This window comes from Hyla sarda, chromosome 2, assembly GCF_029499605.1.
Source record: "Hyla sarda isolate aHylSar1 chromosome 2, aHylSar1.hap1, whole genome shotgun sequence".
NCBI lineage: Eukaryota > Metazoa > Chordata > Amphibia > Anura > Hylidae > Hyla > Hyla sarda.
In genome coordinates, this window is record NC_079190.1 from 425,253,881 (window position 1) to 425,325,969 (window position 72,089).

The 72,089-nt window shown below is 41.8% G+C and overlaps 2 protein-coding genes across 2 annotated transcripts in view; one reads left to right on the forward strand and one right to left on the reverse strand.

Annotated features, from left to right (window-relative positions):
- The first annotated feature begins 1,342 nt into the window (after positions 1-1,342).
- GUCA1B (guanylate cyclase activator 1B) lies at positions 1,343-37,134 on the forward strand. The gene is made up of 4 exons (XM_056560825.1): positions 1,343-1,543; positions 15,980-16,129; positions 20,987-21,101; positions 36,467-37,134. The coding sequence occupies exons 1-4, from the start codon at positions 1,343-1,345 to the stop codon at positions 36,592-36,594; spliced, it is 594 nt and encodes a 197-aa protein (XP_056416800.1). The 3' UTR covers positions 36,595-37,134.
- A 25,671-nt stretch (positions 37,135-62,805) lies between these two features.
- The window catches only part of GUCA1A (guanylate cyclase activator 1A), a 12,924-nt gene continuing 3,640 nt past the window's right edge, over positions 62,806-72,089 (reverse strand). The window contains exons 2-4 of the mRNA XM_056560190.1: positions 64,905-65,054; positions 64,705-64,795; positions 62,806-63,005 (exon numbers count right to left, since the gene is read on the reverse strand). Coding sequence (XP_056416165.1) covers positions 62,806-63,005; positions 64,705-64,795; positions 64,905-65,054 — 441 coding nt within the window. The remainder of the gene's footprint in view (positions 63,006-64,704; positions 64,796-64,904; positions 65,055-72,089) is intronic.

Genomic DNA, 72,089 nt, shown 5'->3' on the forward strand with positions numbered 1-72,089 from the left:
AACAACCAGATCACTAATGCCTGAATAAGTGTATGGATAAATGATTATATCACAGCAGGTACACTATCAGGGGTGACTGAGATTTTTATGTTGACAGGTAAACCACTGAAAGATAATGTGAGATTTAGGAGAAACATCTATATAGGGAGACTGACCCCATGGGGAGAATCAAAATGGAACTTCCTCCTGGTTTCAGTTCATATAAATCTCCCGTCCAATTTTGGACAGAGCAGAAGGACCTGGTACTTGTTCCTTCAGCCTCCTTCCCATCCTTCATAGGAAACCAAGTAGGCAGAACCTAATCAGGACAATTCATGTCACCCTTGTATGTTAACATTGCAATGTTTCTGGTAAGGGGAGCTCTTCATAGTTTTGCACTAAACACACTAAATGGACAACAAGGCCACAATGTCCTGTCCAATGTCCTGTACATGCCCCTTTACTCCTCAAAGCATGAGCAGAGAAATTAAATACATCACGAACATAACATCTATTTTACTATGGAGCTATAAATGTCATATCTAATCTTCTAATAGACATTTCCTGAATTACATAAGCATATGGTCTAAAAAATGTTCTACAGAGATAAATCACTTTTGTCCTTTTAGTACAATTTAGAAACTTGCCGGCTGTGCTGTATCTTTAATAAAGGCATCACATGACAAGACCTAAGTCCCTTTGAGAGTCTTCTAATGATCTTAAATCTTCTTATCCCTATCTGACAACACATGTTGTATTTAGGCTAATGGCGCCCACCCCCTTTTTTGTCTCCTTGTGCAGATCAGACAGAGCATAGATACAGAACTACTGAAAGTCACACAGTGAAATAACAACAATTTGATATATTTTTTTAGTATCAAGTTCACCTTTCTTCTTGGATTTCTGCGTTGTAGTCATCTTTTATTACAGATGAAAGCCACAGCCAAGGGATGGATCGAGAAACATACTTCCAGGAGGACATATTAAATAGGCTTAGACTGTATGTGACTTTACAAAATCCAGCCTAACAATAGGAAAGAAGAAATCTTAAAGAGGTTGGGTAACTTCATCTTTTTTGTTTGTAACAGCTTTCAACATACATTGACTCGAATCAACCATTTGAAAGCTGTTACTTTTTTTTGTCTTGGAACACTAGTGAAAGAACAATTGGACTTTTATTCTCTGTCTTTACCAGAAACACTTGGAATGTGGTTTGTGGAGGCCGAGCAACAAAGCTGAATGGGTGGAACCACGTTAATATTGGCTTTTTTTTTTTTAAGACAAACATAAGGTCATAGGGTCATTCAGTGAAGAAGGACAGAGAGACTGAGAAGAGTGAGTGCCGTTGAGGGGACTTCTGAAGATGGGGCAGCACCTCAGTGAGGAGTCTAACAGGGTGGAAATAGATGTGGCCGAGCTCCAGGAATGGTATAAGAAGTTTGTTGTTGAATGCCCAAGTGGAACTCTTTTTATGCATGAATTTAAGCGATTTTTTGGCGTGACAGACAACCAAGAGGCAGCAGACTATGTAGAACACATGTTCAGAGCTTTTGATAAAAATGGGGTAAGTTTTGCTCCAAAGTCTGAATGCTAGAGTGCAGGCAAGCAGAGATCTATGTACGTGTGTACGTGTGATTAAATGACTTCTCTAAGTAACAAGGACACCGAGAGAATTACTGAAGACCCGGGATGTAATCCCTCACATTAGCTGAAATGTCTTGCCTGAGCATATGAGTCACAAAATATTGTTCTCATGAGTAAAAACATTCAGTTTTTCTCATTTTATTCTGCTGTGTAAAATGTTTTATTATATAATGAACAATTTCCAACACTCTGTTAGATTTCTGTGGAAATTTATCATTTGCGTCATTTTTAATTCCACTTTTCTAACATGCCCTTTTTCCTCTTTCTCTGATGTCAAATGTGGAAATTGTTAAATATTGTTTCGTGATGTATAATGTATATGGCGAATTTTCTAAAACATTTAGTTTTGCGTAGTGGATTTTTATGCCACCTATCGTGTAAAATGAGATTGAGAGTCTCAAAAAATTGAAATGTCAAATATAGGTGCAAACGAATAGATAAATTCCTCCATTTGGCACTTCACACTGTAAAATGAAAACAATTTGCAGTAAAATAGATGGAAAAGCAGCAGTGTTTTTCTCCTAGTATGCTCCATTAAAGTCTATTTAAAAAAGGTCCGTCAGTGGACACATTGTATAACAAAAACTGTAGTAATTCCACGACTGGAATTGATGCAGTTTTTTTTATATGTTTGGGGACTTATTAAAAAACCTGTGTCCTTTATGTTATAGCGATATTTTGACCTTTTGAAAGGTCACTTTGCTTTCAAAATATCTGAGGTTTTGGTTTTGCAATGCTTTTTTTCCATTTTGTTGCAAAATGTAAAAATTTTCGCAAAATTTTAAATCCTAAAAAAGTCAGGCAGGTAAATGCAAAGCACACGTAACGAGATTGCATCCTAACATCTCAGACCAGATGCTGTGTTAACACGTGTTGTTTTATTAGCAGTACTGTCACATGGTGCCACACATGATTGGGCTGTGGTTTTACATAAACTTAATGAAATTGTGGTAAACATGATGCATTTTTCCATTATTTGCATAATCACGGTAAAATTGTACATAAAACATGGTACAAATAAGTGCGGTACCACACCGGTACTGCTAAAAAAAAAAAAAAACTATGTTAACACAGCCTCTGCAATAATAATATCCCACATAGCTCATTACGTGTGAATTGCATTTGCCTATGTAACTATTTATAGTTCAGTACATAATATAAAGATCTGCAAAATCTAGCAAAGATGAGCAAAAACCTGAAATAGTTATTAATTTGTCTTTACTTAATAATGTAATTATATAGAATTTTCAGGGGCAGTAAATGGGCAAACAGCCCTAGTACTCTACAAACAAGGAAGCCTTTGTGAATTGTACTATACAGCTGGATTGAGCTTTGCTAGAACTTGTTCACAACATGTGTAAACCACACGTACATGTATTCAGGTGCTTGCACACCTACGATCTTCAGTAAAGCACCATGAATCACCATGAATATTATGCATTTTATTTTTCTGTTCTGTCTTTCCCCCATGGAATATATATTTCTGCTTTTGTGATTCTCAGAAGCAAGCCAATGAATGAAGAGATTCCATATGCCCTCTACCCTGGCCTTTTCAAGAACAGACTGGACAATAAAAAAATGCCCAGTAAACAATTTCAATGCATGCTCACAACAAAGTCTCTTCTAGCCTTTCCCTTTTTAAAGCTCTATTCACATGTTGTTGTGAGCCATTGTTTTTTTTCCAGTAACAAGGGGTACAGTGAGCCTTTACACCCCACAGGTGTTTGACAAATTTCCACAAAAGTTGGACGTGAAAATTAAAAATTTTATTTTTTTCACTAAAATGCAGGTGTTACCCCAATTTTTTTATTTTTACACGGGGTAATAGGAGAAAAAGCCTCCCAAAATTTGTAAAACCATTTCTATGGAAATACCCCATGTGTGGACAGGGGGTTTACATCCACACATGGGGTATTTCCATACTCAGAAGAAATGGTTTTACAAATTTTGGGAGGCTTTTTCTCCTATTACCCCATGTAAAAATAAAAGATTTGGGGTAACACCAGCATTTTAGTGAAAAAAATAAAATTTTTCATTTTCACGTGACCCCATTTTTAAAACAACATCCCTCACAGAATTTAATAAGGGGTGCAGTGAGCATTTACACCTCACTGGCATTTGGCAGATCTTTGGAACAGTGGGCTGTGGAAATGAAAAATTTAATTTTTCATTTTCACCCCTGAACCTCCAGCTGTTGCAAATCTAAAACTCCCAGCATGCCCTTTGGCTGTCTGTATATACTGGGAGTAGTAGTTATGCAACAGCTGGAGGTACACTGTTACTTAACTCAGTTTTTTGCAACCAGGGTGCCTCCAGCTGTTGCAAAGCTACAACTCTCAGCATGTACGATCTGTCAGTGCATGCTGGGAGTTGTAGTTCGCAACAGCTGGAGGCACACTGGTTGTGAAACACTAAGTTATGCCTTCAGCTGTTGCAAAACTACATCTCCCAGCATGCACTGACAGCAGCAGGGCATGCTTACAGTTGTAGTTATGCAACAGGTGGAGGCACACTACTACAACTCCCAGAATGCTCTTTGGCTGTCCATGCATGCTGGGAGTTGTATTTATGCAACAGCTGGAGGAACACTTTAAAAAAAAAGTGTTCCTCCAGTTGTTGCACAACTACAATTACCAGCATGCACAGACAGCCAAAGGGCATGCTGGGAGTTGTAGTTGTGTCTCCAGCTGTTGCAGAACTACAACTCCCAGCATGCCCTTTGGCTGTGCATGCTGGGAGTTGTTGCTATGCAACAGCAGGAGGCGAACAGGCCTCACCTTCTGCTGTATCCCGTGTCACCTCACTCCTTTTTTTCTGCGTCTCCGGAGACCTGATTGACCTGGAATCACCGCTGATTGCCGGTCTGAATTGACTCAGGACCCCCCACCCAAGGGGTTACTGGTGGTGAACGGAAACCTCCAGGATGTACATGTACTCCCTGGGTCCTTAAATCAAAGGATGCCAGGAGGTACCTGTACGCCCTGTGTCCTGGACGGGTTAAATAGTTTTTTTCCCCAATTTCTACAGATACAGCTTCACAGTATATATTCATCAATTTATCTGCTTAAGGGCTCATTCACACGGACTGATTAACAGCGGAATTTCCACAGTGTATCTGCTGTGGAAAATCCGTAGCTGATTTTGCTACCATTGACTTCAATAGGTCTAAAAGAAAATCTTCAAATCTGCCTCTATTACGGATTTTCTGCTGACAATTTGAAGTCAATGGTAGCAAAATACGCTGCGGAAATTCCGCAGGTAATGTGCCCGTGTTAACGAGCCTTTAGGCTTATCAATTAGAACCTTTGCAATTAATACCACTTTACTAATACCACTTTAAAACCACTAAACAAGGAGCAAATATTACCTTACATTCTTTTAACCTGACCAGATTGTGCATACTGAGACCAACAATACCAATAATAAGGGTATACCAAAATTAATATTACCAATAATATACCTATATAAGGGACACATAATACCGCCACACAAGGACCATTACACCACAAAGGAACTAATGACTGGATAATTCCACTATACTGTCATTAAATAAAATCCACTATATCCAAACCAAGATTCCCCAACTACCTCCCCCCCCCCCAAATACAGTGATCATATAGAGGTATATACCAGCTGTATACAGGATCTGTATACCATATAAGTGATTTTATACAGGACCATCTATTTGTATATACCAGCTGTATACAGATCTGTATACCATATAAGTGATTGCAATTACATTTAGGGATTCACAAATACATCTTTTCTGATCAGCAGTGTCCTCTTTCCTTTTCTTCCCATCCAGCTTAGACCGCCATGATGTCTTCTTCCAGCCAATAGTTCATCTCTTCAGCATCTACCGGACAAACATGTTAGACTGCATTTTTCCAGTGCTCTCCATTACCAATCCCCCTTTGCCATTTCAATTCCCAATCCCCCCCTTCTGTACCATTTCAATTCCCCCCTCTGATCCCCTCTGTGCCATTTCAATACCCCCCTTCTGATATGAAGAGCGGATTAAATGGCACAGGGGATCAGAGAGGAGGGTGTGAATTGAAATGGAATAGGGGGAACAGAGGGGGGATTGGCAATTGAGGTGGCCCGTCTGATCCCCCTGTGCAATTTCATTAACCCTTTTTCTCCCCCTGTGCCATTTCATTAACCTCCCTACCCCCTCCTCCCCTGTGCCGTTTCATTAACCCGTCCCCGCCCCCCTGTGCCATTTCATTAACCCCCCTGCCCCTCCTCCCCCATGCCATTTCATTAACCCCCCACCTCCCCCCGTGCCATTTCATTAACCCCCTCCTCCCCCCTGTGCCATTTCATTAAACCCCCCCTCACGCTCCCCCGTGCCATTTCATTAACCCCCCTGTGCCATTTCATTAACCCCCCCCCCCCTCCTCCCCCTGTTCCATTTCATTAACCCCTCCCCCCCCCCCTTCGCTGCCACCTCACCTGCCCAGGCCTGGTCCCGGCTCAGATTGCAGATTCGTCTCAGGGCAGGCAGCTTGTCTTCTTTGCACCAGCGGGCGTCAGTGGCGTTACTCGTCATCCAGAGCAGGTTCTTGTGCTCAGGTCTGGTGTGGAGTCTAACACGAAGCCCGGGGATGACAGCACCCGACAGCCAGCAGCACCGGTTTCTGGTAGCAGACAGGCGGTTGCAGTTGGGGAGGAGGCCCAGGCCTCGGAGCTGTATACATGCCTCTGGCAGCCTATATAATGCAGAGGGGGACAAGCACATATGATCTTCCAATTCCAGCATCTCCTATTAGAGTCTATTTATAGTCTAGCCTGTCCCACAAGCTTGATAGCCGGGGAAACAAGTTGCCGAGAGGAGCAGAAGGAAACATTTACTTCCTGTGTATGACCGTCATACACGGCAGGTTCCGGCTGCTAGCAGCAGCCGGGGACCTGCCTGTAATGGCCGACACCCGCGATCGCGCGGATGTCCGCCATTAACCCCTCAGATGCCGTGATCAATACAGAACACGGTATCTGCGGCATTGCGGCACTTTGAATGGATGATCGGATCGCCCGCAGTGCTGCCGCGGCGATCCGATCATCCAGCTCCAGCATAGCGGCCGGAGGTCCCCTCTCCTGGCACCGGCCGTCTCCCGGGGTCTTCTGCTCTGGTCTGAGATCGAGCAGACCAGAGCAGAAGATCACCGATAATACTGAGCAGTGCTGTGTCCTATACATAGCACTGCACACTATTAGCAATCAAAGGATTGCTATAGATAGTCCCCTATGGTGACATAAAAAGTGTAAAAATAAAAATTGTCAGTTTTTCCCATTTTACCCCCAAAAAGCGTAATTTTTTTAATAAACATATTTGGTATCGCCGCGTGCGTAAATGTCTGTACTATCAAAATATAATGTTAATGATCCCGTACGGTGAATGGCGGAAACGTAAAAATTTTTTAAAAAGTACAAAAATTTGTCTTTTTTGTCACATTTTATAAAAAAAAATTTATAAAAAATTATTTAAAAGTTTTATATATGCAAATGGGGTATCTAAAAAAAAGTAGAGATGACAGCACAAAAAACGAGCCCTCATACTGCCCTATATACGGAAAAGTGAAAAAGTTATAGGTGGTCAAAATAGGGCGATTTTAGATTACTGATTTTGTACAAAAAGTTTTAGATTTTTTTTAAGCGGTACAAAAATATAAAAGTATATAGCCATGGGTATCATTTTAATCGTATTGACCCACAGAATAAAGAACACATATAATTTTTACTGCAAATTGTACAGTGTGAAAACGAACCCCTCCAAAATGTGCAAAATTTTGGTTCTCATTTCCTCCCTAAATACATTTTTTTTGGGGTTCGTTGTACATTTTATGGTAAAATGAGAGGTTTCATTACAAAGTGCAATTGGTCACACACAAAACAAGCCCTTATATGGGTCTGTAGATGGAAATATAAAAGAGTTATGGATTTTAGATGGCGAGGAGGAAAAAACAAAAACACAAAAATTAAATTGGCCTGGTCCTTAAAGGGGTACTCCAGTGAAAACCTTTTTTCTTTTAAATCAACTGGTGGCAGAAAGTTAAACATATTTGTAAATTACTTTTATTGAAAAATCTTAATCCTTCCAGTACTTATTAGCTGCTGAATGCTACAGACGAATTTCCTTTCTTTTTGGAACACTGATGACATCATGAACACAGTGCACAGTGCTGACATCTCTGTCCATTTTAGCAACCATGCATAGCAGATGCATAGCAGTTGTATTTTAAGGGCAGTATGGTGGCTCAGTGGTTAGCACTGCTGCCTTGCAGTGCTGGGGACCTGGGTTCAAATCCCACTAAGGACAACAATAAATAAAGCGTTATTATTATAATAACGTCAGCAGAGAGAACTGTGTTTGTGATGTCATCAGAGAGCATTCCAAAAAGAAAATAATTTCCTCTGTAGTATTCAGCAGCTAATAAGTACAGGAAGGATTAAGATTTTTTGATAGAAGTAATTCACAAATATTTTTAACTTTCTGCCACCAGTTGATTTAAAAGAAAAAAGGTTTTCACCGGAGTACCCCTTTAAGGTGAAAATGGGCTTGGTCCTCAAGGGGGTTAAAGACAATTTGGGAGATACATTTTTTTTTCTTACTTGGAGACAGATACTAAAACATGTTCTTTTTTAAAATCTGTTTCAATTATCTGATTGTATTTTTTATATATTTGATTTTTAGTACAATATCATGGGGGTAGCCATGCTAAATCTGCTTTTAACAGCAATTAGATAGATTCCTTATGGCAAGCCCCCAAAACACAATGAACATCTCTAGAGCCTATTTTTGTATGGGACATGTTTGCAAGCATACACTGTGATCTGTACAGAGGTCTTTCTACAGGGGAGGGGGAGGCTGAGCTCCTGTTGTTTTCTTTATCTACATGTGACACCTTTCGCTATAATGTTGTACTGCCCACTTTTCTAATCACAAACAGAATAGGAATTCTTAGCTTAGATTTGGGCCAGTGAGCAGAATGAAAGCATCAACATTTCAGGATTATTTTTATAAATAAATAGTAAAATGGAAAACAAAATAACCAAATATTCCCCCAAAAAATGTTTACCATAGAATCTTGAAACATTTGGGCACTTTCTGATGGCACATTCCCCTTAATTTATATAAGTTTTATGCACAGGTTGCATGCAGGGGCAAGTAATTTTATTTGCCTTAGGTTTAGAGTACACACGTCTATTAAGGGCCATGGATTTTTCACATAGTGCACACAGTTTGTATACTCCAGTGCAGAGGCGTAACTTGTAACTTCTGGGACCTGTTGCAAAATCTGCAACAGGGCCTCATATGCCAATTATAATACTAGCCTCTTATTGGGCAGATGTGCCATGGGGCGCCCTTGGGCACCAGGACCCTGGTGTGAGTGCTACCTCTGCACCCCCTTTAGTTAGGCCCCTACTCCAGTGCATTGGGGTCTACAATTACCCTAATTAGATGGAATTTGCAAACCTTTAGCATAAATAACATTGCATTTTATTTATATAAGGTGTTTTACATTTTAGTTACTGTATACCGGTTATAGCCCTGATGTTCTACAATGATTTACCTAATATCTTTGCTTAGACTATATTGATATACATTATACGTGGTTCTTATGGTGGTTACATGTTCTATCGGGGTTATGGACTAAGATCTAATATCCTTGAAGGTCTGGGGTGCAGTGGTTAAAGGAGTTGTCTGGGATTTTTAGAAAATTGACTAAGAGCTGGAACTGACATAAAATGAACAAATATATACTCCTAAATGCCCCACCACTATAGTGATGATGTCATTTACAATGTCCGCTGACTCTGTAGCCGATATGGCCTCAGCAACAACTGCTTGCTGGGAACACTGAAATAGTGGTGGCACGGGGTAGGATTTACAACAGAATTATATTTTTTATACTGGTTCAAGCTTTTAAGCAATTTTTTTTAGAACCCCAGGCCACCCCTAAAGTGCATGGCCACGGGCAACATCAAAATTTGCTCTCAAGCTGGGGGTTGTATATAATAATAAATAAACTACTACACTCACTTTCTTTGGTCCTTTACTGGTCTCTGCTTCTTCAAACCCTAGCCCACAGGATCTCCCACTCTTTCAATCAGTGACTAAGATACCACTGAGGCCATTGATTGGCTGAGCAGGCAGGTCCTGTGGGGTCAGGACACAACCCAGAAGAAGTGGAGACCAGGGAGTACCATGAGGACTGTGAGTATCAGTGCGGCAGTTGTGGAGGACCAGAAGAGGTAAGTATAACATGTTTGTTATTCTTACCTCATGCCTTGAAGCTAATTTTTACTTTGCCTGAGCAACCCCTTTAATATTGTAGAATTACAAGATTTGGCTATTGTATTGTGAATGGTAAAGGAATTAATGTAATTGGTTTAGAAAAGAAAAAAAAATCATAAATGTAACTTTATTTTATCTAAAAAGCCAAGAATTCTTTATAGGTTTATGGTTTCCAGATACAAAGCTCTCAATACACACAGTCATAGAGTTATATTCTGAAGTATTTGTCTGCTCTCAGCTACTGCTATTAGAAGTTCCCTGCATAGGGATTTATAACGCTCCCATGGAACTCAATAACTAATTTAGATTTAGGGAGCTCCCTCTATTGACAGAAATAATTTTAACATTCAATGAATTGTTTTGTCCTAAACTGCTAGCAGAGTAATAACATTCCCAAACTATTGTCTACCAACATTAGATACACTTTAGTACAGCTATTCAAATGACATATTATCATCCATGTTTTAATATTAATACCAGGATCTGCTTGCTTATAATGTATTGTTCTTGCGACAAGAAGAAAATATAGGACTGAACTCCTATTAGGTAACAGCATTCTGTTCTCTATTGAACGGTAGCATTTTAGGATCACTCTTCATGGTTGGGTTAGAGGGCACTGTAATGTGCCCCCCCCCCCCCCAGGTAGGCTGGGTCTTGAATTCATGCTGCCATATTACTTAATTTGTTAATGTTCAGCATATGATTGATCAATTATCCAATTTCTAATCGTCTTAGTTTTTTTCAATTTCTCATGATTTCAGGATATTTATTTGCCGTCAGTAATAGGTATACTCTGTTTACATTCATAGGAAGCAAAGATATACATATCCTTGAGTGTATACAGTTGGTTTTGGTCTATGCTATGGTCTAATGGCCAGATGCCTATGGCTGACCTTGGAGCCTAATGTTACGTAACCCACCGTTATTTTGCATAGGTAACTACACCGTCATCATGTCATGTGGTATGGGGAGCTGATAGGAGAAACACGCTTCCTATGTAAAACTCTTGCCACATCCACTACTGACAGACTGGACCTCATTTTTAATCATATTTTTTGCCAACACAATGAAGTACATTTCCATTATAGCGAATGTCCCTGCAAGATTGGCAACAGTAACACATAGCCCTGTTGATGCAGAAATTGCCAGGAAAACACTATTCCCAACAGGTAACCTCCTCAGGACTGCAGTAAAACACAATCATAGCACATAACAAAGGACAATGGGGGGGGGGGGGGGGGGGGTATTTATCAATTTTGCCTGTTGAATGTTTCTTTTTACCCTTTTTTTTCACTTTGGTTTTCGTGGACATGCACCAAATTTATCATTTGGTGCAAGCTGTTAGTAATTTTGGCTCAAATGTTGAAATCAGCCGTTCACAGCGCCTTTTACACAGAACTTACCGCCATAGAGGACGCATATTTTACCCTGTAGAGCAGCCATTTCGGAGTCCCTCCTGCAGGATATCAGCAAGCGACGTGAGTTATTTTCTTTTGTGGGGTTTATAGCCACCAGGTGAAATGGATTTTATTTTCAACTCGAGTAGTTTTTTTTTTTTTTTTTTACTTTAGTGCAGTGGTCTTCAACCTGCGAACCTCCAGATGTTGTAAAACTGCAATTCCCAGCATGCCCGGACAGCCGTTGGCTGTCCGGGCATGCTGGGAGTTGTGGTTTTGCAACATCTGGAGGTCCGCAGGTTGGAGACCACTGCTTTAGTGCTTACCTTTCCTGAACCTGTGTGGCCATGTCCAATGCTGGCTCAACGGAGGGTGAAGGTTCCTCAGGATAGTATTGAGCAGCCCTTTTTAATGTATTTTGACGCCTTTACATTTTTTTTACATTGCTAAGTGTGTTTTCCAAGTGCAAAATTTCTTGGCGGTGATTTGCGCCAAAAAAACGGGATTTGCGCCAAAATTGCACCAAAGATCGATTGGCGCAAATGTTGAATTACTGAATTACTAAAGTTGAAATCACACACAGGACTGTGTGATTTTGAGAAAGTTGTAAAAATGACAGTGGAGAAGATGCGCCAAACTTTGGCGCAAAAAGACACTGCGCCAAAGTATTGCGCCAAAGTTACATTAAAATAGACACATAAATCCTTTGATAAATACCCCCCAATGTGTTGTGTTGTCCTGGCAGAATAATTGTTGGGGCTTTCGTCACCATGGCGACAGCACTGCACATAATGTTTGTCTGTAGTGTGCCCTAACAGGTCACAGGCACAGAATGTTGGCAGCTAGAAGAGTGCCAGCATATTGTAAGCAAAACTATAAATATGGGACAACTAATATAAATAAATAAACTTTTAAAAATATATATATTTTTTAATTTAGTAAAATACATAAGCTATAAAATAGCTCCCATATACAGCAGGTGAAATAAGTATTGAAAACGTAACCATTTTCCTTACTAAATATATTTCCAAAGGTGCTATCGACATGAAATATTCACCAGATGTTGGTAATAATGTGAAATTAAACAGGTAAAAAGTATTGAATACTTCAGGAAAGGGAAGTACAAACAGACATGAAAAGCCAAGAAAACAGCTGAAATCTATCAGTAATTAAAAAGCAATCCAGACCCTTGTCAGTGCAAATGAACGCCTTTCTGCCTCACTGATGGCTTACAATGAGGTCTCATTGCCAATGAGTAATGGGTTAAAGCAAAGAGCTGTCTTAAAGAGGTGCTCCGCCCTAGACATCTTATCCCCTATCCAAAGGATAGGGGATAAGATGTCAGATCGCCGCGGTCCCGCTGCTGGGGAGCCCCGGGATCCCCGCTGCGGCACTGCGCTATCATTACAGCACAGAGCGAGTTCGCTCTGTGCGTAATGACGGGCGATACAGGGGACGGAGCAGCGTGACGTCATGGCTCCGCCCCTCATGACATCACAGCCGGTCCCCTTAATGCAATTCTATGGCAGGGGGCGTGACGACCGCCATGCCCCCTCCCATAGACTTGTATTGAAAGGGGCGGGCCGTGACGTCACGAGGGGCGGCCCCGTAACGATGCTGCGGCCCCTGTATTGCCCGTCATTATGTGCAGAGCAAACTCGCTCTGTGCTGTAATGATAGCGCAGTGCCGCAGCGGGGATCCCGGGGATCCCCAACAGCGGGACCGCGGCGATCTGACAGCTTATCCCCTATCCTTTGGATAGGGGATAAGATGTCTAGGGGCGGAGTACCCCTTTAAAACCTTCACAATTTAATTGTTGCAAAACTTAACAATGGCTTTGGGTACAGGCCTATTTCTAAGCTACTGAATGTTCTAATGACCACTGGTGGAGCCATAAAATGGAAGTGAAAACACAATCATTTTACCATAAATTTGCCTCGACCAGGTGCTCCTCACAAGATTTTGGATAGAAGAGTGAAAATAATTTTCAGAAGAGTTGTCCAAGAGCCAAGGACACTTGTGCAGAGCTTGAAAAAGACCTGAAATTAGCAGGTACTGTTGTCTCAAAGAACACAGTAAGTAACGCACTCCACCGTCATGGCCTGTATGTACGCTAACCACACAAGATTCCATTGCTGAATAAAAAGCATGTTGAAGCTTGTGTAAAAATTGTTGTTGCCCAACATTTGGAAAATTCAGTGAAATACTGGGAGAATACAGTGTGGTCAGATTAGAGCAAAATAGAACTGTTTGGCTGCCATAATACACACCATGTTTGGAGGAGAAATGGCACTGCACATCACCCTAAGGCTAGGTTAAGACTACGGAATTCTGCTTTGAAATTGCAGGCGGAAATTCCGCTTGCAAAAATGTATAGTGTAGTGAATGGGTTTCCGTTCACAAATTCACACTTTGGAATTTGTGAAGTGGAATTTGTGAATGGAAAATCTGATTGGAAATTTCCTCCTGAAGAATGGCGTTGCTCTTTCTTCAGGCGGAAATACTCGCAGAACACATTGCAGTCTATTGGACACTGCAGTGTCCACGTGGCTGGCCGCACTCGGAATCTCCGGGCGGAAATTTTCGGCCCGGAGATTCCGTAGTCTGAACCTAGCCTAAAACACCAGACCAACAGTGAAGTTTGGAGGTGGGAACCTCATGGTGTGCGGCAGCTTTTTATCAAATGATATGGACAAGCTTCACATAACTGAAGGATGAATGGGAAAATTTACCGAGAGATTCTTGAGAAAAATCTACTGCCATCTACCAGGATGATGAAGTTGAAATGAGGGTGGACAATTCAGCATGACAATAAACCCAAACACTTTGAGGAAACTCTCGAATTGTTTCAAAGAAAGAAAATAAGGCTGCTCAGCCAATCATTTGATCTAAATCCCATGAAAATCTATGGAAAGAATTGAAGACCATAATTCATAGAAGAGGCCCACGGAACCTTCAAGATTTGAAGACTTTGTGTGGAAGCATGAGCCTAAATCACACCAGAGCAATGCATGTGACTAGTTTCTCCATACAGGGGGTGTTTTGAAGCTGTTAGTACCAACAAAGGCCTTTGTACAATGAATTAAATTAATATTAGTAAGTGTGTTCTATATTTTTTCCTGTGTCATTTCACATTATTACAGATTACTTACTTTCAAAGCTTATTTGTGTTGTATGTATGAATTACTTGGGTTGTTGTCAACATCTGGTGAAAATTTCATGCTAATAGCACATTTGAAAATATATTTAGTGAGAAAAATGATAACATGTTTAATACTTATTTCACCCACTGTACAGTATTTAGTATCACCAGGTGCATATCAATCTATACGGTAAATAAACTGTAGATTACACACTTAATTTAGGTCAGCAATAAACAGTGTTCAAAAAGAAATTTTTTTGGGGGGGTTTCTGAGCTTGAACCCCAAACATGAATCAAATGTATGTGATTTGTTACCACCAAAATCAAATTATATATATATGAAAAAAAAAGAACTGCTGGGAAAAAAAATTAAAAAATTCTGGCAGTAACATACCATGTTTAAATATATGGGCAGATGTTCCCTTTACCAGGTGGCTATGTCATTTAACTAGGACTCACTGTGACCTAGCAGGGAGATAAAGCCAAATCCTTTAATGGTCACTGCACTTTCAAACAACTTCCCCAGCCTATGTGATTCCTAACATACTTTGAAAATCACTTAATTTACCACAAATTATTCCTCCTGCTTAGAAAAACAATTCTAAAGTCTTGACAACAAGGTGTTTTACTTTTCCCCAATCTGCTGCTCCCTGCCTATTGGGGGAAACCCATCTCCAGTAACAGACACAGCAAGATTGAATTCACCAAGTGGAGATGGGGCTCAGTTACTACTAGGTGCAGGGAAATAGAGGAAGAAGAGGAAAAAGTCTGAGCTGCGTATCTACAATTTGGGAGTCTGTCTGCCTTCTCCAGATGATCCTCAGTGTTAAGGAAAGACAGTAGTAAACTGTTGGTACAGGATGGTGGTGTGGGTGACTCTGATGATAATGATACTTACCTATCCCTGATCCGTGGTCCCGTTTGTCAGTTATCTTCCTTACTTCCGTTACCTTCCTTATTTGGGAGACAGGCTTGGTGCAGGGGCAGCAAAAAAATTGTCCAATCAAAATTAAAGACGGCCCTGGAGCCAGTGACCAGCCGACAATTGAGAAAACAATTATTTGTTGACTGATGAGGTCTTTTTAACCTGCTTAAAATCATCTGGCGCAGGCCGCAGATATCCCCCGGGATCAAGGCTGTACAGCTGGTAGCTGAAGGAAAGGAATGTGCAAATGATTCTGTGTTAATTCTTGTGACCCACCCTGCATAACGCTTGAGCCTCGTAATATGCTCTTCAAATGAGCGCTGATTAACACAGTTCATCCTATCTAATAGGGCCCTTACTGCATGGTACCTGTATGTAGGTGGATAAATATATCTATGCTCAATGGGTCCTACACAGTAAATATGGAGTTTGAAACTGTGTCTTAGTTCCACCTTGAAATGACTTTAATTGAAAATATAATTCTTCTCATTGTTATATGTAGACAATCTCTCATTCTCTATGTAAAAAAAAAAAAAATAATTATATATCATTGTTATATTGTAATTCATCTGATGTTTTTTGTCACTTATAGGATAACACCATAGATTTCCTGGAATATGTGGCTGCTCTTAACCTTGTTTTGCGGGGGAAACTTGAGCATAAGCTGAAATGGACTTTCAAAGTGTACGACAGAGATGGAAATGGCTGTATAGACAAGACTGAGCTTCTAGAAATAGTAGAGGTAAAGTGTTGTGTACAATATGATAAATACATATGCATAAAGTCTAAAGGGGTACTCCAGCATAAAGGGGTACTCCAGCAATTTACATTTTATTCTCTATCCACAGGATAGGGGTAAGTGTCTGATCACAGGGGGTCCAATCAATGGGACCCCCCACAATCTTTGGCTCTCCTCTTGCACCAAACAGGGCCGACTTGCTCCTTCCATATATTTCTATGGGAACGCCGGAGATAAACGAGTGCTGTACTCTGCTGCCTCCGGCTCTCCCATAGAGATACATGGAAGGGAGGTGTGTTGACCCTGAGCAAAGCATTTCCAAGCGGAACCGGTTCAATGTTTCTATGGATGCTGAAATTCAGCCCTATGCTCAGTGCAGCAGAATGCCATTGAAATCAATGAGACTCTACTCCAACAGAATTTCAGAGTCAAAATTCTGCAGTGTAAACATAGCCTTAAACTTAAGGACTCATGACGTACCAGTACATCATGAGGCCGCTCCCATTTTATAACGCGGGGCCACGGCTGTCACGCCCCCCCCCCCCCCCCATAGACATAGTGATGGCAGGGGTGACGTCACACGGGGGCGGAGTCGTGATGTCACGATACTGCGGCCCCGTGGTCGCCACCCAGCTGTTTGTGAGCTGGCACCGCGGCATGCAGCTCAAACAGGTGGGTGGCAAATACAAGATTGCGGGGGTCCTCAGCGGCGGGACCCCCGTGGTGAGACATCTTATCCCCTAGGATAAGGGGATAAGATGTCTCAGGGCCGGAGTGCCCCTTTAAACTTTATTGACAGAAAAACAGTATTCTTCAGGACTGAAGTATTGCCAGTTTTTCCTAAATAAGGCAAGGGTGACACCATGTTTGGCTACCCTGTTGAATTTGGTATCCAGATGTGTTAGAATGGTAAGTGTACCTGTTATTTCAAAGAAAACTTTTAACGTGTCCCTGTGACTTGTTAAAAGTTTTTTAAATGACAGGTATACTTTAAAAAAACATAATTGTAAATCTAGCCTAACACATTTTTTTCTCAGACAGTTTTGATCAATCTGTATTAATCCCGCAATAGGATGTATATGCATACGTCCTACTGATCTCCTGCTCTGCACGACACGCTGCAGGAGATCGGCGGTTGGACACAGATGTCAATCACAGTCGGTAACCTACCACAGCTGCTGGGACCAAGATCGTCCTGGTCTTGGCAGCGTTAACCCCATAGATGCCATAATTGGTATCCTGTCTGCCAAGTATGGAAGCCTGTTAGGTCCAGCCATAAGGCTGGATATTACAGTCTATATGTCAGTGTAATACTGACAGTTATGTACTGCAGCATAGTATGACAAGTAAAAAGATAAAAGGTTTATCAATAATAAAATAAAGTGTAAAACAAATAAATAAATGCCCAATACCCAAGCTCTCCATTATCACAAAAAATTGGCATGTTCGTAATGACTTTTACAATAAGCAATAAAGTTATTTATACCCCACAGTGAAACCAGAAATTTTCCAATTTTTAGGTATGTTCACACATGCGTATTTTTGCTGCAGATCTGCTGCAGATTTGCTTGCTGCAGATTTTGCTTCCCATTGACTTCAATGGGCAGGAAAATTTGCTGACTCCGAAAATCTGCTGCAGCAGAAAATATGCATGTGTGAAAGCACCCCATTACAATATTTTGGATTTTTTTTTTTTTTACAAAAAATGCTGCATGTATCAACAAAACTTTACCACTAATATAAAGTACTATATGTCACGAAAATACAATCTAAGAATCGCTTCGCTCAGTAAAAGCATGTCAAAGTTATTACCACTTTAAAGCTAAGTTTCTACTTGGTTTTTTGTTTCCTGCGTCTGCCATTTTTTCTGGCGAAATGCATATATTTTATAACAACATTTTTATAATTTTTTAATAAAGTGTGTTTGTTTCACTTTTTTTCTCTATTTTTAAATTTTTTTTTAGGTAGTAATACTACTCCCAGCATGGAACAGACTGTTTCATGATGGGAGTAGTAGTACCTGTACTAATAGACATATTGCCCCGGGTGTCGTGACACCCGATGCGATCATCCATAATATAGCAGAGATGCGGAGCGGCTCTATACAGCACTCACATCTCTGCTCTGTATTCCGGCCAGTGATGTGAATAGAACATCACTCATTCATATTTTCTGCCCAGAATGGTGATTGGCCGGATTGTTGCAGCCAATCACCGCTCTGAGGGAAATATGAATGAGTAAGTGGCTGGCCGGAGTATAGTGCAGAGATGCGAGCACAGGAGAAAGCCACTCCACATCTCTGCAATAGAAAGGACGATCGCATCGGGTGTCAGTAGTGATACCCACTGTGATCTGTTCTTACCTGCAGGTACTACTACTCCCAACATGGACCACACTCTGCTCCATGCTGGGAGCTGTAGTATCTGCATTAATTGACAGATCGCAGCGAATGTAACTTCTGACACCCACTGCAATCTGTCTATTAATGCAGGTACTACAGCTCCCAGTATGGAGCAGAGTGTGCTCCATGTTGGGAGTAGTAGTATCTGAGGTTAAGGAAAGATCACAGTGGATGTCACTCCTTACACCTGCTGTGATCCTCCTGTATAATGTAAAGATGCGGGTGGGAACCATCTGGCAAATCACAGCTCTCTGCCGGAAATATGAATAGGTGTATATATACGTCAGTGCAGGGGACCATAGAAGAACAGCCGCCCGCATCTATACATTATACAGAAGGATCACAACGGGCGATCTGTCAATTAGTACAGGTCCTACTACTCCCATCATGGAACAGTGTGTTCCATGCTGGGAGTAGTAGTACTACCTAAAAAAATAAAAAAAATAAAGAAAAAAAGTGAAAAACACACACACTACATTTTTATTATTGTCGGCTATATTTTTAGGTCCCCACCCGCCCACATAAATTGATCCCTGTTTTAAAAATTAATAAAAATTTAGTTATAAAAAAGATAAATTTTGTTAGATACAATTTTTTCCTTCACTGCTGTATCTTTTTTATTTTTTATTTTTTATGGTACCCTATGAAATGTTATTAAAAAAAGGTATCTCCATCACTTTTTTGGATTGTTAAAGTCCAAAAAAGAATAAAAAAAACACCTGCAAAAACACCAAAGTTAAAACCCACATATGGTTTTTCTTGGTGTTTTTTCACTCCCATAGACTTCTATGGGAGAAAAACGCCACGATTTTGACTAAAAAATTGCCAGTGGCTCAACATGCTGCGAAAACCATGTAAAAACATGTTAAATAACAATGAAGAGACCAGCAAATACAATGTATAATACAAGTGTTGCACATTATTTAGCCTGCCAGTTTACCATTATTGTGAATTTATGATGTTCCTCTTGGGAAAAAATAGATATAGTTATTAATAGTTATAGTTATTAATAGTTATTAATACTTATTAACCCCTTAAGGACGCAGGACGTAAATATACGTCCTGGTGAGGTGGTACTTAACGCACCAGGAAGTACATTTACGTCCTAAGCATAACCGCGGGCATCGGAGCGATGCCCGTGTCATGCGCGGCTGATCCCGGCTGCTGATCGCAGCCAGGGACCCGCCGGCAATGGCCGACGCCCGCGATCTCGCAGGCGTCCGCCATTAACCCCTCAGGTGCCGGGATCAATACAGATCCCGGCATCTGCGGTAGTTCGCGATTAAAATGAACGATCGGATCGCCCGCAGCGCTGCTGCGGGGATCCGATCATTCATAACGCCGCACGGAGGTCCCCTCACCTTCCTCCGTGCGGCTCCCGGCGTCTCCTGCTCTGGTCTGTGATCGAGCAGACCAGAGCAGGAGATGACCGATAATACTGATCTGTTCTATGTCCTATACATAGAACAGATCAGTATTAGCAATCATGGTATTGCTATGAATAGTCCCCTATGGGGACTATTCAAGTGTAAAAAATTTTTTTTAAAAATGTAAAAGTAAAAGTAGAAAAAAAGTGAAAAATCCCCTCCCCCAATAAAAAAGTAAAACGTCAGTTTTTTCCTATTTTACCCCCAAAAAGCGTAAAAAACATTTTTTATAGACATATTTGGTATCGCCGCGTGCGTAAATGTCCGAACTATTAAAATAAAATGTTAATGATCCCGTACGGTGAACGGCGTGAACGAAAAAAATTTTTAAAAGTCCAAAATTCCTACTTTTTTAATACATTTTATTAAAAAAAAAATTATAAAAAATGTATTAAAAGTTTTTTATATGCAAATGTGGTATCAAAAAAAAGTACAGATCATGGCGCAAAAAATGAGCCCCCATACCGCCGCTTATACGGAAAAATAAAAAAGTTATAGGTCATCAAAATAAAGGGATTATAAACGTACTAATTTGGTTAAAAAGTTTGTGATTTTTTTTAAGCGCAACAATAATATAAAAGTATATAATAATGGGTATCATTTTAATCGTATTGACCCTCAGAATAAAGAACACACGTCATTTTTACCATAAATTGTACGGCGTGAAAACGAAACCTTCCAAAATTAGCAAAATTGCGTTTTTCGTTTTAATTTCCCCACAAAAATAGTGTTTTTTGGTTGCGCCATACATTTTATGATATAATGAGTGATGTCATTACAAAGGACAACTGGTCGCGCAAAAAACAAGCCCTCATACTAGTCTGTGGATGAAAATATAAAAGAGTTATGATTTTTAGAAGGCGAGGAGGAAAAAATGAAAACGTAAAAATTAAATTGTCTGAGTCCTTAAGGCCAAAATGGGCTGAGTCCTTAAGGGGTTAATGTGAGGATAGCTCACACATACACAAACACATACTCTTGCAGATTTGTTTTCCTTGTATTTGATATTAAATATGTTAATTTTTATTTCAGTCTATATATAACCTGAAGAAGGTTTGTCGCCAAGGTCAAGAAGACCGGATTCCATTGTTGTCACCAGAGCAAGTGGTGGATAGGATATTCCAGTTGGTGGATGAGAATGGAGATGGTATACTGCTAAAATAACCCTTGATTAATACCACTTTAAGGCTAAGTTTCCACTTGGTTTTTTTCTGGCAGTTTTTGGAATACTACCACTGCAGTTTTTGAACCAAAGCCAGAAGTGGATTCAAAAGGAATAGGACATATATAGGAAGGACTTATACTTCTCCTCCCTTATGGATCCACTTCTGACTTTGGCTCAATAACTGCAGTGACAGTATTCCAAAAACTGACAGAAAAGTGGAAACTTAGCCTAAGGCTTTGTACACGCGGTGGAATTTCTGTGCTTCTGCTCAAATTCTGTTCTGCCAAGCTGGCAGCAGATGTTTTTTTTTTTTTTTTCAGATTCCATACGGAATGTGCACAGAATTTGTGCTAAGCTATAGGCCGACATTTATCAATGAGTTTACACCTTTTTTTGTCCGTACGAAAGGCGCTATTTTGGCGCCTTGGTGGTAGAATATTTTAGTTACTCCAGATGTTTTGGAGTAGCAGTACATGCTTTTCAATTCAGCGTATGCCGTGGGCTGAAATTTTTTGTAAAAAGGCGCAAAACCACTGAAAAGTGTCTAAAACTACACCAGCCCAGACCTGGCGTAGCTTTTTAGTTTATGCGAAGAGAGAAATTTGAGAAAATGTGACCTGCACAAAATTTATCAAATGCTCTGTGAACATTTAATAAATTTGGTGCTCCTACACATTATCAGCACACAAAAAAAGGTGTAAAAAAATTCTTCACTTACACTTACAATGATAAATGTGGGCCATACAGAATTTCTTGTGCTCAACACACATATTTTGGATGGAATTCAGAGTCCTATTGACTTCTGTAGGACTCTGCCAGGGAATTCCGCAAAAAGATTTGTAATGTTTATTCTTTACGCAGAATTTGGAATGCAAAATTCTGCTGCGGAAAATCTGCTGAGTGAATGGGACAGCTGAAATTCTGATAACCAAAGTGTTAACTTCATGTAGCAGAATTTTCGAGCTGCATCTTTCCCTCTGGATTCTGCATGGAAATTCTGCTGTGTTAACATAGCCTACCATAGATGTAATACACATGCCTTTTAATCACATTTTCTGTTCACCATATTCCGCTTGTATGAAAGACTATGTTCAGAAGGTGGAATTTCTGCAGTGGAAATTCTGCTGTGTGAATATATGGGGAATCCCATTGAAGAGAATGTACAGTAAATTGTGGCAGAATTCCCTGTGGAATTCTTCAGCGGAATTCCGCACGGAAATTGCGCCGTCGGAACATAGCCTAAGGGTTGATAAATGACAGTGGGAAATCAGTTCCGCTACTATTCACTTCAATGGGCCAGTTTAAAATCCACAATAGTGACAGATTTGCAGATTGCAGTGAATGGTAGCAAAACTTGACTCCACCAGTTTTCCTTTTCTATAATCTTTTGGATAATCTGAGAAACCAAAATAAGCTAATACAATTAAATACCCATTCATTTTAATGGGTCTTTATTTGTAACAATTTGCATCAGTTTGCGTCAGGTCCATTCATTTTACATTTTTTGAATGGAGAAAAAACATTCAGATATTTATTTCTGCTAAAAAAAAACATATTAACCCCTTACCACTACAAGACGTATGCATACGTCCCAGCACTCGATATGTCCGCACTCTGGGACGTATGCATACGTGCTGCTGATCTTCTGCTCTGCTACTTGCAGCTCAGGAGATTGGCGGCGGAACCTGGCTGTCAAACACACGGCATCTAGGCAGGTGTGAGGTGGTTTTTTGCGCCCCCGTAGATCCATGCGTCCGCTCCTCCCCCAGCTCTCCGAACATTTCCGAAGCTAGAACTGGGGGAGAGCAGAGCAAGGGGAGGGAGGAGGTTCACGCCCCCTCCCTCATCTCCCCTCCCTGAGCTCGGCTGGACGCAGATCTCTACGGCACGCCCCCTCCCTGAGGACATAGATCGCCACGGCAGGTCCCCTCCCTCATCTCCCCGAGCAGATTTCCACGGCAGGTCCCCTCCCTCATCTCCCCGAGCTGAGGACGTAAATCTCCACGGCAGGACCCCTCCCTCATCTCCTCGAGCTGAGGACATAGAGCAGTGCTCCCAATGAGCTCTATGTGTAAAGGGGGACATACTGTACGGGCTAAAGGGGACATACTGTACGGGCTAAAGGGGACATACTGCATAGGCTAAAGGGGGACATTTAGCCTGAACAGTATGTCCCCCTTTAGCCCGTACAGTATGTCCCCCATTAGCCCGTACAGTATGTCCCCCTTTACATATAGAGCTCATTGGGAGCACTGCTCTATGTCCTCAGCTCGGGGAGATGAGGGAGGGGACCTGCCGTAGAGATCTGCGTCCAGCCGAGCTCAGGGAGGGGAGATGAGGGAGGAGGCGTGAACCTCCTCCCTCCCCTTGCTCTGCTCTCCCCCAGTTCTAGCTTCGGAAATGTTCGGAGAGCTGGGGGAGGAGAGTACACATGGATCTACGGGAGGGGGGGGGCGCAAAAAACCACCTCACACCGGCTCACGGCATCTATGGGGTTGACAGGGGGAGGGTGCTCCCCCTGTTCACCAGTGGCGTCTGATGGCCTCCTGTCTTCCAGCTACAGAAGCCTGTGAGATCCAGCCACAGGCTGTAGTGTGTGCAGCTCATCGGGTTATAATGTGCTGCAGTACAAATGTATTGCAGTAAACCTGTAAAAAGGGAAAAATAAAATAAAATAATAAAAGATTCTTCAATAAAAGTGTGAAAAAAATAAATGCCCCTTTCCCAATAAAAGCCTGTATTATCATAGAAAAACACAAATCATATACATACTAGGTATTGCCACTTCCGTAATGAAGTGTACTATAAAGCTATAATGTAAATTATCCCTGACGCCATAAAAAAAAAATAATAATAATTTGCCAATTTTGGTACAGATAGCGGAAAAATAGATCAAAAGGTAGAATGTATCGCAAAAATGATACCAATAAAAAGTACAGCTTGTCCCGCAAAAAATAAGCCCTCACTCAATGGCGGAACCAAAAAGAAAAGAAACCACTTGAAAACGGACCATGTATAAACTAAAATAAATTTTATTTAGAATAATATAAAGACATATAATAATTACACACACAGCGTGGACAAACAAAAGTGGGAACCAGGGAGCAGGGGGAGATAAAAAGAAGGTAACAATAATATATATAGTGTCCAAGTGTGCTGAACAATTTAAAGTGCCAGCAGCGTGCCAAATAAATAGATAGGACCAATATGTTTAAAAACGCACACAAAACGGATCACAGAGAAAACCAGATGTAGTAGTGGCATAGAACAGTAGCACTCCCTCCGCTCCCCAGTTACCCACCAGACCTCCAACGCGTTTCACCCAACGGGGCTTTATCCAGGCGTTGGATGAAAAATAAAAAAGTTTAGGCTGTGGGAAAATGATAACAAAAAAGGGGTAAAAAATAATTTTGCTCAGAAAAGGAAAAATAACATAAAAAGCTATATTAAATGGGTATCACCATAATCGTACTGAACGCACAGTGAACGCACAGTGAACACCATAAAAAAAAATTATAAAAAACCCTGGAAATTTTCCAGTTTTTCACAAAAAAAGCTTCATGAGCCAACAAAAATGCACCACTTATATAAAGTACAATATGTGATGAAAAAAACCATCTCAGAATCGCTCCTCTCAGAAAAAGCATTCTAAAGTTATTACCATGTAAAAAGAGCCTGGTCATTAACCCCTTAACGACGCAGGACGTATATTTACGTCCTGCGCCGGCTCCCGCGATATGAAGCGGGATCTCGCCGCGATCCCGCATCATATCTCGTCGGTCCCGGCGCTCATCAACGGCCGGGACCCGCGGTTAATACCACACATCGCTGATCGCGGCGATGTGCGGTATTAACCCTTTAGAAGCGGCGGTCAAAGCTGACCGCCGCTTCTAAAGTGGAAGTGAAAGTGACCCGGCTGCTCAGTCGGGCTGTTCGGGACTGCCGCGGTGAAATCGTGGCATCCCGAACAGCTGACAGGACACCGGGAGGGCCCTTACCTGCCTCCTCGGTGTCCGATCGGCGAATGACTGCTCCGTGCCTGAGATCCAGGCAGGAGCAGTCAAACGCCGATAACACTGATCACAGGCGTGTTAATACACGCCTGTGATCTGTGTAAAAGATCAGTGTGTGCAGTGTTATAGGTCCCTATGGGACCTATAACACTGCAAAAAAAAAGTAAAAAAAGTGTTAATAAAGGTCATTTAACCCCTTCCCTAATGAAGGTTTGAATCACCCCCCATTTCCCATAAAAAAAATAAAACAGTGTAAAAAAAAATAAAAATAAACATATGTGGTATTGCCGCGTGTGTAAATGTCCGAACTATAAAAATATATCATTAATTAAACCGCACGGTCAATGGCATACGCGCAAAAAAATTCCAAAGTTAAAAAAAGCGCATTTTTGGTCACTTTTTATACCATAAAAAAATTTATAAAAAGTGATCAAAAAGTCCGATCAAAACAAAAAATCATACTGATAAAAACTTCAGATCACGGCGCAAAAAATGAGTCCTCATACCGCCCTGTACGTGGAAAAATAAAAAAGTTATAGGGGTCAGAAGATGACATTTTTAAACGTATAAATTTTCCTGCATGTAGTTATGATTTTTTCCAGAAGTGCGACAAAATCAAACCTATTTAAGTAGGGTATCATTTTAGCCGTATGGACCTACAGAATAATGATAAGGTGTAATTTTTACCGAAATATGCACTGCGTAGAAAAGGAAGCCCCCAAAAGTTACAAAATGGCGTTTTTTCTTCGAGTTTGTCGCACAATTATTTTTTTTTCCATTTCGCCATGCATTTTTGGGTAAAATTACTAATGTCACTGCAAAGTAGAATTGGTGACGCAAAAAATAAGCCACAATATGGATTTTTAGGTGGAAAATTGAAAGGGCTATGATTTTTAAAAGGTAAGGAGGAAAAAACGAAAGTGCAAAAACTGAAAAACCCTGAGTCCTTAACCCCTTAAGGACACATGACGTTCTCATACGTCTCCATTTCCGAGTCCTTAAGGACACATGACGTATGAGAACGTCATGTGTTTTACCGGCCCCCCGCAACCATCTGGAGCGGAGCCGGTCCCCGGTGCCTGCTGAAATCGTTCAGCAGGCATCGGGGCATATCGCCCAGGGGGGTCATTATGACCCCCCATGTCGGCGATGGCCGCAGATCGCTGGACAATTCAGTCCAGCGATCTGCGGCGGATTCCGGGTCAATCGGGTCTCCAGTGACCCGATGACCCGGAATTATTGGCTGATCGGGGCCGTCAGAGACGGCCCCGATCAACCAGAGCCAGCAGGGGTGAGGTGGCACTGGTGCCACCTCACGATCGCCCTGATTCGTCGGCCGGATCACCGGCCGACCAATCAGGGCGCCTGCTGCGGGTGTCACTCCCGCAACCCGCTCCGCCCCTCTTCCGGAGGACGTGAGCGGGTGCGGGACGTGCACCCCGGGTGCTGGGGACCCCGATCCCCGGCGCCCCTGTTGGGATCGGGGCCCCAGGAGCGACGGCCGCGGCGGAGACGACGAGGGACTGACCTGGTGCAGCGAGGATCATTGGAGGTGAGTGACAGCCTCCTGCTGTTGCTTAGCAACAGCTCCCAGCATGCAAAAAGGGCATGCTGGTAGCTGTAGTTATGCAACAGCAGGAGGCAGACCACCACAACTCCCAGCATGCCCTTATGGGCATGCTGGGACTTGTAGTTTTGCAACAGCTGGAGGCACATTCTTTCTATGGAAAAGTGTACCTTCAGCTGTTGTGTAACTACAACTCCCAGCTTGCACAATCAGCTAAAGTGCATGCTGGGAGTTGTAGTGGTGCATCTGGTGGTTGCATAACTACAACTCCCAGCATGCCCGTTGGCTGTCGGTGACTGCTGAGAGTTGTAGTTTTGCAACAGCTGAAGGCACACTGAGTTAAGTAGTAAACCAGTGTATCTCCAGCTGTTGCATAACTATAATCCCCAGCATCCCCAGCCAAAGTAGTATGCCTCCAGCTGTTGCATAACTACAACACCCAGCATGCCCTTCCGCTGTCCGTACATGCTGGGGGTTGTAGCTTTTGCAACAGCTGAAGGCACACTGGTTGCAAAACACTGAGTTTGTTACCAAACTCGGTGTTTCACAACCAGTGTGCCTCCAGCTGTTGCAAAACTACAACTCCCAGCATGCACTGATATACCGTACATGCTGGGAGTTGTAGTTTTGCAACAGCTGGATGTTCCCCCCCCAATGTGAACGTACAGGGTACACTCACATGGGCGGAGGATTACAGTTAGTATCCGGCTGCAAGTTTGAGGTGCGGCAAAATTTCTGCCGCAGCTCAAACTGCCAGCGAGAAACTACTGTGAACCCCCAGCCCGTGTGACTGTACCCTAAAAACACTACACTACACTACCACAAAATAAAATAAAAAGTAAAAAACACTACATATACACATACCCCTACACAGCCCCCCTCCCCAATAAAAATAAAAAACGTCTGGTACGCCACTGTTTCCAAAACGGAGCCTCCAGCGGTTGCAAAACTACAACTCCCAGCATGCACTGATAGACTGTACATGCTGGGAGTTGTAGTTTTGCAACAGCTGGATGTTCCCCCCCCCCCCCCCAATGTGAACGTACAGGGTACACTCACATGGGCGGAGGATTACAGTAAGTATCCGGCTGCAAGTTTGAGCTGCGTCAAATTTTCTGCCGTAGCTCAAACTGCCAGCGAGAAACTACTGTGAACCCCCGCCCGTGCGACTGTACCCTAAAAACACTACACTACACTAACACAAAATAAAAAGTAAAAAACACTACATATACACATACCCCTATACAACCCCCCTCCCCAATAAAAATGAAAAACGTCTGGTACGCCACTGTTTCCAAAACGGAGCCTCCAGCTGTTGCAAAACAACTACTCCCAGTATTGCCAGATAGCCGTTGACTGTCCAGGCATGCTGGGAGTTTTACAACAGCTGGAGGCCCCCTGTTTGGGAATCACTGGCGTAGAATACCCCTATGTCCACCCCTATGCAAGTCCCTAATTTAGGCCTCAAATGCGCATGGCGCTCTCACTTTGGAGCCCTGTCGTATTTCAAGGCAACAGTTTAGGGCCACATATGGGGTATCGCCGTACTCGGGAGAAATTGGGCTTCAAAATTTTGGGGGGTATTTTCTGCTATTACCCTTTTAAAAAATGTAAAATTTTTGGGAAAACAAGCATTTTAGGTAAAAAATATATATATTTTTTTACATATGCAAAAGTCGTGAAACACCTGTAGGGTATTAAGGTTCAAATTACCCCTTGTTACGTTCCCCGAGGGGTCTAGTTTCCAAAATGGTATGCCATGTGTTTTTTTTTTTGCTGTCCTGGCACCATAGGGGCTTCCTAAATGCGGCATGCCCCCAGAGCAAAATTCGCTTTCAAAAAGCCAAATGTGACTCCTTCTCTTCTGAGACCTGTAGTGCGCCAGCAGAGCACTTTTCACACCCATATGGGGTGTTTTCTGAATCGGGAGAAATTGGGCTTCAAATTTTGGGGGGTATTTTCTGCTATTACCCTTTTTAAAATTGTTAAAATTTTGGGAAACCAAGCATTTTAGGTAAAAAAAATATATTTTTTTTTACATGTGCAAAAGTCGTGAAACACCTGTAGGGTATTAAGGTTCACATTACCCCTTGTTACGTTCCCCGAGGGGTCTAGTTTCCAAAATGGTATGCCATGTGTTTTTTTTTTTGCTGTTCTGGCACCATAGGGGCTTCCTAAATGCGGCATGCCCCCAGAGCAAAATTTGCTTTCAAAAAGCCAAATGTTACTCCTTCTCTTCTGAGACCTGTAGTGCGCCAGCAGAGCACTTTTCACCCCCATCTGGGGTGTTTTCTGAATCGGGAGAAATTGGGCTTCAAATTTTGGGGGGTATTTTCCGCTATTACCCTTTTTAAAAATGTAAACATTTTGGGAAAACAAGCATTTTAGGTAAAAAATAATTTTTTTTTTTTACATATGCAAAAGTCGTGAAACACCTGTAGGGCATTAAGGTTCACATTACCCCTTGTTACGTTCCCCGAGGGGTCTAGTTTCCAAAATGGTATGCCATGTGGTTTTTTTTTGCTGTTCTGGCACCATAGGGGCTTCCTAAATGCGGCATGCCCCCAGAGCAAAATTTGCTTTCAAAAAGCCAAATGTGACTCCTTCTCTTCTGAGACCTGTAGTGCGCCAGCAGAGCACTTTTCACCCCCATATGGGGTGTTTTCTGTATCGGGAGAAATTGGGCTTCAAATTTTGGGGGGTATTTTCTGCTATTACCCTTTTTAAAAATGTAAAATTTTTGGGAAACCAAGCATTTTAGGTAAAAAAAATATATATTTTTTTTACATATGCAAAAGTCGTGAATCACCTGTAGGGTATTAAGGTTCACTTTACCCCTTGTTACGTTCCCTGAGGGGTCTAGTTTCCAAAATGGTATGCCATGTGTTTTTTTTTGCTGTCCTGGCACCATAGGGGCTTCCTAAATGCGGCATGCCCCCCAAAAACCATTTGTCGCTCCTTCCCTTCTGAGCCCTCTACTGCGCCCGCCGAACAATTAACATAGATATATGAGGTATGTGCTTACTCGAGAGAAATTGGGTTTCAAATACAAGTAAAAATGTTTTCCTTTTTAACCCTTGCAAAAATTCAAAAATTGGGTCTACAAGAACATGCGAGTGTAAAAAATGAAGATTTTGAATTTTCTCCTTCACTTTGCTGCTATTCCTGTGAAACACCTAAAGGGTTAATACACTTACTGAATGTTTTTTTGAATACTTTAGGGGGTGTAGTTTTCATAATGGGGTGTTTTATGGGGTATTTCTAATATGAAGACCCTTCAAATCCACTTCAAAACTGAACTGGTCCCTGAAAAATAGTGAGTTTGAAAATTTTGTGAAAAATTTCAAAATTGCTACTGAACTTTGAAGCCCTATGGTGTCTTCCAAAAGTAAAAACTCATAAATTTTATGATGCAAACATAAAGTAGACATATTGTATATGTGAACCCAAAAAAATATATATTTTGAATATCCATTTTCCTTACAAGCAGAGAGCTTCAAAGTTAGAAAAATGCCAAATTTTCATTTTTTTCATCAAATTTTGGGATTTTTCACCAAGAAAGGATGCAAGTTACCATAAAATTTTACCACTAAGTTAAAGTAGAATATGTCACGAAAAAACAATCTCGGAATCAGAATGATAACTAAAAGCATTCCAGAGTTATTAATGTTTAAAGTGACAGTGGTCAGAATTGCAAAAAACGCTCCGGTCCTTAAGGTATAAAATGGCCTGGTCCTTAAGGGGTTAAGGGGTTAAAGGGTATTCCAGTAAAAAAAACTTTTTTTTTCATATCAACTGGCTCCAGAAAGGTAAATAGATTTGTAAATTACTTCTATTAAAAAATCTTAATCCTACCAGTACTTATCAGCTGCTGAAGTTGAGTTGTTCTTTTCTGTCTGACAACAGTGGTCCCTGCTGACACCTCTCAGGAAATGTCAAGAGTAGGAGAGATTTGCTATGGGGATTTACTGCTACTCTGGACAGTTCCAGAGACAGACAGAGGTGTCAGCAGAGAGCACTGTTGTCAGACAGAAAAGAACAACTCAACTTCAGCAGCTGATAAGTAGCAGTAGGATTAAGATTTTTTAATAGAAGTAATTTACAAATCTGTTTAACTTTCTGGAGCCAGTTGATATAATTTTATTTTTTTTTATTTTTTTTACTGGAATACTCCTTTAAGGTAAAAAAATCGGTCCATCCTTAAGGGGTTAAAGAGACTTATGTCAAATAAAAAAAATAAAAAGGAGTTTGGTCATTAAGGTAAAAAATTGGTCCGTCCTTAAGGGGTTAAACAGAACTGACACATTTTTTTTTTCAATTGAAGTCAATGGTAATAAACTAATAATGTAAAGAGTAGCCTTCAGTGGCCAAACAACTGATTGCACCAGAATGGAAAAAAAATAACCCAACTAACTCTCCATTTTACTGAGCAAACCCGGGGCGTGGCCATCGGGAAAAAGGGTTGTGGTCACCGAAAAGGGGCGTGTTCCCAATATTTTCACAAAAACCCAACATATTTACTAAGGTTTCCACAGAAAATGTGGTGGATTTGAGCTGAGGAAAACTCTACAAATCAGAGCATGTGAAAAAAAAGCAAAGTGTAGGGAAAGTGGAAAATGTAGGGAAACCTTAGTAAATACTGTGGGAAAAAAACTGTAGGGAATTAAAATCCACAAAGAAACCTACACAACACTCTTAGTAAATCAGAGCCAATGTTTCCTTTTTAGGACTCTATAATTCACCTTAACACCAACAAAATATTATTTGCTATCTGTAACTAGATATTACATAAAATTATTATAAAAGCATAACATCACATATTATATAATTTGATTTTAATTATTTACCATTGTAATTTCTCTTTCGTAGCAACAAGAGGTAGTGAATATTTTTTCTCTTGGATCCAATCATATATTCATTCTGTCTACCATTGAAATTATTTAATAAAAAAAAAAATGTGTTAACAAGATTTCCTTTTAAGAGAGCCAATAAAATTAGAGCCAGGAGCATATATATATATATCAGTCCATTAAAGGAGTTCTCCAGTGCAGTAAGTACCCGACAGGTATTTTTGCATGGTATTCACTAATATGGTATTCACTAATAGGGTGATTTTTCTCTACATTTTGCTTTTTTTTACAATTGCTCTGAGCTGTCAGGTTTTCCACCACATCCAAAAAACTGTCAGAGACATTCCCCTTTCTCTGGTTCCCACACCTCTTTTCCAGGTTTTCTGAATAAAACAGGGAATTTTTTTCTAAACTAAAGAGGTATTGCAGCTTTCCTGTGAAAAATAAAATGTTGCCCTAGTCTTCCACAGTTCCTGTTCAACTCCTTCTGATACCCCATTCTTCTGTCTTCTGCCTGCTTCCAAAGCGAGTGCTTGGTGCAGAATCTGCCCAGGCAGAGTCCTGCCTAATGATTGGATGAGCTGGCCGGTCCTGCTCCGAGTGCTTGTCTTGGGAGCAGGCAGAAAAGATTGAGGGACTGAAAAGAGCCAAAGGGGAGTTGCAAGGGAACAGGAGTAGGTATATTGGGGATCAATAGTTTGGGCACCCCAGGTAAAAATCTGTATTAATGTGCATAAAGAAGCAAGGAAACATGGAAAAATCTCCAGAAGGCATCAAATTACAGATTAGACATTCTTATAATTGTTACGCCTAGCGCTCCGGGTCCCCGCTCCTCCCCGGAGCGCGTACGGCGTCTCTCTCTCCGCAGAGCCCCGGTCGGTCCCGCTGACCGGGAGCGCTGCCCTGTCATGGCCGTTGGGGATGCGATTCGCACAGCGGGACGCGCCCGCTCGCGAATCGCATCCCAGGTCACTTACCCGTTCCCGTCTCCTGCTGTCATGTGCTGGCGCGCGCGGCTCCGCTCTCTAGGGCGCGCGCGCGCCAGCTCCCTGAGATTTAAAGGGCCAGTGCACCAATGATTGGTGCCTGGCCCAATTAGCTTAATTGGCTCCCACCTGTTCCCTGGCTATATCTAGTCTCCTCCCTTGCACTCCCTTGCCGGATCTTGTTGCCCTTGTGCCTAGTGAAAGCGTTTTGTGTGTTTAAAGCCAGTGTACCAGAACTCCTGCTATCTCCCCTGACTACGTATCTTGCCGCCTGCCCCCGACCTTCTGCTACGTCCGACCTTGCTTCTGCCTACTCCCTTGTACCTCGCCTATCTTCAGCAGCCAGAGAGGTGAGCCGTTGCTAGTGGATACGACCTGGTCACTACCGCCGCAGCAAGACCATCCCGCTTTGCGGCGGGCTCTGGTGAAAACCTGTAGTGGCTTAGAACCGGTCCACTAGCGCGGTCCTCGCCATCCCTCTCTGGCACAGAGGATCCACTACCTGCCAGCCGGCATCGTGACAGTAGATCCGGCCATGGATCCCGCTGAGGTTCCCCTGCCAGTTGCCTCTGATATCACCACGGTGGTCGCCCAGCAAGCCCGACAGATCGCCCATCTAACCCACCAGCTGTCGGAAGTGTCCACCATTGTGCACCAACTTCAGTCGCAACTTCTTCAGCAATCATCTCCTCCGCCAGCTCCTGCACCTCCTCCGCAGCGAGTGGCCACTCCTAGCCTCCGCCTGTCCTTGCCGGACAAATTTAATGGGGACTCTAAGTTTTGCCGTGGCTTTCTTTCGCAATGTTCATTGCACTTGGAGATGATGTCGGACCAGTTTCCCACTGAAAGGTCTAAGGTGGCTTTCGTAGTCAGCCTTCTGTCTGGAAAAGCCCTGTCATGGGCCACACCGCTCTGGGACCGCAATGACCCCTTCACCGCCTCTGTACACTCCTTCTTCTCGGAAATTCGAAGTGTCTTCGAGGAACCTGCCCGAGCCTCTTCTGCTGAGACTGCCCTGCTGAACCTCGTCCAGGGTAATTCTTCCGTTGGCGAGTACGCCATACAATTCCGTACCCTTGCTTCTGAACTTTCCTGGAATAATGAGGCTCTCTGCGCGACCTTTAAAAAAGGCCTATCCAGCAACATTAAAGATGTTCTGGCCGCACGAGAGACTCCTGCTAACCTGCATGAACTCATTCATCTAGCCACTCGCATTGACATGCGTTTTTCTGAGAGGCATCAAGAGCTCCGCCAGGAAAAAGACTTAGATCTCTGGACACCTCTCCCACAGTCTCCACTGCAATCTGCGCCTAGGCCTCCCGCCGAGGAGGCCATGCAAGTGGATCGGTCTCGCCTGACCCTGGAAGAGAGGAATCGCCGTAAGGAAGAGAATCTTTGTCTGTACTGTGCCAGTACTGAACATTTTTTGGTGGAGTGCCCAATCCGTCCTCCACGTCTGGGAAACGCACGCTCGCACCCAGCTCTCGTGGGTGTGGCGTCTCTTGATGCTAAGTCGACTTCTCCACGTCTCACGGTGCCTGTTCGGATTTCTACGTCAGCCAGCTCTCCCCTCTCAGCCGTGGCCTGCCTGGACTCTGGAGCTTCTGGGAATTTTATTCGGGAGTCCTTAGTGAATAAATTCCGCATTCCGGTGACCCGTCTTGTCAAGCCACTCCACATTTCCGCGGTCAACGGAGCCAGATTGGACTGCACCGTGCGTTATCGCACGGAGCCCCTCCTAATGTGCATCGGACCTCATCACGAGGAAATTGTATTTTTTGTCCTTCCTAATTGCACTTCTGAAGTTCTCCTTGGACTACCCTGGCTTCAACACCATTCCCCAACCCTGGATTGGTCCACTGGGGAGATCAAGAGTTGGGGTCCCTCTTGTTCCAAGGTCTGCCTTCAACCGGTCCCCAGTACTCCCTGCCGTGACCCTGTGGTTCCTCCTGTATCCGGTCCCCCTAAGGTCATTAAGGACTCTGCCTGCCACAAGAAATACCTCTCCCCCCCTCCCAGTCCCATCAGGCAAACCTCTGTGTCCCCTCATGGCCCTCGTCCTGGTGTCACACTGCCCCGTGCCAAGTCTCGCCCTCTGCCCTCCCTCCCCATCCCTACTCCTGCTGTTCCGCCTGCTGTTGAGGAATCCCTCCATCCTTTCCCGGTGTCCTCATCCCAGGGGAGGCAGTTACCAGACAAAGAGAAGGGGAGACCTAAGGGGGGGGGTACTGTTACGCCTAGCGCTCCGGGTCCCCGCTCCTCCCCGGAGCGCGTACGGCGTCTCTCTCTCCGCAGAGCCCCGGTCGGTCCCGCTGACCGGGAGCGCTGCCCTGTCATGGCCGTTGGGGATGCGATTCGCACAGCGGGACGCGCCCGCTCGCGAATCGCATCCCAGGTCACTTACCCGTTCCCGTCTCCTGCTGTCATGTGCTGGCGCGCGCGGCTCCGCTCTCTAGGGCGCGCGCGCGCCAGCTCCCTGAGATTTAAAGGGCCAGTGCACCAATGATTGGTGCCTGGCCCAATTAGCTTAATTGGCTCCCACCTGTTCCCTGACTATATCTAGTCTCCTCCCTTGCACTCCCTTGCCGGATCTTGTTGCCCTTGTGCCTAGTGAAAGCGTTTTGTGTGTTTAAAGCCAGTGTACCAGAACTCCTGCTATCTCCCCTGACTACGTATCTTGCCGCCTGCCCCCGACCTTCTGCTACGTCCGACCTTGCTTCTGCCTACTCCCTTGTACCTCGCCTATCTTCAGCAGCCAGAGAGGTGAGCCGTTGCTAGTGGATACGACCTGGTCACTACCGCCGCAGCAAGACCATCCCGCTTTGCGGCGGGCTCTGGTGAAAACCTGTAGTGGCTTAGAACCGGTCCACTAGCGCGGTCCTCGCCATCCCTCTCTGGCACAGAGGATCCACTACCTGCCAGCCGGCATCGTGACAATAATATTTCAACAAAAGTTAGATTTTATTTCCATCATTTACACTTTCAAAATAACAGAAAACAAAAAAATGGCGTCTGCAAAAGTTTGGGCACCCTGCAGAGTTAATATCTTGTACTGCCCCCTTAGGCAAGTATCACAGCTTGTAAACGCTTTTTGTAGCCAGCCAGGAGTCTTTCAATTCTTGTTTGAGGTATCTTTACCCATTCTTCCTTACAAAAGTCTTCCAGTTCTTTTAGATTTCTGGGCTGTCTGTCACGCACTGTCTGCGAGCTGTTCTGTCTGATATTTTTCTTGGTCTTCCAGATCTTGCTTTAACTTCCACTGTTCTTGATGACCGCCATTTCTTAATTACATTCCAAACAGAGGATATTGACATCTGAAAACGTTTTGCTATCTTCTTATAGCCTTCTTTGTGAGCGTCAACAATTTTCAGTTTCAGATTTCTAGACAACTGCTTAGAAGAACCCATGGTGCTGATTGTTGGGGCAAGGTCAGATGAGTCAGAGCAATTAAAATCTTTGAGATAGACATCACCTGGTCTTCCCAGATGATGATTGAGAACAATCCACGACACTGGCAGGTCTCAGTTTTGCAAAGGGGGCAGTGCATGCTATCAATTCTGCAGGGTGCCCAAACTTTTGCAGATGCCTTTTTTTGGTTTTCTGTTATTTTGAAAGTGTAAATGATGGAACTAAAATCTAACTTTTGTTGACATATTATAAGAATGTCTAATCTGTAATTTGATGCATCTTGGAGAGTTTTCCATCTTTCCTTGGCTTCTTTATGCACATTAATACAAATGTTTACCTGGGGTGCCCAAACTTTTCATCCCCACTGTAAGTATCTTTTTTTTTTTTTTTTTTGCCCAAACACTGGAATACCCCTTTAAGCTGTTTTTAATGCTTCTCTTGCATTAGCTTTATTTTACAACATGTTGTCAGATATGTGTTTGTATAATATATCTATATGTAAATGTTTTCCTTTTCTCCACAGGTCAGCTGTCTTTAGATGAATTTATAGATGGTGCCCGCAAAGACAAGTGGGTAATGAAGATGCTTCAAATGGATGTGAGTCCAGGCAGCTGGATTAGTGAGCAGAGGAGAAAGAGTGCTCTATTTTAATGTTAACTGTTTGACTACCTTCTTGTTGCTTATCTGAAGACCTGAAGAACTCCACTGAGTTTGGGACATCTCAGAAAGGGTTGGGACATCAGGTTTTGAAGGCATTCAATCACTTGGATTATACACTGGATATATGTGCTTGTCAAGTATTACTGATCAGAGATGATAATTTTTTTTATATATTTTCTGATTCATGACTATTGTTATCTTGTTTCTGAGATGAGATCCATATGTCAGATGCAATATTTTGCAATGTGAACAAGCAAATTATGATTCCTAACTTCTATGTACAGCTTAGGTTGTGGTGGTGGTTGCATTGGTAGTGTGCTGGGTTCACATGTAGCTAGTATGCCAAGATGCCAAATGCTGCACGGCTAAACCGTATCCATTATACAGTAAACTGTTGCTGTATTGTGGTGTATTTTTGACTACTACAGTTTTACATGTAAAAAGTGTTTTGTAAACTTGATTCACCTGTGAAAATAGTGGCAATTTACACTAAAATACATGTGTGGTGTTGCAGCATGGTGACTGGCTGTGAGTCCCAATACAGCTATGTGTAAACCTAGCCTTACTCTGAAGTCTCGAATGAAATGAATTGGTCTTGCAATGTGAGTTTAAAATGGATTTAAATTTTATTACACCTTTAATTATTTATTTCTTAAAGATAATCTGACACCCTGTTCACCTGCACTAAACCCAATATACTGAGGTATAGTGCAGGTGAACATTCAGTATTTGCAGTATTTGCAGAATAATCTTCAGCTGCATTGCCCAGCTCTATGCAGTGGTGGCAGGGAGCCAAGTCACCCAGCTCCCCTGTCTCCTCCATATTCTCCGTCTGCCCCGCCCTTTCATTATTATGCTAATGAATGCTACAAATGAGTGCTCTGCCCTCTGTTGCATTTATTATCATAATAATGAAGGGGGCAGGGCAGATGGAGAATATGGATAAGGCAGGGGAGCTGTGGGAGCTGGCTCCCTGCCACCACTGCAAGAGCCGCGCAATGCAGAAAATACCAAACGGATTTAAGTAAGTGACCCCTCTTTTGAAAGCTGTTTATCTGCACTATAATCCAGTACATTGGGTTTAGTGTGGATAAAAGGGTGTCAAATTCTCTTCAATACTCTTCAATAGGTTTTAAAATCTATGTGACAAACTATGCAGCTTTAGCCGGACAGCTTTTTTTAAAATAGTTTGACAATGGAAAACATTGAGACAGGTAAAGGAAATGTGAGAGAAAGTGTACTTTACAGCACATGTCTCAGTTACTCCTTAGCAGCAGGGAACAAACTCCCTCTTAACTAACTTACACTGTAAGGCCTCATCTACACAATCAATTACTAAGACTGGCATATGGATGCAACTGTCTTAGGTAAAATTCTGCTCCTCTCACCCATGCCTGATGTATTGAGAGGAGCACAGGTATCAATAAATTCAGTGCATCTGAGGCTGCTGCATAGCTCCAAGCTGGCACAGATTTTCAAGACAATTTATGCCTGCCATATGGTGTATGTTGGACGTATTGTACCCTAGAAGCAATACTTCTAGGAAAAAATACTTCCGTAATTTAACATATGAGGGAGCATTCTACAATTTGTTTTCTGCGCATAGTCTGACAGAGAAAAAACTCCATATGCCTCCATATGACATCAAAGGCACATAAAGGCCCAACAGATACAGAAGAGTGTATTGGGGAAAAAAACTAAAAAATAGGGGGCTCTACCTTGTAAAGTATATCACCACACCAAAGTGATATACTGACCTGTTAGGTAGTTACACCGTGTTGCACGGCTTCTAAGAATCATAGCACCTGGGCATGTAATTTTGATGGTAGGTAGGTGAAAATTAATTGTGGCTGCTGCACTCTGACCTGTTATCAGACTCCTGTGGGGAGACCAATATGGAATAGCAAGGATACAAGAAGAAAAAATGGTCTAAGAGGCGCTGCCCAGGGTTTGGACAAAAACGAAGGACACAGGCCAGCACAGGACAAAGTATATTTTATTTTTCACAACACAGATGACGCGTTTCGGCACTACCTCGTGCCTTACTCTGGTCCAACAATAAAGTACACCCATTTGATGTTGTATTAAATTGGGGTACTGGTTTAAATCCTATGAGCTTGATGTGCTGGCGTGGTCTGCCAGCACACCAGCACATCAAGCTCCCAGGATTCAAACCAGTACCCCAATTTAATACATCAGCTGGGGTACTTTATTGTTGAACCAGAGGAAGGCACCAGATAGTGCCGAAATGCGTTGTTCGTATTGTGAAAAATAAAATATGCTTTGTCTTGTGCTGGCCTGGGTCCTTCGTTTGTGTCCAAACCTTAAGCAGCGCCTCTCAGACCAGTTTTTCTTCTTGTATCCTCGCTAACAGATACAGAGAAGTCTGTGGCTGCCCTGTACAGGTTGTAGGATTTTGTGTATGAAGCCTTACTAAGTTAGCATTAGTATGGAGTCTTTTTCCAGGGAGCACATGTCTGTGTGGGAAATGTTTGCTAAAAGTGAACCCATGTTTGAAACTATACAGAATTCAGTATATAATATAATACATGTATATAATAATATTTGTTGTCTTATGATTTGCAGTTGCATTCTACTTACATTTCTGTGTAAAGTGTTTTCGGTAGTAAGACATAGGTGGTGACAAACCTCCTGGTTAAACCAAAACTACATCTAATGGCTGCCTTGTCCCTAGTAACTGATAGGATTGTTCTTTTGCACATTGGTAGAAATAATCAAAACTGTCTAAAAGAAAAACTGTCTCAGGGCTCTTTACTTGGGCAGATGGGAGGCAAGCAACCAGTCTTCATAAGGGTTAATCACTGGATCATTCCCACACTGATCGATGGTCCTTTTGCTTGGCCGTTTACCATTTGCTCCATAACTGGCCTGTGTAAAAGAGCCTTTAGTTGCTCATAGCAACAAATAAGGTTTAATTTGAAAACAGCATTTGAGAAATGAAAGCTGAATTATAGTTGGCTGCTATGGGCAACTAAGACAGTTTTTCCTTAAAGTGTACCTTTCACTTTAAAAAAAAACTTTTCACATGTCGTAGAGCTATTTGGAAAGTTTTGTTCAGTCGGGGTCTGAGTGTCCGACCCAAACCAATTGTTAGTATGAGTGGGGAGAAAAATGCAGCTTACCAAGACAATCCCATAGACTTACATTGTAAGTTTGTATCTCTTAGCGTGCTCTTCTCTCTAGCTATTGGTCGCCATCTGTACACTCAAAACCTGAACGATTTAAACTTTTGACACATCTCTACAACATGTGAAAAGTTTTCTTTTAAAGTGACAGTGCCCCTTTAAGATGGTTTTGGTGATCTCCCCTACCACTGTTAACCCAAAACTGTTTAATCTGCACTTGTATACAGCACTTTAAAAACTTGTACAGCTATAATAAAATGTCTTTCAGCAATAGGGAACCCTCTGGCAGGGAATTTCAGAAGACATGTATAGTGACAGAGAAATGATCATGGATCATGAAGTGTTGGTTTCTACTCGCTTCTTCACATGAAGGCAATAATGTCATTGCAAGTAAGCAGCATTAATTTGTAATGTGCTACAATTCATACAATTTATTTAATAAAACTAACAGCAAATGTGGCAAAAATGTGTCCACGTGTTTTAAAGAAAGTCTACTGTTCAAGTGGGACAAGGTGGTCATATATCTTTGAGTTGTATATGGAAACATAGTTCAGCACCGGTAGACTTCTCTGGGCCCTTTACTGCACCCATATGTGCCTCCTATTTTATATACAGAAATAAATGTGTTTTTTTTTTTTGTGTTTTTTTTCAGATTCTGCATGTTTTCCAACAGAAATTAATATGATCAAATATCGTATTAAGAGCTATTATACTTTTGTAGGGGAGAATATCTTTGTAATACAGGACTGTAGAGCGGCTCCCGAGGCACACAGTGCCATAAAGACTCCATCCAGCTATGCAACATGTATGAGGTGCTATGGTAAAAACACAAGGGTTGGAACATATCGTTCGTATATCCTAACGTGTCTGTTTTCGGCTTGTTATAGCAAATTTAGGGCTGGAGCAAAAATTTCCACCTTTTTAAAAAGTATCATAAATGCTGAGATGTACTAAAAGGGAACCCATACTTAAAGGGGTACTCCCGTGGTAAACTTTTTTTTTTTTTTTTTAAATCAACTGGTGCCAGAAAGTTAAACAGATTTGTAAATGACTTCTATTAAAAAATCTTAATCCTTCCAGTACTTTTTAGGGTCTGTATACTACAGAGGAAATGGTTTTCTTTTTGGAACACAGAGCTCTCTGCTGACATCATGACCACAGTGCTCTCTGCTGACATCTATGTCCATTTTAGGAACTGTCCAGAGCAGCATATGTTTGCAATGGGGATTTTCTTATGCTCTGACAGTTCTTAAAATGGACAGATGTCAGCAGAGAGCACTGTGGTCATGATGTCAGCAGAGAGCTCTGTGTTCCAAAAAGAAAAACATTTCCTCCGTAGTATTCAGCAGCTAAGAAGTACTGGAAGGATTAAGATTTTTTAATAGAAGTAATTTACAAATCTGTTAAACTTTCTGGCACCAGTTGATTTAAAAAAAAAAAAGTTTTCTACGGGAGTATCCCTTTAAGGGGTTATCCAGCACATAAGATACAAATAAGGACCTGATCACAGGGACCCCTGCGATCATTAGAATGGGCCTCCGGCTTTTCCTGATGCATGAAGCGGTAGATGGCACGTGCTCCATGCAATGTCTATGGGAGCAACGGAGATACCTGAGTCCTTCACAGTGCATGGAGTGTATGCCACCCACCACTCCATGCCGCAGGGATAGCCAGAGGGCCCCTTCTGAAGATCCCCTATCCTGTGGATAGGGGGATAAGTGCTAAATAACCCCTTTAAAATGTGACCTAGTCGCACACGGAAACAGACATGCCTGATCAAGGTATACAAAATCGCGGTGGACTTTAACTAAGTCATATATCAATGTTCCAGAATTCTAAAATTCCCCCTGATCTCCAACAAACACCCAATCTAATAGTCTTCCTGGTCAATGCAGACTAAGGCTTATTCTTAAGCCAACCTATACAACACACACTAAATACCAAAAAGAGAGGTACTTTCCCCTACCTCCATTGTCATTAATACTTGAATGTCACTAAAGGGGAACATTTCACTCATTCATGTCAAGAAATACCCCATCAGGGAATTCTTTACATGTGAATCCTCATACATTATCTATCTGATTAAATGCCACTGCGCCCATGGATATGTTGGAGAAACCAAGCAACACATCTGTAACTGTATTTCCCAACACAAATCCACCATACTCTGTAAGAGGACAATGTTACCGCTCCTGGCACATTTCCTGTTCGCTAACCAGTCCATCTACCTAGTTCCAATCCCGGAATGAGGCTATCTGGATCCTCACCCTTCAAATCATGGAGCTCTTTTGGATTTAACCAAGAATACAAAATGATATCTTAATAATTTTACCGTTCTTCATTGTTCTTCATATTCTCACCTATTTCAGCTGTGTTATTTATTGTTATTCATGATACCGTAGCACCTGTGAAACACCTTTTTTTTTTATATAAGTTTTTATTGCAATTTTCTAATAATACAATGCAAAGGAAAAAAAGAAAACAATATACAACATGACAAGCACATTGGAAGGGCGGGGGTAAGGGGAAACAACCCACAATTACTTGCCCCGCCCACCCTAACCCTCATAACATACCTACATTCACACCTAATCCTGTACCCTTCCTCTATCCAATCTTCTCTCCCTCTCCAGCTATATTTATAACGTTGTTATTTGATGTAAGGCACTCTATAATTGTCTATAACCTATATGGCACCTATATGGCACTATACCCCTCTTATCTCTTTTGTTTTTTCTATCCAAGTATCCCACATCCTGCATTTGGCATCCAGTGGGATTAAGCTGTCTATTTTATCTAGTCTAAGTATTTCCATTGTGCATACATGGGTTAGAGAATTTAAAATTTCTATTATGCTGGGAACTTTAGTGGACTTCCAATTTTTTTGCTACTGCCGTACGGACCACAGATAGCACGTGTAAGCTTATAGCCCTGTCTTTAAATAGAAGTTTGTCCAAGCCGATATTCAGGAGAGCCATCCCAGGGCCCTATTCTATTTGTTTTCCTGAGATATTATTTAGCAGTATATTTATTGCTTCCCATAATGGCTGTGTCACTCGGCAGCTCCACCAAATATGTAAAAGTGTGCCCTGTTCCAGCATGCACCTCCAACACACAGCTTTACTATTCTCCATGTGGTACATTTTCACCAATCGGGTTGGTGTATAATACCAGCGATACATGAGTTTACGAGAACTCTCCAAATGTGATGTACAGTGTGACAGACTAGATGGTAAGACGTATAATTTAATCCAGCTCTCATGAGGAATTTGTATACCTAAATCCTTTTCCCATTTTGTTTGAAAGCTGGAAACTGTGTCATGTAGTTGAACCTGTGCTGCTTTATATGCTTTAGAAATGGCCCCCTTACCCCCCTTGGACAAAAAGAAATATTTTTCAAAATGTGATTTGATTCCCTGACTTTCTGCTCTATATGGCCCCAGCAGATGCCGGATTTGCAAATATTTAAAAAATTTGCATGGGGGTATATTATATTTCTGAGAGATCTGATCAAGAGGTTGCTGCGTATATGCCCAATTTGCGTAATTCCTTTTTTTATCCTAAGGGAAAGGTCTGTATTTGGCAATAAGTTGTGAATAGATACCATTGGGATATTGTCATAGCAAGTGTCACTTATTATTTTATGTGTTACGGCGTACCGCCAGGTTTCCATATTTGCTTTAGCTGTTGGGCTACTTGTTAATATTGGTTGTTTGTTTAAGATAATTTGGCATAAGGCTGTGTTTAAATATAATGCATTAGTCATATGTGTGTTTCTATTTCTATCCATTTTGCTGAAGTGTCATTGTGCCACCATCTTTGCAGTTGTGTCAGATGGATTGCACAATAGTAGTTTCTAAGATTTGGGCAACCTACTCCGCCTAGTTTAATATTTCTGAAAAATATATTTGAAGTTACTCTGGCCGTGTTATTTCTCCAGATATATTCTAATTAGATTGTTTGCAATTTCTTAATAGTAATTAGGGGGATTTTAAGGGGGAGGTTACAAAATAAATATAATATCTTAGGCAATAAAACCATCTTGACCACCCCTATTCGTTCTATCCAAGAGATAGGTAATTTTGAAAACGTTTTTATATCTGCCTGTAGTCTACGACATACCTGCTCTATATTGACGATTACTGACTGTCTGGGGGAGGTTGTTAATTTTATGCCCAAATATGTAAGTGACTCTTCTGACCATGTAAAGGGGAACTTGGCTGTCAATAATGCCTTAGTAGTCCTATCTAATGATAGTGGGAGGATTGTTGATTTTAACATATTTAATTTATAATAGCTTATTTGAGAAAATTGATCTAATATATCCATTAAGGGGTCCAATGAGTGTTTAGGTTCTGAAATTGACAAAAGGATATCATCTGCGAAGAGTCCTATTTTATGACTTGTTGGGCCTATTTGTATACCCTTAATTGCTTCGCACTCTCGTATTCCTTGTGCCAAGGGTTCTATTAGTAGGGCAAAAAGGAGGGGCGACAGGGGGCAACCCTGCCGGGTCCCATTTGAAATGCTAAAGGGTCTAGATCTAAATCCCTCATTACATACCCTGGCGTAGGGACCTGAGTATAGTGTCATAATAGCCTTACTAAGTTTAGTTGGTAGTTTAAATTTTTCCAAGACCTGTTCCAGGTACCCCCAGTGGACTCGATCGAATGCCTTCTCCGCATCCAGGGAAAGGAGCAGAGAAGGCATCCGATCGACCACTGCCTTTTCAATCACGTTAAAAATGCGTCTGGTCCCGTCCTGGGATTGCCTCCCTTGAACAAAGCCAACCTGATCTGGATCTATCAAGTCCTGAAGCTTCTTATTTAGCCTATTTGCTAGTAATTTGGCAAAGATTTTAATATCGCTGTTTAAAAGTGAAATCGGCCTAAAATTTGATGGGTGAGTTGGATTTCTCCCGGGCTTGGGTATAGTTATTATAGATGCTTCCAGCATTTCTTTATTTATATTACCAGAGTCAAGTAGGTGATTGAATAAATGTATCAAGTGTGGGAGTAATGTTTTAAAATGTGTTTTATAAAATTCATTTATTATACCATCTGGTCCTGGCGCCTTAGTATGCTTCAATTCCTGAACGCACTTTTCTACTTCTGCACCAGAGAAGGGGGAAGTCATAGAAATTCCCTCCTCCTCTGTTAAGGCCGGCAATGACACTTTATTGAGAAAGATATTTATCAAGTCTATTGTCGGCTGAAATACCTCTTTATCATCTTACAAATTATACAGCTCCTGGTAGTATCTTGCAAAGCCTTCTGCTATGCTCTGGGGGTCCTGGGCTCTCTCCCCTGTTGGTAAAACTAAATATGGTACTTTATTTTGGGAATTTCTCAACTTCAATTGACGTGCTAAAAACGACCCTGGTTTATTAGCCATCCAATAAAAATTCTATTTCAGATTCTTTATGGCTAAATCGAATTTGTATAGGTCTAAATTGTGTAGTTCTGCCTGTGAAACACCTAAAGGGTTAACAAACCTTTTGAATGTCATTTTGAATACTTTGAGGGGTGCAGTTTTTATAATGGGGTCATTTATGGGGTATTTCTAATAAGAAAGCCCTTCAAATCTACTTCAAAACTGAACTGGTCCCTGCTGCTGAACTTTGAAGCCCTCTGATGTCTTCCAAAAGTAAAAACATGTCAATTTTATGATGCAAACATAAAGTAGACATATTGTATATGTGAATCAATATATAATGTATTTGGAATATTCATTTTCCTTATAAGCAGAGAGCTTAAAAAAAAATGCAAAATGTTAAATTTTTTCATCAAATTTTGGAATTTTTCAGCAAGAAATGATGCAAGTATCAACAAAATTTTACTACTAACATAAAGTAGAATATATCATGAAAAAGCAATCTCTGAATCAGAATGAAAGGTAAAAGCCTCCCAGAGTTATTAATGCTTAAAGGAGTAGTCCAGTGGTGACTCAGTGGTGAACAACTTATCCCCTATGTTAAGGATAGGGGATAAGTTGCAGATCGTGGGGGGTCCGACTGCTGGGGCCCCCTGCGATCTCCTGTACGGAGCCCCGACAGCCCGCGGGAAGGGGGCGTGTCGACCTCCGCACGAAGCGGCGGCCGACACCCCCACTCAATACAACTCTATGGCAGAGCCGAAGCGCTGCCTTCGGCAATCTCCGGCTCTGCCATAGCGATGTATTGAGGGGGCGTGTCGGCCGCCGCTTCGTGCGGAGGTCGACACCCGCTATCAGGCCGGAGAGCCGGGGCCCTGTACAGAGAGATCGCAGGGGGCCCCAGCGGTCGGACCCCCCGCGATCTCAAACTTATCCCCTATCCTTAGGATAGGGGATAATTTTTTCACCACTGGACTACCCCTTTAAAGTGACAGTGTTGTTTTGGGTCCTTCACTGAAAATTGGCTGGGTCCTTAAGGGATTAAGGAGTAATACACAGACTTCTTCTTATTTTCTGCTGTAGAATAGTCTTAATACATTATCAATTGGCCCAAGTGATTACTTAGCCCAGAATGGGCAGATATTTATAGGAATAAATGACAAATTATGCCACAACTTTTCTCACAAAACTAGATCAACTTCTTTTGTTCTATAACAGGATGCCTGCATATTGTACTGTGTACTGTGTCAGGCGTCCTTTAAAAGTGAAGAGCATTCCTGTGGAAAATATTAACTACAAAAGTCACACATTTTTGAGCAACCAAGAGAATTTTGCCAAAATTTGCAAAATTTTTCACATCTGACTTCAATCATACAGCTTTGATACATTTCTTCCAAAGTATGAAGGAAATAATTTTTTTTTATAAAATCAAGTTAAATTGAACTGTTTACTCAATTACCATATGCACATATGATCTACAATATAACATAAACACTCCTAATGGCCAATAGTCCATGATGATTAAAATTTTCTTTGAATGCATTCAGCAATATTTAATATTTTTATATTGTCGTCTTTAGTCTGTGTAAGAAGTTTAAGGCTGGGTTCACACTACGTTTTTGCCATACTGTTTTCAATCCGTTTTTCTAAAGAAAACCGTATGGCAAAAAAACAGATGGAACAGTATGGAAAAAAGTAAACCGTATGCATTTTTAAACAGTATACTGTTTTTAAAAGTGCATACAGTTCCGTCAGTTTTTATTTTTTTTTAAAAACCATACGTTTTTGTAAATTTTGTCCATTTTTAATGGGAGGGGTCTTGGGTGGGGACTTTAGGATTCAAATGCGCATGTGCAAAGTAAAAATGTATATGTTTTTCCCGTATGGAACCGTATACATGTGTGTTTCCCATTGACGTCCATGTTAAAAAAAAAACGTATGCGGTTGCAGTACGGTTTTTAAACCGGAGTCAAAACCGTGGTTGACCACAATTTTGTCTCCGGTTTAAAAACCGTACTGCAACCGCATACGTTTTTTTAACATGGTCGTCAATGGGAAACGCACATGTATACGGTTCCATACGGGAAAAACGTATACGTTTTTACTTTGCACATGCGCATTTGAATCCTAAAGTCCCCACCCAAGACCCCTCCCATTAAAAATGGACAAAATTTTCAAAAACGTATGTTTTTTTTTAAAATAAAAACTGACGGAACTGTATGCACTTTTAAAAACAATATACTGTTTAAAAACGCATACGGTTTACTTGTTTCCATACTGTTCCATCCGTTTTTTTTTACCATACGGTTTTCTTTAGAAAACAGTATGGCAAAAACGTAGTATGAACCCAGCCTAAGAAGAGAGTAAATTGAATTTTGCAATATCAAAAGCGGTTTGCAACATCCTTGTTCTAGCTCAAGGCCCCAGCTTTGCTAAGATCTTCAACAATAAAGTAGAAATTCAGTCGGCACTGCCGGTTTCCCAATTGCTACACCTGATATACAGGAGCGTATCCAGCTACACACTGACCTAATAGATAACCATCACACAGTTCAGTGCTCAGTGGACCGTGATACGGTAAGACATGAGCCATAATCCAAAGTAGAAATAAAGAAGATTCTCAGCACTCAATGCAGATGTGGTTCAAGCTTTATTCCTGGTTAAGGCATAAAAGCAGCGTTAGGAGGGGGAGAAGTAACAGGACAATGTGCGTTTCGCTGCTGCTTTTTCCACTGGTCCCTACGTCACTTTTCCTTTCTCCACCTATATAAAACAGGATAATCGTTGCCCCTGTTCAGCTATTTGTTAACCCTTTGGTTGCATTGGCGGTGCCAATCTCTGTTATAAAACTACCAATTCACATAGAACGTTTTGTACTACAATAGTAAATAGTGAATAATATTCAACAAAATGAAAAAACATAAGATAAAAACATAAATGTATCAGTATTCGATTGCTACCTAGAATACATAACATTTCTCAATGTAATCCATTTTTTCTCTCTTCTGTATTACGTATTGAACACATTGATATAATTTCTGTCATTAAGTCCCAATGGCCCTAAGGCTTTCGTTCTCAAAATTATGGCAGTTTCTTATTTCAATAATAAATTATTCAGATCCCCACCTCCCGGAGTACCATCAATGAATTTCTCGTATGTGTTTTTATTAATTTTGGGGATCCTTTGCCCGTCACTATAGATCTAGCATGCTCTGAGAATCTGACATTCAGAGGTCTCACCATCTTACTGACATAGAACATGTGATAGCATAGACCACTGATTTTGTGCGACATGTTATATGCCGGTTAATGTTCAATAATTCACATTTTTTATCACACCTTCTGTGGGGCTGTGTTCGAATAAAGCGTTTATCCCGTAGAGCTATGTTGCTGCGTTTTCTTTTTTTCCTCTCCAATAGCTTAGTACGATCAAGGGCTCTCACCTTACTGTATGCTTGCTGTACCATGGCCTCAGGATAATTTCTCATATGTAGCCTTTCTAGTAATTCTTCTGACTGCAGATCAAAAGAAGCAATATTTGAGTTAATCCGCCTTAAATGGACCAGCTGACCATATGGGAGTGAATTTTTAACATAGGTAGGGTGATAACTTTCATGGTTAAGCAGTGAATTTACCTCTGTACCCTTTAGTAATCAGCTGACCTGAGGACGCATCCTATCTAGAAATGTTAAGCTTTTGTCATCAAAAACGCTAGTGAACCGCATATTGTGAACATTATTATTGAGGTAAGCAACAAATTGTTCAAAAACCTCCTCCGTATTATTGTCAGGGTCCGGATTGGTATGCGGGGAGGACACGGGAGTGGATCCTCTGTGTCAGTGAGGTGATGGCGTGGGCCGTACCAGGGGAACGGAATCTAAGGGGTTACTGGTATTCACCAGAGCCCGCTGCAAAGCGGGATGGACTTGCTGCGGCAGGTAACCCCCAGGTCGTTCCACCCGATAGCGACTCAACCTCACTGATAGCTGAGACAGGCGCGGTACACAAGGACAAGGCAAGGCGAGGTCAGACGTAGCAGAAGGTCAAGGCAGGCGGCAAAGTTCGTAGTCAGGGGCAACAGCAAGGGGTCTGGATACACAGACTAGGGATACACACAAAATGCTTTCTCAGGGCATTAAGGCAACAAGATCCGGCGAGGACAGGAAGGGGAAGTGGGTTTATATGTGTGGGAGTGATTGGGAACAGATTGGACCAGGCACCAATTAACGGTGCACTGGCCCTTTAAATCTGAGAGACCCGGCACGCCCTAGAGAGCGGGGCTGCGCGCGCCGGGACAGATCAGCAGGAGGGCGGGGAAGGTAAACAGAACGGGATGCGACCCGTGGGCAGGCACATCCCGCCGCGTCGATCGCATCCCCGCCAGAGGAAACAGAGCAGCGCTCCCGGTCAGCGAGTCTGACCGGGGCGCTGCAACTAGGAGGTGAACGCCGCGAGCGCTCCGGGGGAGGAGAGGGACCCGGAGCGCTCGGCGTGACAATTATACCACACTATGATTACATCATCTATGTATCTATAATACAATTTGATACTGCTTATAAAGGGATTTTCATTGGTGTATATATTATTTTCCTCAAAATCGGCCAAGTACAGATTTGCAAAAGTCGGGGCGACGGGTGTCCCATATAGCCAAAGTGAAAGAGCTCCGAGAGGACGAAGAGCGTATAAGGAAATTTCACAGGTTTTTGATGATGCAGAATTTGTACATGAGTGGAAAGAAATTCATAAGGATCATGCTCTACAGCTAACATGTCTAATTTTGTCCCCGAGTGAGAGGGAATATTCTACGGTGACAGAGGAACTACTGAGGACTTCAATGGAGATAAAAACTAGGCTGTCAGAAACACACTATACCAACCTTATGAAGCGTACCGAAAAGAGACTGATACAATACAGGCAGACCTGAAAGAAAAGGAGAAGGATACATTTTTAAGGGACAAAATACACTACGAGTCGGGCAAAGTGTTTGGCAACAGAAACAAACCCATAGGACGCCCAAGAGTACCACCAAGGCGCAAGGAATACTGGACCTCAACAACAATGTTCACAATATGCGGTTTACTAGCGTTTTTGGTGACAAGAGTTTAACATTTCTAGATGTGCAGTTGGATGCTTCCTCAGGTCAGCTGATTACTAAAGGGTATTGGAAAAGTACAGAGGTAAATTCACTGCTTAACCATGAAAGTTATACCCCTACCTATGTTAAAAATTCACTCCCTTATGGTCAGCTGGTCTGTTTAAGGCGGATTATCTCAAATATTGCTTCTTTTGATTTGCAGGCAGAAGAATTACTAGAAAGGCTACATATGAGAAATTATCCTGAGGCCATGTTGCAGCAAGCATACACTAAGGTGAGAGATCTTGATCGTACTAAGCTATTGCAGAGGAAAATAAAGAAAATGCAGCAACATGGCTCCACGGGATAAACGCTTTATTTTTTCAATCAAATACAGCCCCATGGAGGTGTGATAAAAAATGTGATCCACAAAAATTGGTTTCTGTTGGCACAGGATGTTTTCAAAAAGAAACCCTTGATAACATTTCGCAGAACTGCAAATTTAAGGGACAAATTGATGAAGGGACATGTGAACACGGCACAAACAAATGTAACCCGCTTTAAATGTGGGTCATGTAATTGGTGCAGTCATATGTGTTCAGGAAAGACAGTGCAGTCGGGCAGTGAATTATTGAAGATTCACCAGCATATAAGATGCTGCACAAAACCAGTGGTCTATGCTATCACATGTTCTGTGTCGGTAAGATGGTGAGACCTCTTAATGTCAGATTCTTCGAGCATGCTAGATCTATAGTGAAGGGCAAAGGATTCCCCAAATTTATAAGACACATACGAGAAATTCATGGGGGGGGATGTAAAAGCGATGTCCTTTATGGGTCTCTTTGCTTATTGATGGCTTATTGGTGGGATCTGAATACATTACTATTGATAAAAGAAACTGCCATAATTTTTAGAACAAAAGCCTTAGGGCAATTGGGACTTAATGACCGAAATAATATCAATGTATCAATATGTAATACAGAAGACATGGATTACATTGAGAAATGTTATGTATTCTAGGTAGCAATCGAATACTGGTACTTGTATGTGTTTTTATCTTATGTTTTTCCATTTTGTTTGATATCATCCACTATTTACTGGTGCAATGACTATACTGTTTTATATGGGTGGAGAAAGGAGAAGTGACTTAGGGACCAGTGGAAGCCGCAGCCGCTGCGAAACGGACATTGTACCATTACTTCTCCCCCTCCCGACGCTGTTTTTTTTATGTCTTGACCGGGAATAAAGCTTGAACCACATCTGCATCAAGTGCCATGAGTCTTCTTTATTTCTGCTAAGATCTTGTAGGGTCCCCAGCCAAATAAACAAACAGTAGTATTAGATGCAGGGTTAGACTCCAATGGGATTGGGATGCCGCGGGTCCCCCAGGACCCAGTATAGAACATTCAGGAGTGGGCGGTTTTTAGTCTTTAGTGAGTGCGAGTGGATAGAACATACAGCGGGTCCCCCAAAATCCTATGCAGTCCCACAAAGCTCTGAAATTCCACAGGGGGCTGATGAAATGGCAGCACAAGGGGGGGGGGGGGGCGGGGGGTGATAGAAAGGCACTAGAGAATATTGAAATAGCATGGGGGTAATGAATTGCACGGGGGGGTGACTATCTCTAAAAGCTGTGACAAAATGTTTTTGGGAACAGTTGGGATTGGACACACATGTTGTGGCAGTGGGCAGGAGTGGAACACCTTGCGGGAGCGGGGGGTTATGTACAGAAATCCTGCAGAAGCGACATTAAGAAAACAGTTTCATGCAGGAAGCTACACTAAAGCCTCTCTTCATGCTCTATTGTTGAGAGTTTTACCCTATGTTGCTGCTGCTGCAGTTCTCTCCCTTCAGATCACTATTCAGGTCAGTCATGTGACGAAAGGACAAAGAAGGCAATCCAGTGAATAATATGGAACTATCATAATTATGTTATTGTTTTTTATTTTATTTCACACCACATCCCTCTCCTGATGCTCTGAAACAGGATATCTAGGAGAAAAAATGGTACAATAGGGCATCTAAGAATTCTGAGATGTTGCTAATTGTTGGGGCTGCAATATATTCTGCAGGTAGCACACATAGCTGCCTGCCGAATAAGAATATTGAACAATTGTAAATATCTATCTATTTATTGTTGCCAAATACTTTCCAAAAAGGTTTGAATGAAAACTTCATACAGATGGGCAGATGAGTAGATGGGCAGTGTTTATTCATGTCTAAACTGTGTAATGAAGTACTATCTGTCGCCCATGTACATAAAAAAAATGCACAAGGAAGTAGTCAATGACAAATTCTCTCCAAAAGGAAATGGGTCTCTAGGCCTGGTACTAAACTGAGACTTTCTGTTCTGTATAGATCATTAGATAACTGAAAGGTGATACCAGTATATAGATAGCAAAGGTACTCACAATATCTGTTGCCTGCAGATCAGCATCACCCTCCCTCTAGAATGACCTATGAAAAGGTTACAGAGAATGCCTAGTAACATTTCCAATTCATGCCACTGGATCAGGATGCTTCACAGAAGGATTAGTTCTGGGTGGGAGTTCTGGGTGTTCTAACTAATCCTCCTATGTAACATCTTGCTATGAAGCAATGAAGGAACTGTCTGATTTGCAACTACGTCTTCTGAGTGCCATGGACTTTTCTTATGTAAGGGCTTTAGACATCCTCATCCTGTTTTAGGCTGGGTTCACACCAAGTTTTGTTAAATACGGTTCCCGTATACGTCTGGGACGAGGGGGCGGGGCTTAATTGTGGCGCCCGCACTCAGCCGTATTTGGGAACCGTATTTAATGTATGTCTATGAGCCGACCGGAGTGAACCGCAGCCTCCAGTCGGCTTTGTTTTCGGCCATATGCGGTTTCCCAACCGTAGGCAAAAACGCGGTCGACCACGTTTTTTCCTGCGGTCGGGAAACCGCATACGGCCAAAAACGAAGCCGACCGGAGGCTGCGGTTCACTCCGGTCGAGTCATAGACATACATTAAATACGGTTCCCGAATACGGCTGAGTGCGGGCCTTATACAGATTTGATGTCTTTAAGCTGTGTTCATGTGTTAAATTCTTACAGTACATTTCATACCTTTTACTGCACTTTGGCTGTTTTTGCTGCAAGATTCAAAAATTGTGGTAACAAATAATTTTTTATTCAAAATATCACCACTTTTGCCACAATGTTAGGACATTGACGACAAATATTGGTGAAAAAGCAACAAAAAACACAATGTTTGAACATAGCGTCAGGGGAGGTGTATAGCTACTATATATCCTGAGCCAATAGAATTAGCAGCAGCATACAAATCTGGGAGGGAAGGGGTATGGGAGCTTGCATCGGGGGAGGGGATCTGGTTGGTGATTATGTCATCCTGTAATTCACAGGAAGTCAGGTGATCCGGAACTAATATACTGTGATAAATATTATGATTTTTGTTTAGGTCAGGCTGATGATCACATGACTAAGCTATAGTTATAATAAGCTAAGATGCAGGTGTAGTGTAATAAAACAAATGATACTGGATAAAGCATCTAAAGTGGTCACAGCACACATATAAAATGTCCTTGTTATTTAATCCATTAAAATCCAGGCAATACAAAATAAGGTGCAATCCGACATAGTCGAGGTAAAACCTCCTCTGACGCGTTTCCGCCCTACTGGGCCTTAGTCATAGATACAAGGGATAGTATTCACAGGTATTTAAAACACAGATAACCTCGCCTACAATGGGCGTACTGGTCCAACTTAGTTTACAAGCAGCAAATACAAACAACAAAAAACATCAATAACCAAATCCAACCTATGATTCATGCCTTTAGGGTACGAGGTATTGAACAGAAACCTTTCCAATTCAATAATTTTGCGTATCTATCTACTCCCCTAAGCGGCCTAGTAACCCTTTCTATGCCAGTAATTGTACGAGCACTGACATCACCTGCGTGAGTATATGCAAAATGTTTGGAGACATTGGAAGGATTTCTTGTTTCAACATGGGTAGCTCCATAGATATGTTCACGTAATCTATCCTTCGTACGTCTGCTGGTGCAACGCACATAACCTAAATTGCAAATCTTACACTGTATAAAATACACATTATTGCAATTAATAAAATATGAAATAGTATGTATAGAGCCAGCAATTACTTTGTTAATTTCCTTAGTCTAATTAATAAATGCAGAGCAACTGCAATGATTGCCACTGCATTTATAGCAACCCTGCATTTGTGCTGTATGATTAGTGATGGTGAGTGTGCATGATATGGGGAAAAAAAAAACTGATTGTTTCTTTAAGTAAAATTTATTGAACAGCTTGATGGCCCACTGGTTAGCATTATTGCCTTACAGGTCGTGGACTGGACTGAAACATCTGCAGGGAGTTTGTATGTGAGTTACCCTTTCAGGACCGAGCAGTGAGTGATAACAGTAAAAAAGCAAAATACAGTGCAGTTGCTTTTTTTCTATTTCCCCCTGTGCTAAAATAAGTTAATCAATAATGTATATCTACTCCAAAATGGCTCCATACAGTATGATGCACTACACGTGTTGGACTCAAAACAGCATGGCTTTACTGAGGGCAGATCAAGTCAAACTAATCTCACTGATTCTTCTGACTACATCACATGTTGGATAAAGGTGTACCATGGCATCTTAGTGGTATCTTGGAACTCACTGGTATTGTTCCACAGTAAGCTCGTAAGGGTCCATGTGCTGAGGCGCTTAGTAGCACTTTACATTATATCTTGCCGGGATTAGTAGTTCTCTGTATGCATTACCGTTCAGTAAACAGACTCTCTGAGGGCTGGCGGCAGGGGAATGTCAGTGAGTACAGAGATTCAGATTCAGATTTAGATTCAGCATTATTTTACCAATCCGGACAATACAACAGTTTGTGGCATTTAAACATAGTGATAGATTCCCTTTAAACCTGCCTGGACAAACATTTATATCCTAAGCTAAAACATAAAATGAAAATAATATAAGGGCAGACTAGTTCGACAATTTGGTGTGTTTTTCAACATTCTTCGGTTTCTATCTTTAAAGAGGTTATACAGGGATAGAAACACAGAGCTAATTTCTTCTAAACCAGCACCACCTCTGCCCTCAGGTTGTGTGGGGTATTGCAGCTCACTTCCATTGAGGGGGATGAAGCCAAGTTGTAATATCACACACAACCTGAGGACAGGTATGTTGCTGTTTTTGGAAGAAATTAGCTCTATTTGTAATACCTGGAAAACCCTTTTAATCCATATAATGTTTTTAATTTAGAAGAAACAAGGTGAAAGTAAAGGGCATAGTCTGAATGTTGATATGTAAATTATAGGGTCTTCAATCCATAGAAGTTATCCTTATTTAAAAATGTGCAGGTAGTGGTTATTAGGGCAATAAGTGCCTTTATTTTACACACTTATGCGAGCAATATTTCCACTTTTGAATTTTGTTTATTTTTAAACCTGCTAAGTTTAACTCATTCCTTCCCCAGGACATATTGGTATGTCCTGGGAAGGAGGGAGCAGCTACCGGAATGTGACATCATTCTGCTCCGTTCCACACGGCCCCCGGTTTGAACCTGCCTATATGCCATCCAATCTACTCTGTGTTGCTCTAGTCTGCTTTGGCAGATAACACTGATCAATGCAGTGCAATAGCATAGCATTGAACAGTGTTAGGAATGGAAAGATTCCATGTAATAGTACCCTACGTGGACTAGTTTTGCCCATAAATAATTTTATTTTTTTGTAAAATGAGTCATGTCATTACGAAGTACAATAAGTCCCACAAACAACAAGCCCTATAGATGGGAAATTGATAGAAAATTGGAAGAGTTATGGATTTTAAAAGGCAAGGAAAACATAGAAACGCAAAAAAATTTAAAATTGTTGCGTCATTAAGGGGTTAAAGTGGTACAGTAACTAAAATTTATCCCCTATCCACAGGATAGAAGATTAGTGTCTGTTGTGGATGGTCTGACCGCTGAGGTCCCCCATAATACGAGATTAGTTTACGTTACCCAGAGTTCCCCTTTACACATTTACTTTAAATTCATACTGCTTTGAAATACAAATACTGACTGGTACAAGCTTTTGAAACATTATTTGTATTTAGAAAAAATTTTATGACTTTAAAGGGTTATAATTTTATACTTTCTGCAATGTATGGTGTGCGTAGAGGTAACTAACCAAATTAATTTAGGCAGTTCAGACATCTGACTTAATTTCTAGGAGTATGGAGTCCAATAAAATCATGGCCGAAGGAAGCACGTATAGCGTGCGAAACAGGAGCTCGGTCGCTCATCACTATCCCCCCACTACCCTCTTCCTTTGTTACATTGTTACGTGAGTATGCTTCAATAAAGAAGATTATACCAGCTGAGATGGTGAGTTGCCGATTTCTTTACTTCTCTTCAAGTGCTATATGAAAATTCTTCTATATCAGAGCACCACCAGTAGCACCCAGCTACACAGACACATATCCAACATGCAAATCTCCTCCACAAACGCAGTGCCGTGCTAACTTCTATATGAACTCCAATAAAATGATGCCCAATTTTTAACCATCCCATACTGCAAAGTATATAGAACTGTACTGATATATGTTATTTATGGAATCCCTTCTTTTCTTGTCTTGCTAATAATATGTGAGGTCTCTCACATAATCCTAATACTTTAGGTTTAGCAGACTACAGACTGCTGATTTAATAACCCATAGTATTTGGTCTCTAGTCTAGACTACAGGCTACTGTAAGGATGATGTTTATAGGAAAACTGAAGGTATTAGGCATTACCTGGGCAGCCATGTGTGTCAATAATAAATAACTAAGCATTTAATAATGCTACATTAGGGAATTACTAAATAATGAAAATCATATTTTCAAAGTGAATTTATTATATTGGAGGATCTTCATTTTCCTTCTAACAGCTTCTATTATTTTCCTGTGTTGACTACTAGATGCTAATCCACTTTGTTCATCTTCCAATCCTAACTTCACCTCTATGAGAGATGTAATCCAATGGCAATGGATTTCTCTTGATCGGATTTCTTAACTGCCCAAATTAGAATCCTAAAGAGGAAGACAGTGGCATAAAAGGGCAAAACAACTAAGAAAGGTCAGGCAAATCACTACCTATTGTGGATATTCTTAGAATGAGAAGTGACTGGTAGGAGTGATTCCGATAAAAGTAATTTATTCCCTAATGTTTACTAAGGGAAAAACATCATTGTTATTACCAATAATAGCAAATCTGGGGCCTGAAAATGTATTTTTATACTCTATTTATAGTGAATACAGATTACAGTGTACACCTTAACACAGTGTGTTGCACCCCTACCAAAGTTGACGAGCAAAAAAAGAAAAAAAAAAGGAAAATGCCGCAATGCACAATATCTTTTTATCTGTGGGTATGTAGATTACAGTTCTGCTTTACCCAGCAAATCACAAACGACATCTTCTCTAATCAGCGTCGTTCCCTTTTTTTCTCCATCCGGTCCGGGCCATCATGACTATTTCTTTCAGCCAAAATTCTTCACCATTAAACCTGCAAAACAAACCTGTTATGCTCCGCATTTTTTTTTCTTTGGGGGCAGAGGGGTGTGGATGAGTATACATGGGTGACAAAGGGGTGTAGGGGATGACAGAGCGGTGTAGGGGGTGATAGAGGGGTGTACATGGATGTCAGAGGAGTGTACATGGGTGACAGAGGGGTTGTTGGAGGTGTAGATAAGTTTACATGGGTGACAGGAGTGTAGAGGAGTGTTCATGGGTGAAAAGAGTGTACAGGAGTGTACATGGGTAACAGAGGGAAGTAGAGGGGTGTACATGGGTGACAGAGGTGTGTATATGGGGGAAAGATGGGTGTAGAAGAGTATACATGGTTAACAGAGGGGTGTAGAGGAGTGTACATGGGTGACAGAGGGGTGTAGAAAAGTGTACATGGGTGACGGGGGGGCGTAGGGGGTGACAGAGGGGTGTAGGGGGTGATAGAGGGGTGTACATGGATGACAGAGGGGTGTTGGGGGTGTAGAGTAGTGTACATGGGTAACAGAGGCGTGTAAAATGGTGTAAATGTGTGACAGAGATGTGTATATGGGTGACAGATGGGTGTAGAAGAGTGTACATGGGTAACAGAGGGGTGTAGAGGAGTGTACATGGGTGACAGAGGGGTGTAGAAAAGTTTACATGGGTGACGGGGGGCATAGGGGGTGACAGAGGGCTGTACATGGGTGACAGAGGGGTGTAGGGGTGATAGAGGGGTGTACATGGATGACAGAGGGGTGTTGGGAGTGTAGAGTAGTGTACATGGGTAACAGAGGCGTGTAAAGGGGTGTAAATGGGTGACAGAGGTGTGTATATGGGTGACAGATGGGTGTAGAAGAGTGTACATGGGTAACAGAGGGGTGTAGAGGAGTGTACATGGGTGACAGAGGGGTGTAGAAAAGTGTACATGGGTGACGTGGGGGCATAGGGGGTGACAGAGGGGTGTACATGGGTGACAGAGGCGTGTAGAGGATGACAGAGGGGTGTTGGGGGTGTAGAGTAGTGTACATGGGTAACAGAGGGGTGTAAAGGGGTGTACATGGGTGACAGAGGGGTGTAGAGGGGTGACAGATGGGTGTGCAAGAGTGTACATGCATGGCAGAGGGGTGTAAAGAAGTGTACATGGGTGACAGAGGGGTGTACATGGGTGACAAAGGGGTGTAGAGGAGTGTACATGGGTGGCAGAGGGGTGTAGAAGAGTGTACATGGGTGACCAGAGGGCATAGGGGGTGACAGAGGGGTTTACATGGGTGACAGAGGGGTGTAGGGGTGATAGAGGGGTGTACATGGATGACAGATGGTTGTAGAAGAGTGTACATGGGTGAGAGAGGAGTGTAGAGGAGTGTACATGAGTGACAGAGGGGTTTAAATGGGTGACAGAGGGGTGTAGAGGAATGTACATGGGTGGCAGAGGGGCACAGAGGAGTGTACATGGGTAACAGAGGGGTGTAGAGGAATGTACATGGGTGGCAGAGGGGCATAGAGGAGTGTACATGGGTAACAGAGGGGTGTTGAGGGGTGTACATTGGGGACAGAGGGGTGTAGAAGAGTGTACATGGGTGACAGAGGGGTGGAAAGGGGGGGCCAAGGTGGACATGGGAGACGGAGGGGGGGGGGGTGAACAGGGGTGACAGGGGGTGGACAAGGAAGACAAGGGGGATAAAAGAGGGGGGACAAAGGGACAGAGGGGTAATTGGGGGGTGGACATGGGTGATAGGGGATAGACTGGACGGAGGACAGGGGGGTGAACATGGTGGACATGGGAGACAGGGGGTGAACAGGGGTGACAGCGGGTCAGAGGTGTGAATAGGAGCTGTATGGGGGGGACATGGGTAACAGGAGAATGAACAGGGGTGACAGAGGGGTGGCCAGGGTGGACATGGATGACAGGAGGGTGGACACGGGAGATGGGGGCTGGACATGGAAGACAGGGGGGGTGAACAGGGGTGACAGGGGGGCAAGGATGACAAGGGGGATAAAAGAGGGGTGACAAAGGGACAGAGGGGTGACAAGGGGTAGACTAGGGGGTGGACAGGGGGGGTAAGCATGGGTGACAGGGATGGACAGGGGGGTGGACATGGGTGACGGGGTAGATTGGGGGGGTCGACTGGGGGGTGGACAGGGGGGTGAACATGGGTGACAGGGGGGTGAACAGGGGTGACAGGGGGTCAGAGGGGTGGACAAGGGTGACAGGGGGTAAAAGAGGGGTGGACAGGGGTGACAGAGAGGGTGGACAGGGGTGACAAAGGGAAAGAGGGGTGAATAGGGGGTTGACATGGGTGACAGAGTGGTAAACTGCCCTAAGGTCTGGTTCACACAGCATAATAAATGCGCTTGTACACTTGCACAGGCAGTGGTCATTTAGTCCGCATTGTTTCTTGCAACCAATTTTTTTGCCATTTATGGCATAAAAAATAAATCTGTAAAATTGTAAATAAAATACCTGCACATTTTTTATGCTGTGTGAACCTGGCCTTAGGCGTAGGGCATTTCAACAATGTCATCTGCAAAAATGTTTTGACTGACCTGTAAAATATAATATATAACCCACTAATAATTAACAGTAACTTTAGCCCAAACTTCCCACATATGTATGTGGCATTGGCATAGTAAAACCAACAGACTGGCCATGTAATTTATTTATTTAATTATGTTTCTTCTGTCCATGCGCAACAAAATGTAAAGATATCTACCTGTTCCATCAGCAAAAACAATTGTTTCTATGCAGGTTCTTTCTATAATATTGATCATCAAAAAAGGGGACCAGTGAATGAAGGATTATTTCTACATACTATTTACAGTTGGTCACTAGGGTGACCACAAAAATCCTATTTTTACCATCCACCTAATTATTAAAATGTAACTTTTATTGCCAAAAAAAGAGATTAAAATATGTCTAACACACAGTTCTCCTTGTGTCTCTATTAGCGTGAGATAGCAGCTTTGCTACAGTTGTGATCAGTATTATTGAGTGCTAAGCAGTCCATACCTAAACTCCTCCTTGAGGAGAATATTGAGCCCGAATGGGCAGTACCCTTTAATTGGTAGGTCACATAACGTTATTGAGTTATACATGTATACATTATTATTGATTTATTAGGCTCAATATGACAGGTTAACAGGCAAAACCCCAAATTGTTCTTTGTAGGTTATTTATTACAAAATTCTTGTAAAGAGGAAGCAAGTAATTTTGATCATTTGGGTGTAGTGCCCATTTTATCATCAATTCATCATAAAGTTTAATATCAAAGAAAATGGATATATGTAAGACAATGGTAGCTTTATTGTTTGTAAGACAAAAGTGGTGAGTCAAAAAACTGCAAAAAGTTCAAAATCTATATTGTTTCTATTACTATCGATGGATACAGGGTACAGTATGTGCACTGTATATTCTTTATACTCTTTGTAAAGGATCCTTGATGGGGTTCTATAGACAAAATACTAAAAAAGAAATAAAATAAAAGTAACTGTATACACACAAACAAAAATAGAATAAAAATGTTTTAATTCAACTAGTTTGTTAATATGCAAAAAATATAACTGGACCAGCACATATGGATAAAAAAACTACTTTTTATTTCTTTATTAGAACATGTTTTAATTCCATAACATCCATAGACATACAGAAATAGATAGAAAAAGATGCAGGAAAAACACATCTAAAGTCAACTAAACCTTTTAAACCTTAGCGGTTCTTACTCATAAGATGGATTTTTCCAGCATCTTTTTCTATTTTTGTTTGATATAACAAAACGTCATCTTTATCAGAAAATAACAGGGAACTGCTTCACAAAATGTGTTTATCAGCCTCAACCCTATTCCCAAATGTATATTCCTGAATCCTGATTGATATCCCTGAGTTGAGTATTTTACGTAGCTCGCATCTGTCTATCCAACTCTCCCTCATATTATAGGTCTGCATAATAGGGGTGTTTCCCCACTAGTTTAAACTCCAAATGTATTTTCGGAATTAAATACGACAAAAGTTTTTTCATTGTCTATTAAAGTGAGGAAAAGAAACACAAAACAAATGAGTAACATAAAAGTATATGTTGCTGTAGAACCTCCTCAAGATGCACAAACAACCGAGCAAATGGAGAAAGATGAACATAAAACATCCAGAAGTACTAAAAGCAGTGAGTAACTTAAAGGGGTTCTGTAGCGAAAAGTAAATGATCCCCTATCCACAGGATCTCCTGTTTTGTGCCTGGCTGTCTGAGAGAAGTGCATGCTGGGGTCTGCACTCGCTCCATTTGTTTCTATTGGAGTGCCGGAGAGGCCTAGGTACAGCACTTGGCGCTCCCATGTAGAATGAATGGAGAGCGTGTCTTCTCTTAGAGAGCCGGGGCCTGTTCAGATCACAGTAGGGTCTCAGCGGTGGGACCCCCTGCGATCTGATACTTATCCCCTATCCTGTAGATATGGGATAAGTTACTTTTTGCTGCAGTACCCCTTTAATGACATATTTTTCCATCTTATACTACATGACACATAAATATATATGTCTTATGTATGTTATACATATCACCAATACCTACGAGGTATATAACATGCTTCATGTTGTGCCATCCATTGTAGTTTCATCGAGATATCCTGCCAACCATTCTGCATAACCGCCCTGAGAAAGATACTATTACCCAATTTTGTAACCACATTCCAGTATGTTTCATTAGGAATCAGTAACACACAGCACCATCTTCAGGTTGCAGACATAAAAATGTGATGTATCAATGGGGGAATGATGGTTACCCAACATTAAATCATAACGTGGAGATCAGTCATCCTCTACTAAATATTCCACGATTGACCCCGTGTGCTATTAGTATTGTATTGTATTGTATTGACTGGGATCAACAATCCCTATATAGGCAAGTTGATCATTTTCATGACTTCTAAGCCCTCTAGGTAATTATAGGACATGAATGAATGTTGAGATGATGGAAACCCATTGTGTGGTGCCAGGTCACCTGATGATGGCGCCTGTGTCCTGGTGTAGGTCATTAAATAAAATCCAATATGGGCATATCATGGGCAAAGTCAGCAGAAAAAGGGGATGAAAAGTAATGGAAACACGGACACTATTTCTCCGGACTCGAGTGCACGGGAAGCGAGTGTACGGTTGTAATTTCTTTACATGGTCGCTCTGTCATGTCCATCCTTTTACCATCATTCTGAATCATATATACAATGTGTTTGAGGTCCAAACTGCGGGTCAGCACCTCCAGGAGTAGTTCATCCTTCTGAACACCTTCCATAAATTCTTCAAGTGATAGTTCACCTAGAAAGAAAATTGGGTAAAAAAGAAAAAAGTTTTTTCTTTAAAATTTTAAGGTTTTTAATCCTGAATACCCATTGAATTTACAATGTAGGATTAACCACCAAATCAACAACAAAAAATAAATATACGTACATTACTATCAGTTAAGGTTAGTATCTTTGCGCCTTTAAATCTGCTGTAGGTTATACATTTGTATGGAAAGGATAGGCTCTCTCTCTCTCTTTTTTTTTTTAGTCAGATCATTTTTATTATAAAAATTAAGGTTTGTGGGACAGCATATGTATTAGACAATGTTGTTACAAATGATATAACAATAGAAAGAACACTTAGAAATAATAATAAAAAATATATTTTAGTATGTTTTAGTGTTATATTTTTTTCTTTTAAAGTTTTTCAATTAGTTTTTTTATACGTTTATTTTGTTACATACAATATAATAATAGAAATAACACTCAGAAATAGTTATAAAAAATATATTTTAGCTGGTTTTAGTGTCAGATTTTTTTCTTTTAATGGTATTCAATAGGTTAATGTAATGTGTACAGCGCTACGGAATCTGTGTGCGCTATATAAATAAAGAAATATTATGTGCTACAGTACACAGGTGAAACTAGAAAAATTTGAATATTGTGCAAAAGTCCATTGTATTTCATTAATGCAACTTAAAAGAAAAGGAAATATGAAGTGCTTTAAAATCCCCTGGTAGACGGATGCGTTGACCCTGGACTTAAAGGAGTACTCCCGTGGAAACCTTTTTTTTTTTTTAAATCAACTGGTGCCAGAAAGTTAAACAGATTTGTAAATTACTTATTACTAATTACTAATTAATTATTTAAAAAATCTTAATCCTTCCAGTACTTATTAGCTGATGAATACTACAGAGGAAATGGTTTTCTTTTTGGAACACAGCGCTCTCTGCTGACATAATGAGCACAGTGCTCTCTGCTGACATCTCTGTCCATTTTAGGAACTGTCCAGAGCAGCATATGTTTGCTATGGGGATTTTCTCCCACTCTGGACAGTTCTTAAAATGGACAGAGATGTCAGCAGAGAGCACTGTGGTCATGATGTCAGCAGAGAGCTCTGTGTTCCAAAAAAGAAAAACATTTCCTCTTTAATATTCAGCAGCTAATAAGTACTGGAAGGATTAAGATTTTTTGATAGAAGTAATTTACAAATCTGTTTAACTTTCTGGCACCACTTTAAAAAAAAAAAAAAAAAAAAAGGTTTTCCACGGGAGAACCCTTTTAATGAAGCACAGTGCACCAACACCAGCAGATGACATGGCTCCCCAAATCATAGTAAGTGGGATGGGGTGGGGGGGTCTTTGGGGTTTTCATGGGCTGTAAGCCATAATCACGGCTTGAACTATTTTGCTTTGCATGTAATGAGTCTCTCTCATAAATTGGTTTCACCTTTTAAGTTGCATTACTGAAATAAATGAACTTTACACGATATTCAAATTTTTTGAGTTTCACCTGTATGTGTGTGCCAGAGAAATAATGATAATTACCATTGCTCCTATTTGTAGTTATAATTTGTGTCAGTGCGACCTCTAGTGGAAAACCATTGTAAGTACAAGAAGTGAAATTGCAGCATAGAGTCTAGTCCTTTTAGGCAGAAATCATGTGAGCAAATAAAACAAAAATAGCTCATGAAAAGTCAGTGTGATATAAAAAGAAGCATAAAAATCACTCACCATCACCGTTAATATCAATTTTGTCAAAAACCATATCTGTGAATTCCTCTGCGGTCATCTCATCATTACATCTGTTAATGGCCCTGATTGCCTGAAATAAACAACAGTGGGTTTGGTTTATCCATGGGTGCTTTACATTGCCAAGATGGAATATAATCTACAGAATTTATAGACCCGATCTATTACATTTCTTCTCTTACCTTTATTATATTGAGAAGTTCTCCTCTGTCAATGCAGCCATTCCCATCCACATCATAGAGTTTAAAGTACCACCGCAACTTCTGCTCCACTTTACCTTTTAGGACTAAGCTCAGAGCAGCTACATACTCCATAAAATCCATATAACCATCCTGAAAAAAAAATGATGTGGGTAAATACATGTCTGGCTAAAATATAATATGCATAACCATTATTATGAACCATTATTATGATTGTATCTATCTATCTCATATCTATCTATCTAAATAGCAAAGGACCGCAGCACACACAGGTAAACTTCAAAATAGGTGAGTATTTATTGCATCTTCACAGCAAAATCAGTGCAACGTTTCGGCAGTCTCTGCCGAAACGTTGCACTGATTTTGCTGTGAAGATGCAATAAATACTCACCTATTTTGAAGTTTACCTGTGTGTGCTGCGGTCCTTTGCTATTTGGATTTAACATGGTGACCCTGACCAGGAACCAGATGATGGCTTGCCCCGAATAGATTGTATATACCTACTGTGGTTGTGCTGCTTTTTGGACTTTTTATATCTATCTATCTATCTATCTATCTATTTATCTATATACTGTATAGTTTATGGGGATTAAAGGAAGGCACTCAGTGGCATCTGTCAGAGGTATCTGTTTGGCTTATATGGCAGAAAACATCCCTGATGTATGTCGCTAATAGCCTAAACCTATGGCTTTTTAAAGGAAAGAGGGGATTTGGAAATTAGCACAATATACATCAGCACCAAGGGTCAAATCCTGGGGAAAAAAAGTACGGGAACCCACTCAAGATTTCTACTCAAGGGCTGGTCCTGCAGGACTCCTGCTAATGAGAACAGTGTTTCTGCTGTGGAAAAAGTGCAGGAATGCCTTTCCCATGCTTTCCTGCAATACTTGAACCCTGATTAGAACAAAATAGGGGGTCACTTACTTAAATGTGTTCAGTTTTTGCATAGTTCTGTAATCTTGAGCTGCATTGCACTGTTGTGTCACGGGGGACGGGGAGACGGCACATTCAGCTCCCCTGCCTCCTCTATATTCTCTGTCTGCCCCGTCCCCTTCTTTAATATGCTAATGAATGCTGTGGGTGAGCGCTCTGTGCACTACCCTGCTGTAGTGTTGAGCGGCATAGACCATATTCGAATTCGCGAATATTTGCGAATATATGGACGAATATTCGTCATATTCGCGAATATTCGCATATTCGTAATATTCTCGTTTTATTTTCGCATATGCGAATATTCGCGTGTGCGAAAATTAATATATGCGAAAATTTGCACATACAAAAATTAGTATAAGCGAAAATTCGCATATATGAAAATTTGCATATGCAAATTTTCGCATATGCGCAAATGTGCACACCGGTCTCACACAGTAGTATTAGAGCCTTCTTTACACCACACGAGCTGGAAGCAGAGAGGGATGATCACTGTGATGTGTACTGTGAAAAAAAAAAAAGAATATTCGTAATTACGAATATATAGCGCTATATTCGCGAATATTTGCGAATTCGCGAATATGCGATATTTGCGAATAAAATTCGAATTGCGAATATTCGCGAGCAACACTACCCTGCTGCCTTCATTGACATAATAATTAAGGGACGGGGCAGACAGAGAATATAGTATATTGCTTTACACAGCCTGATCATTGTTGGCTGCACATTTCCCCTTCGGCTGATAATTGTGCTTTTATGGGCCACACAGAAGGTGCTCATGCAGTGAAGAAGCATATTTCCATTTTTTAGCTAAATGCTGTCCCTTTTACATAGGCCAGCTATTGGGAACAAACATTCCTAGGAACGTTCATTCATCTAAAAATCTGCACATGTAAAAGGGCCTTTAGAGTGCCTGAGCCATTTTAGTGCTCCTTAATAGAATAGATTCCCGAATACTAATAATATACTTGTTTAAGAGTTGGGTTTAGTAATGCATCATAGTTTTATTGACATTATTGGGGCTGTGATACAATCACACACAGCTTGTGGACAGGTATGCACAGTTTTGGGGCGTAAACGTGCATGTTGTTTGAATCCTGTACAACCTCTTTAAACCAGTGATTCCAGCAATGGAAGTCAGGTACTTTAAAATTAAACTGAAACATGCAAGTGTTGGTTTCCCTGTAGTGAACCAAAGATAAGCAATGCATTATCTTTCTGAAAGAGGGATTATGGATCCTTGGTCAGGGAAAATGAGGTACTATTTCTTTTTGGCAGCAGCAGGTATGTTGCGGGTCCTTCTTTATTTAATCCCAGGATAAAATACACAAGCGGATACAGGTGCTGACTAATTTCATGTCTCAAAGGCTCTTAAAGTGTACCTGTTGTTAGCAAAAACTTTTTATATAATGTAGATAATGAGGGGCATTTATCAACCCTTTTACCCGAGTTTTTCTGTGTAAATTTGACGCAAAAAAGTCGCTACTGCGGCACCGTGACTTTTCATGCGACAATCATCTATGTGAGCAAGAAGAGCAAGTTTAGTTTTTTTGACTACGGTACGCGGGTTTGAAAACTTTACTTGGTTTAGTCAGGTATTTATTAACTGGGACAGTCGCAGCTGCGCAATAAAATGTCGCAACGGCCGTAAAAATTGACTAAATTTACTCCATCTCCAACATGGAGCAGGAAAAGCTACTGCCGTCCGGGCTCCGACATACTTTCTCCCCGCTACCCTCACTGCGCTACAGGGACACTGCAGTGATTTACATCCCACCCCTCTCACCTGCCAGCGCCACACAACTCCCATCTGTCTGCTAACTGTTGCAAGACTACAAGTCCCAGCATGCCCTTACAGTGAGGACACGCTGGGAGTTGTAGTCCTGTAGCAGCGGGAGCTGAGCGGCGCGAGCGGGAGACAAGGGGGGGGGGATATCAGTGTCCCCGTGAGGGTAGCGGGGAGGCCATATGAGGAGCCCGGGCGGCTGCACTGTAATGTCAGCCCGGGCTCCTTACATATACCGGCGCCGCAGACTCCTAAATTCCCTGCGGTCATTTCACATTTCCCGCTGGGTCCTGGGTCCCGATCAGAACAGTGACTTGATTAGGGCATATAGGGGTCTGTCGGGGGGGCGGGGGGGGTCCGCCAGCATACACCCCCCCCTCCCCCACGGCCTTCACCTGCGCTGTCCCCGACCGTAACCACCCCGGCCTTCACCTGCGCTGTGCCCGCCCGTAACCCCCCCCGGCCTTCACCTGCGCTGTGCCTGTCCGCCGTAACCCCCCCCAGCCTTCACCTGTGCTGTGCCCGTTCGCCGTAACCCCCCCAGCCTACACCTGTGCTGTGCCCGTCCGCCGTAACCCCCCCCGGACTTCACCTGCGCTGTGCCTGTCCGCCGTAACCCCCTCCCCCCCCCCCCCCGGCCTTCACCTGCACTGTGCCCATCCTCCGCTCCCACATCTTCGGTTGCGCCGGCCTCCGCTCCCATGCTCCCATGTCCCTCTGTCAGTGACGTCACTCACAGGGCGCCCGGAGAGAAGGATCGCTGCGCTGGATGGGTGAGTGTGTGTGTCTGTCTCTATCTCTGTCTGTGTGTCTCTGTCTGTGTGTGACTGTGTGTGTGACTGTGTGTGACTCTGTGAGTGTTTGTGTGTGTGACTGTCTGTGTGTGACTCTGTGTGTGTGACTGTCTGTGTGTGACTCTGTGTGTGTGACTCTCTGTGTGTGTGTGCCCGGGCTCCCTTTGCAGGACTACAACTCCCAGCATGCCCTTACTGTAAGGACATGCTCGGAGTTGTAGTTGTGCAGTGCAGGCGAATGACAAGCTTGTCCCCTGCCCCCAGCTGTAGGACTACAACTCCCAGCATGTCCTTACTGTAAGGGCATGCTGGGAGTTGTAGTCCTGCAGCTGGGGGCAGGGGACAAGCTTGTCACTTGCCCACACATCTCCTGCATCACACAACTACAACTCCCAGCATGTCCTTACTGTAAGGGCATGCTGGGAGTTGTAGTTGTGCGGGGCGGGAGATGTGCGAGCAGGTGATAATAAATGTACTAACCCATTTTTATTATTTTTTTATTCTCATTTCAGATCCGTGTATCCTGTGGACTCCTTCAGATTCGGTGGACTACTTCGATGACCAGCATTTTTTGTTTGATTTTAATAAAATGGTTAACGAGGGCTTGTGGGGGAGTGTTTTTTGTAATTTTTTTTAAACCTGTTGTGTTTTTTCCTTACTTTACTTGTCAGGCTTAGTTGTGGAAGCTGTCTTATAGACGGAGTCCATTACTGAGCTGGGCTTAGCGTTAGCCACAAAAACAGCTAGCGCTAACCCCCTGTTATTACCCCGGTACCCAACGCCACAGGGGTGACGGGAAGAGCCGGTACCAACAGGCCCGGAGCATCAAAAATGGAGCTCCTGGGCCTAGGCGGTAACAGGCTGGCATTATTTAGGCCGAGGGCCAGTAACAATGGTCCTCGCCCACCCTGGTAACATCAGGCGTTACTGTTTGGTTGGTATTTGGCTGAGAATAAAAATAGGGGGAACCCTATGCATTTTTTTTTTAAATAAATAATTAAACATAAAAAAAAACACATAGGGTCCCCCGTATTTTTATTCTCAGCCAAATACCAACAAAACAGTAACAGCCTGATGTTACCAGGATGGGCGAGGACAATTGTTACTGGCCCTCCCCAGTCTAAATAACGCCAGCCTGTTACCGACTAGTCCCAGGAGCGCCATTTTTGATGCTCCGGGCCTGTTGGTACCGGCTCTTCCCGGCACCCCTGTGGTGTTGGGTACCAGGGTAATAATTGGGGGTTAGCACTAGCTGTTTTTATGGCTAACGCTAAGCCCGGCTTAGTAATGGACTCCATCTGTAAGACAGATTCCACTACTAAGCCTGTCCAGTAAGTAAAAAAAAAAAAAAAAAAACACAACAGGTTTAAAAAAAAATTATTACAAAAAAACACTCCCCCACAAGCCTTCGTTAACCATTTTATTAACATCAAGCAAATAAAAACGCTGGTCGTCGAAGTAGTCCACCGAATCCGAAGGAGTCCACAGGATACATGGATCTGTAGAAGTAACAAAAAAAAAAAAAAAAAGAGTAAGTGCATTTATGGAGAAAAAACAGTGTTAAAAAATGTAATAAACACACACACACACACACACACACACATATATATATATATATATATATATATATATATATACACACACACACACACACACACACACATTTTTTTCAAAGCTGCATAGTGGTGTTCTGTAGTCATTATTTGGTTTTTGCTTATGTGTGCTAAAAATAATTGTATTTAAAAGTGATTTCTTGGTTTTTGCTTATGTAAGCCAAATTTATCAACCTCTGTGATAGTATGATAAATATGTCATACATAAGCAAAAAAATAGCAAGAAAAAAATGACTACAGAACTTGCTTACCAAAGCAACAATGATAAATGTCCCCGAATACCATTATATTTATATTTGTAATATACATTGGTTTGAAATTGTGTATATTGTTGGGTGAAAAAATGCTGTCCCTGCAGCTATTGTCTGTGTGAGGAGCCCAAATACAAGAAGTGTACAGAGCCCTGCTTGTCCACCCTCACTTCCTGTATTTGGTCTCCTTACAGAGACACACACAGGCAATAGCTGTGGGGACATAAATGTACACATTTTTTAACCAATGTATATTATAAATATACATATAATATTGTTTTCTACATTATATAAAAAGCTTTTGCTATTGAGGGGTACACTTTAATCATGGCATGATGCCATGATTAAGGGTCCTTGTCTACTGGCTGGTTGCACAAGGGAAGCTGGATGAGGATCTGAGCTAGACACTTGCTTTTCTTATATTCTTCTTATGTATTCACAGTCACAGTATTCAGTTTCAGATGGTAAGTAAAATAAAAGACAATGGCAATGAGTGTTGTGTAGTTTTCTTTGTGGGTTTTAACTCCATACAATTTTTTGCCCACTGTATTTACTAAGGTTTCCCTACATTTTGCTCTTTTCCCTACATTTTGCTCTTTTTTACACATGCTCTGATCTGTAGGGTTTTCCTCAGCTCAAATCCACTACATTTCCTGTGGAAACCTTAGTAAATGTGAAAAAGTCAGGGACATGCCCCCTTTTCGGTAGCCATACCCCTGTTTCCCGATGACCATGCCCTTTTTTGTTTTTCTCAGTAAAATGGAGAGTTGGTCGGGTTTATTCCAATTCTGGCGCAATTTCTGGCGCAGACAGAATTTCTGGCGCACATGTCATGTTTACAATAGTAAATCAGGGCAATGTTAGAGCTGCTGGGGACCTAAGCAAGCAGCCTTTCCCTCCGTGCCCTGTAAATTCAAGGGGTTTCCACCATTCCAAGAAGACTTGGTATAGAAAATGAGGCAACTGTATGTAGAGTAATTGAAAATATTAGCTAATCAATCCTGGGGCATTTCCGTTTGTGTGCATTGTGGTGCATGTGGTTTCACTGTGGGGAAGAGCCCTGTAAAAATCTAATCTGAACCATTGATACCCTTTTAATTTTAAAGGGGTACTACAATGGAAAAAAAAAATTAATCAGCTGATGCCAGAAAGTTAAACAGATTTGTAAATTACTATTTAAAAATATTAATCCTCCCAGGACTTATCAGCTGCTGTATACTAGAGAGGAAATTGTGCAGTTCTTTCCAGGCTTACCAGAGTGCTCTCTGATCATGTCAGGAACTGTCCAGAGCAGTAAAGGTTTGCTATGGAATTCTCCTCCTACTCTGGACAGTTCCTGACATGGACAGAGGTATGAGCAGAGAGCACAGTGGTCAGAATAAAACATTTAAAAAAAAAAGAACTCCCTGTGGAGCATACAGCAGCTGATAAGTTCTGGAAGGATTAAGATTATTTAATAGAAGTCATTTACAAATCTGTTTATTTCTCTTGCACCAGTTGATTTAAAAAAATGTTTTTTCCACCGGAGTACCCCTTTAAGGATCTTTATGAAAGTTTCCATGTGGATGTCCCATTGCTGCATTCTGTTATAAGACCACTAGATGGCACTTTTTATGACCGACGAGGATATTTCCTTCATAATCGGTTTCAAACTACAACATACAGCAACCTGACTTTGTAGTTCATTTTATTAATGTCTTTTGCTGATGATTTCTCTCTGGTGGGTGTGTACAAATATGTGGGGAGTGATAAAATGGTAAAAGAACAATTCTGAACTATGGGCAGTCTTCATT

Coding starts and splice junctions, on each gene's coding strand:
- GUCA1B (XM_056560825.1), top strand. CDS start 1,343: ATGGGGCAGCACCTCAGTGAGGAGTCTAACAGGGTGGAAATAGATGTG. Junction 1,544..15,979: donor GAGCTTTTGATAAAAATGGG/GTAAGTTTTGCT, acceptor TGTCACTTATAG/GATAACACCATAGATTTCCT. Junction 16,130..20,986: donor AGCTTCTAGAAATAGTAGAG/GTAAAGTGTTGT, acceptor TTTTTATTTCAG/TCTATATATAACCTGAAGAA.